Below are 60,948 nucleotides of genomic sequence, written 5' to 3'. Positions count from 1 at the left end.
AAAATTATCAACACTAAGACATAATTATATCAATACAACATGTAAATTTAAAATGTCAACACAAAGACATAAGTTTATCAGCACAATAAAATTGATAAATTTATGTCTTTGTGTTGATGTTTCTAACATACAAAATTGATATTAGTTATTAGTTATTACCATAACTTAGTTAGTATTAGATTACACACCTCATGCGCAATATATCCAAATTTACTTATTTGAAACATTTATGTGTCATATTTATCCATTTTTTCATTAAAAAGAGAGATTTGGAGTTCAATCTGTAACACCCCTTACTCGATTTATTAAATTGAATAATTGGTGTCACGTTTTGGTACGTTCACCTCTTATTACGAATAAATCTTTCTACTGTGTACCCCCCTTTTTTTTAACATGACACATGCACACTATTACACAATTTGCAACCTGCTACAACAAAGAAAAATATCGATTAACATATCTACAAATCCTCAATTGAACATGTCACGTGCACACCACTTTAACTTTCTCGGCAAATAAGACTGTGACTTGACACGCGCAGTTGTCCATCTAGCGAGATCTCTCGTAACTATAATCTGCAGAGGGGAAGAGGAAGGGAGGTGAGCTTAAGCTCAATATGACTATTCCACATTATTTTGACTAGTGGTATTCTTTTATTTTTTGAGTTCCTTGATTTTGTCGCTAAAATTTGAACGGTTTCTTATTGGTCAAATCAGGTTGTATCTATATCAATTCAGTTTGGAGAATATGATAATGATCTAACTGATACTTCCAACACATGGAATACATTATGCAACTTTTCCAACGCAGGTGGTAATGGAAGTTTGTTCGCTACAGGACCAACACGCTTTAGTATCTCATTAAGACTAATAATCTCGGGCTCAACTTACATTTCTTGCTAATTTAAAGTATTTGAAGTTACCTTGAGCTTGTGAGGGATGTTGTCTGAAGTCGAGCCAGTCTCAAACATGTAGATATTTTTCTGTGTTTTTTTTCTTTTAAATGTCTATTTGTGTTTTGTTTTTCCTTTTTAGGAGTCGGTCAGGAACCCCATGCATTTTACCCTTTCTTGTTGTTCTTTCATGCTTGAGGACACTGTTTAAGTGTGAGCAGTTTGATCAGGCTCAATACATGCATGGTTTTATTTGGTGTATTACACTAACATGGCTAATAATGTGCAAAAACAATGGCAAATTTGAGTGCGCAAAAGCCAGAAAATGAAGAACTAGAGAGTGCAGGGTCAACCGGATCAACTCAAGGAAAGGAGCGAAAACAGCATGAAAAGAGCCGAGTTGATCCGTTGAAATTGCTAAACTAATCCAGTAGAATCATGCATCTGCAGTGCTGAGTCATAGGAGAGAGAAAGAGCAAAGTCCATTCTAGAAGGGGTAGAATTGTCAAAGGCAAAATGGGCTTGCCCTAGGGATTTGGGCCCAACATGCGCTCTATAAATATGGCAATATTGCATGGATTCCACATCGCTCATCACTCACCTTCTTCAATCACTCAAGTTTAGTCTAGTTATGGAGTAGTAGTAGTTAGCTGCCGAGGAGTCACCATTCCACCTTCAAGCTCTCAGCCCTTCTTCCTCACCAAGGGAGACGAGATCCGCGTATAAGTCATCTTAGCTCAGCATCTGTGTAGTCTTTCGAGGATTTGAACAATTTACTTTTGTTATCTTTATTGTTTTCATAGTTCTGTGGCTAAACATGTTTTCCTTTTAGTCGTCACTTAGTTTTTTTCATATCGTTGTCTACTTTGCGCGAGAATTCTATTTCCTTTGTTTTTACCGAAGATCTTGAATGAAATGGAGTTTTTTTATGCAAGCTTTGTTAGATCTAGGGTTTTCAGTGTTGATCGCTTTTATTCGCTTTGGATCTGCTCTTTTACTGCTTTCCCGTAGGCAGATTTACATTTCCGTCCATCAACTTGCATGATTTACTTCCCTTAGCTTAGATATGCCTTCGTTTAAGTGCAATTTATATGGATCCACTTATTGCTGCATTGTTTTCATGTTTTTATGATGATGCTCTGTTTTGATTTACGCTTTGCTTTGCGTTCAGTTGCTTAGACTAGACATAGAAGGTAATTAGTTAAAACCGTCATCTCTATTACCTTTTTCGTCGCTTTCAGCTTTTCTGAGTATGCGCGCGGACGTGTCAGTGGTCCTACGTACTTTTGATTCCTTTCCTTCTTTAGCTTAGTTGATCCAGTCAAGTTTTAGCTTAGAAGATGTTTTCATTCAGTTGATTAGTTCACACTAGTTTAGTCTTACCCCAAAAATTAAACCGTGGTCGCAGCCGACCATTTCCAAATGTCTCATTCCCAACTCCAACTGTTTTCAGCTCTGGGGGATTCGACCCTTACTTCCCTTTACTAGATTACTTAGTACTGTGGGTTAAGGTCTTGAACACTTTTTTCGTCTCTCTTCACATCCAATGATCGGTAGCTTGATCAGGTTGAGTGCTCTGCCTGTTTTTATTCTACTTGTGAATCGTGAGTGTGTAAAAAGGGTAGTTTTCAATGAACAACCAACAACCAAATTAGGGCTAGGGAAAAATACCGAAAAAATGATACATCGCTCGTATCGTATTGAAAATTATCGAAAAATTATCGAAATTTCGGTATATCGTAATTTTCGATACGATACGGTATCGTATCCTAAGTTTTCGATACGATAACGATATGAATTTCCTTATGTCGCGATATATCGTTTTATATCGAATATACGATATATATCGTATATATCGAAACATATTGAAATTTAATACATATTGAAGTTTAAAATTATAAATATATATAAATCCATTTAATTCATTCATATATTTAGAAAATATATATATATATATATATATATATATATATATATATATATGTATGAAACCCTAATAAGAACACTATTTATTTTATTGTGTTGACGTTTTATTAATTTTTGTGTTATTTTTCAGTTTTGAAATTATATTTTTCGATATACGGGTATTCGATACGATAACGATATTTCGATATATCGTATCGATCTTACGAAATATCGAAATATCGATACGATAACGATATTCCATATCGAAACTTTCGATATGATAACGATATGAAATTCTTTCATATCGATATTTTCGATACGAAACACGATGCAACGTTTTCGATACGATATATCGTATCGACTCACCCCTAAACCAAATACTGCAGAACTCTAGCTTAACCAATGGTATCAGATTTAAACAAATTCAAGAAGAATGCAAGAGATTTATCACCTGTAGTCTGTGTTGGCTGGCTTTTGAAGGGTCTGCCTCTTTTCGTCATTGATGTTCTGTCAGACACACCAACAAAATCAGTTAAATTTCATCATCCAAAACGACAAAAACACATATATAACTTAATAATCAACCAAAATCGTCAATAATGGACAGAATCGTCAACAAACTGAACACAAAATCCCTAATTTCCAGAAACATATACGAAATCAGTACGGTTTTACCCGCAATAATCGAAAATAAACTAAATATAACTATGAAATCAACTAAAAACTTCAATAATGGATAGAACCCTAATTCAAATGATTACCATTTCATTTTTTCCAGAAAAATCGACCAAAAAAATTGTGTGCATTATTGCAAATAGAAACTCAATTGACGCTAAAAATGTAACACCCGCAATTTTCGGATAATAAAATTTTTGGTATTGAATGCGATATGGTGATAAAAAGGAAGATTTCTGGAAAAAAAAATTAATATTTAATTTCTCGCGAAGCGAGGAGTTAAATATTTTTTGGCTTGCACGAATAATATTCTTTGGCGGTGAATTTTTATAGTACTTGGCATAACACCTAGGGACTTTCTTTTGTTGAATTTCGCGAAGGGAAGTTCATACGGTGTTTGAAATATCATAATCTCGGATAAGTGAATTGTTTTGATGGAAAGGAATTTTATCTTGGATCTTCGTGGAATTAATTGGAAGTACTATGGAGTACGCGGCGTGTTTGAAGTATGGATCGATTTTTGGAAGAATTAATATTTAGAACATCACCAATTGTTAATTGGTTGCGTTGGGTGATGTTAATCTTTGTTTAGAATTAGATGACGAAATTAATTAAAGTTTTCCGTAAACTTTAATTAATAAAAGAAAGAGTAAAGGCCAAAATTGGTCCTGAATATATGACCATTTTACGTTTTTTTTCCTAAACATTATCGTTTGGATTTTGTAGTTCTGAACATATGAAAATTTGATCATTTTGGTCCTCCGTCAACATTTCCGTTAAAAACTAACGGCCAACAGGTTTAATCGTGATTTTGACCAAATTAAACTTTTAATTCTGATTTTTTACTCCTTAATTAATTCCCTAATTAAATAAATAAGGGGGAGATGCTTAATCCTTTTTAGCCCAATCCCTCCATCTTTTGTTCCTTCACGGTAGATCGGTAGAGTCTCCATGATCTGCTCCCAACATGAAATTTTTGTTATTCTTCATTCTGCTCCAGAAATTGCCCTGCCGTTACTCTGCAATTTTACTCCCCTTAAACTCGATTTAATCCTGCAGTTCATTTCAGAAATTAATCGCCATTAATCCAATTCAAGGTGATTAATCACACTTTAATACCCCAATTAATCTCCTACACTAAACGGTCAACCATATCTAACAAATTTCGCGAACAATTTCATAATCTGCAAAATTCACAAGATCACAAATTCTCACTCATTCACAGTTTGTTCTACTCCCAAATTCGAGCAATAAGTCGCGACAATTTCACTTCCTATCCACACTCAATTGAAGGTAATATCCTCCATAATCTACCTCTAAATTTTGAGTCCGCGATCAAACTTATGCACAAGTGACTCCTCTATTCGGTTCTACCAACTCTTTTTGGAACAACAAATTCAAGCAAGGTATATTGCTATCCCCTCAATCTCAAAATTTGCGAACACAATCAATCGAAACTCGAAACTAAATCAACAACCAACTAATCGCATAACTCAAACAAGAACGTGAATCGACCAAACTCATTTGAACAGCCCACGGCAAATTAATCAAAAATGCGAAAGAGAAGATAATTTGGTAATGAGAACTTATCTTCGGGGTTGATTCGGTGATGTGCGGTGGCTGCCAGACCGACGGGACTGGTACAGCAGCAGCGGAGATGGGAGAGAGGCAGCGAGCAGCAGTCGGAGCGACAAGCGGCGATGCCTCCTGGTTGCAGAAGCAGCCGCGACTCCACTGCAGCAGTAGCAACTCCGGGATGGAGTGGCGGAGCCGATTCTGGCGGGTGCGTATGTGCGAAGGGCACGCCGGCGACGATTGGTGGACAGCGTGAGTAAATCGGAGGGGCGCGGGACTGTTTTGGGGCTACAATTTGGGAGTTTTGCTGAAATTGGGGATCTGAAGTGTGGGATTTCATTGGGGAAGTAGAGGGAGGAGTGAAGGAGGTGAATCGAGTCGCCGGAATTTCGTGATGACCGGTGGAGAGTCGCGGTGGTGGTTATCGGCGACGGCTTGGAGATTTGGGGATTTTTGTGTGAGATGAGAAAGGAGGAACGTGTTAGCCGATTGTGGTAAGAGCATCCACCGTATAAATAGGTCAGCCATAGGCCAGCCATTCTCTCCCTGCCACGTCAGCACAACTAAAAATTCATCTGCCATATCAGATTTAGGCCAGCCATAGGCCAGTCGCAATAAAAATAATTAAAAAACAACTACATTTACGGAATTAAATTTACAATTAAATTGCGGAATTAAATTTATGAGACATATACGGAAAAATTCATTAATTGCATTTAAAAAAATTACATTCATTTAAAAAAATAAATTACATAATAAAGAAAAAAAACTATCGCCGTGCAGTCTTCCGTGCCCACAACTCTTCAATTATATCCTTTTGGAGTTGAATATGAGCATCCACTTGGCGCATGTCGGCATATTCCTGGAGGCGGCCGACTTCATCGAGAGGTATCCCATGTCGTACGCTAGGGGTGGCCGTTCCGTGGCTTGGACCGGCTTCATCGTCATTGGCCCAACTACCACCACTACCACCACTACCGCTACCGCTATCACCCGCATTACTCATCCCTCGATGTTGCTCTTGTACAGAAATTTAGAGAGAGAGAAAACTCGTTAAAACAAGTGATGCAAATGAAAATGAAACTAAAATCGCGTATATATAGGTTTTCAAAAAAAATTATAAAAAAAAAACGAAAATTGGTGTTGGCCGATCGGCACGCCACAATGGCGGCCAGCGCCCTCTAATCGGCTAGCCCACGCCGATTTTTACGCCGATTCGCCGCTGGCCGACTACAATGGTTCGGCTAGCCGATCGGCTAGCGACGCGAATCGGCTAGCCGGCACTGTGGATGCTCTAATTGGGCCTTCTTTAAAAAAATTTCTTTTTTTTCTTTTGGGCTCCATCTTTCAATTATTTTGGGCCTCTTCCTAATTAATTTTAATTTGGGCTCCCTTTCTTTTCTATTATGGAGGAATAAGGATGGGCCTTTTAAATATTATGGAGATATAAGGTGGGTGGTTTGGTTGTGGGCCACTTGAATAATCTTTGTGCCTATAATTGGTTTGATTATAGGAAATTATTTAATTAATCCCACAATATTTCAAAGGGCGAATAATATTATCCCAAGTCCGAAATAAATATAAATGCGAAGGGAGATAATTGCGATAATTTATTTATGCGCTTAAATAATTTATGGGAATTTATTCTGATATCGTGGAGGAAAATACGAGGAGCCAACGGAGATATATTAAGCGTGAGCGGCCGACCGGCGTCGCACGCGATGCCTTGGGCGGTAGCCGAATAATCAAAAATATGCGAAAAATTGAGAAAAGAGATAAAAGACTTCAATTAGGGTGCATGCATTCTAATTAGTAGTTTTCTCGTGCTGATTGTTGTGTTACTACCTTGTTGTGTAAAGGGATTTGTTATGTGAGACTCTAAGTTCGGAACGTGGAATTTACAAGTTGCGAGATCTTTTAAGCAAACTCTTAAGTCAACGAGGTGGGCTTTCTGTTTAAATATGGTTTATGATTCAAGTACGTCCTATGAGAAAATATATGTTATGTCGTGCCATATTTTATTTTATGGAATGCCTATCTGAAGTGGCTTGTTTTTTTTGTTTTTTTTTTTTAAATTAACTCTTATATGAAGGAGGAAATTATAAATAAACTCCTAAGAAAGGAGGAAATTACAACTGAGGTCAAGAGGGCTTGAATTCGGTACCTCATACATTGATGTCTAAGCTCCTTGTTACCATGTATAGTTAATCGAATTCGAGTCTGTGTAGAGCTGCAAACTCTACTCGGACTAGTGTACACAACATGTAGATCGGGTGTCATCCTTCGAGTTGGCCGGTCTAGTGACTTTGAATGTGGCCACATTCTCTGTCATGTATAGTTCAAATATGGTGAAAGAGGAAAAGGAAGTTTGACTGCGCAGTCATATTTTACGAGGAAATATTTTAGTGTACTCGGGCTATTTCAAAGTTAGAATTGAATTGATGAAATATAGTTTGGATTGTGGTCTTATGTGTTGGATATTACAGGCGTGGGTATTTTAATAAATTCCCAAAAATTTAAATCGAAAACGAATTTGGCATATCCCACATTTTAGCCGCATTCCTGAAATTGAAGGAAACCTGCTGACGACAAAGCTATAATCAGCAATATTGCGAGAACGATCGTTTGAATAAACTATATCAGGAACAAGTACAATAAAGTGATATGTAAAATACAAATACTACTTGGTAACACTGCAATATTTATAGAGTAACACTACAATCTGAAAACAGACTAAAAATAGAGATCACCAATTTTGCCCTTCAGCGTTTTTTTATGTTTTGGGCTGCCATATTACAGCTTGATAATTCACACACTTTTTAGATCTAACGGCCTAAAATGATAATTCACACACTTTTTAGATCTAACGGCCTAAAATGATAATTCACACACTTTTTAGATCTAACGGCCTAAAATGATAATTCACACACTTTTTAGATCTAACGGCCTAAAATGATGGTACGGTGTTACAATAAAAAAAATGTCATATTAATACATCTCCTGCTGTATATTCAAAAATAAGAGATTACTCTCAATATAGTTAAATAACTAAATAAGTATGATATACCTTACTTCTTGAGTGTGTAATAAAATGAGATTGGTCACTCACTTTTGCTTTACAGAATATCGAATAAGCTTTATATCCAATCGTGTAATGCATGGGGGAATAAAGCATCCATATATGTCTTATGTTTAAATTACTTAATTTGGCTAACTGCTCAAGATAAAAGCTAACCAACTTTGAATAAACTCTCAGTTATGGAGTATAATAATAATGAAATCTTTAAAATACATTCTTTCTTATTTAGTAGTACTGAAAATTATTAAACTTTATCATTAAAAAAGATCTTTTATATGTATATAAAAAATAAAATAAAAAATCGTAATGCACAGCATATTTGAACACATTTATCACACATCTTACATGAACATCCCTCTCAAAAAAGACAAAACAAAACAGCAATGACAATCTACAACACATGAAAATAAATAGTCTCTCCGTCCTTCAACTTCAACTAAGACGTAGCACCAGGTGCTGCTGCTTCATCATCACAAGAGTATCGGAGAAAAACCATTTTGTTACGCTACAACGATTAGCAAACTTGACGCCGAGTCCCCGCAGCCACCAATCCTCGTCAACGAGGAGCGCTTTCACCGGATAATACAAGAGCTTCACAACATAAGCCCCGACAATGGCGTAGAGCGACATGGCATAGATCGTGTCAGAGATGCACGTGTAAAAAGCTATAGCGTCCAGAGCCAGAACATAGCTGATGCACATGAACAATAAGCAGAGGTGGAGGATCAAGAACACTGGTGAGCCCGGGACCACGAATATCACTATCACCATTGACAATGCAAATGCAAACGTGTTGCACGGCATGTAGTACCGGTACTTATCCTTCTTCATCACCATCTTCCCAGCCGTCGGTTTCTTCCATGTGTCCTCTCCTTTCCGCCCCAATATGGGGCGAAGGCTGCTTTCCGGGTTACCCAGCAGCTTCCGCCCCAATATGGGGTGGAGGCTGCTTTCAGGGTTAGTACCAGTTCCCAGCAACCTCCGCCCCATACTAAGGGTTTCGACATCGTCAGCAGGATAGACTCCTCCAGGGGGCTGGAGCACCCCCTGGTAGGTGGCAGCCACGATGAGCGTGGCCACCACCAAGATGGTGTTGCGCATATCGAGGGTAAGCTGTTGGGTTAGGTTGTAGTAGCCACGTGAAACTTTTTCGGCATAGGTTGATCCACTCAGCACGTAATCGGTCGTTGTTGGAGCTTTGTAAATTTCATTGATTGTTTTGGCTTCTTTATCTTCTAAGATTTTCGTCACTGCAGTTTGATTGTATATTCTGGCAAGATCTAGGGCCGTCATATTGTTGGAATTCACTCTGTTTAATTTCACCAGTTTCACTATCTTTTCTGCTCCCTACAAGGAAGAGCCATATAATGATACTGTAATACTCATCAAATACAGCCAAGTAGAATAAGACTACATTCTTAAAACACCCTTAATAAAAGTTTTACTACTACTACTACTACTATTACACTTTTTAATAACTACTTCTCATATTCTATTAACTCATAATTTATTTACATTTAGTCTCATTCTATTTTTGGCATGTTTTTTTCCCTTATATCACTACAAAAAATCTCGCGATTTAGTGACGGATGTGACGGAATTATCCGTCACTAATCAAGCGAAATTTCTTCTCTAAACACGGGTATTGACAGATAAAGTATTGATGGATCCGTCAATAAACTTTATATACCTATATTTATACTAGGAGTAGCCAGTATATCATAATACTACTACAGTATTATACTTCGTTTGGAAAAGTGCTAGCTTAGAATAAACTATCAAGTATGGAGTTAATGACTACTTACTATTAATCAATAAATAATGAAATTTTGAAAATAAATTTCTTGCAACAACCTAGTTTATTTGGTAAATAAATATTGTTATATTACTCACACGCTTAAATAGAATAATACTAATTCATGATTCATCTGTGTGACTGTGACAAAGAGTTGTGACTTCCAAATTCCAAATATTGTTGATTCTCCTTTTCATTCTTTTTTTAAGAATTACTGATGAGATTCAACTCATACGTGAAATTCTTTCCAATTGTATCCCGGCCGCAGCCGCTTTGTGGAGCGGAGTCTCCGCAAACTTCGCCTCTTCTATCTCCTTGCTTGACATGGTATGAGCGAGTTTGGTTTTATCGCAGCCCCTCTCACTCACATATTTCTAGATCCTCCATTGCTGCTGCAGAGTACTCCCACCGTCCCTCACTAAGTGAGGCATTACTTTTCGATGCGGGTTTTGAAAGTGAAATTTTGTTAGTTAGGTGAAGAGAATAAAGTAAGAGTGGAGAGGAAAGAGTGCAAAAATGGAATGTGAATCACTTAATAAGGGACAGAGGCAGTATATAGTGTTTGAATGTTGTTACAGTTTTAATTAAGGATGCTGTAATTTACGAGTACTTCATTAATCTGGGATTTATGTAGGTTGTAGTGTAAGTTGTACTTACTACATTAATCAAGTAAGTATGTTGTCATATGTGCAATATGCTAGCTAGGGCATATATGAAGGTATCGTTGGGCTGTTTTATATGTCAATGATGCAATATGTGCAATATTTTTGGATGTTGAATTTGTCAATGATGCAATCAATTGAACATGTGGACTTTGATTGCCAATGATGCAAAAATTTTAAATAAGCTGAGACTTTAACTTACATAAGTTGCTAAAAGTGTTGTGTTGTTGAGTGGTATGAATAAGCTGAGACTCTTGATGATGCAATTAGGTGGCAATTTAGTTGATGATGCAAACATAGACAAAAAGTTGAGACCTTACATCCATGCCATAATATCCAAAAACCTGACACTTGACATCCTGTTCAAAATGAAAAAAAACTTACATTTTAAAAAAATTGACACTTCACATCTTGTTTATGACTGGAAATATTCATTCAATATTGATGCAAATTTTGTGGTGAAACCAACCTCATTTTCAGCAGTTGTAGATAGTTTCAGCTGTCTCTAACCAAATCCTTGTCACTCTAATAGTTGCTTGTTCATATGTGAAATGCTGTAATTATGTTAAACAACATTGTAAGGTAACAAATACTCCAATATCAAAAGTGTCTATTGACATTTCATCAAATGAACAAGTCACATTCTTGGTTGGTTTGCCATCCTGTAATGATTGATGACCTCAAAGAAACATAAATCATTGACATTTGTGCCTTCAGAGTTAGGAGGTTGACAAACAAGATTTGTATTGAAACCATGTGTGTCTGTTGCTTCCATGAATTCTTGATCATCTAATCTTATATGTGGCTTTGCATTATCTTGTTGGATGATAATATCCTTGCATGAGTTGGCTGATATTTAGCTTTTATGGCTGGTATAATATGAAAATATTAGCAAATGATGAATGCACAATTTCAGATAGATATAAATATATAAAGAAATTTACACTTCTATCAAAGGTAGACAACACGAATGAAGCACCAAGTTGATAGGCCATCGAGCCTATCGTCGAGTTGGAGAGGGAGCACTAGAGTTTGGACGTGACAGAAAACTTTGAACAAGCTAGAATGTGATAATAGGGGAGTGTTATATTGCTAACTCATAACTTAATTGTTAACTATAACTACATAATAGCCATTAGATATTCAAATTAAGGGCTTAGATCATTAATCCCTAAATGTCAATACGATCAACGAAAAACGTCAATAAAGCCATATGATTAATTCCAAAAAATATCAATAGGGGTATTAATGTCAATTAACTACATGTTTAGTTATAACTAACTTTTAAAAGAAATCTCAAAACTTTAAATTCATATAACATATATCAAATTAAAGATAATTTCATAAGGATTCCAACGATGTCATACATGCATATGTTCCGACATTAAAATTTGAAAAAAATTTCGAAATTTTTTTATTTTTTCGTACAAGCAGAAATATCAATATACTATATAAAATATGTCAATATAATACATGTAGAATGTCAATATAAGCAATGGGTTAACATTCTTAAAGCATTGTGTTGACATTCTTAAAGCATTGTGTTGATATTTTCGAAACACTATATTGACATTTTCATCCAAAACCCTAATTTGGAGTTTTTTTTTTCTTTTTCGATTTAATTAATAAAAACGAAAATTACACGTGGCAAATTATAGACCACACGTTTTCTAAAATCCTATGGCCTTAAATTAGTTGTAGTTAGCAATCAAATGATGAGTTAACAATTGATCACTCCCCTGTGATAATAATTATGTTATATCTCAATAGGGGAGTGATCAATTGCTAACTTTATCTTTAATTGCTAACTACAACTAATTTAAAACCATAAGATTGGTAAAAATCTAGTGGTCTATAAATTGTCAGGTGTAATTTTATTTTATTTATTATTTAAATTTAAAAAGATAAGAAAAACTATCAAATTTATGGTTTTGGAACAAAACCAATATAGTGTATTAAACATATCAATACAACTCCTTGAATATATCCAACACAATTTAGTATTAACATTTTATATGTGTTGTATTCATATATTATCATATGTTGTTGACATTAACATGCTACAACAAAAATACGAAAATTTAATTATTTTTTTTCAAATTTTGACATCGGAACATATGCAAGTGAGATCTCGTTAGAATCCTTATAAAATTATCTTTAATTTAATATGTGTTGTGTGAAAAAATAATTTAAATTGAGATAGTTATAATCATTAAATTTAAAGATATTTTTTAAAAGTTAGTTATAACTAACTTTTTGTTAATAGACATTAATATCCTTAATTAATATTTTTTTTAGACGGCATTGATATTCGTGGATGAATGATCTTGTACCTTAATTTAATGATCAACCTATCAATGAGTTGTAGTTAGCAATTTAAAAGGGAGTTAGCAAGATAACACACCCTTATCTCAATGAATGTAAAAGACTACATAATTCGAACATATATAAGATTTCTAAAACCTTATGCGATCTGATTCTCCTACTACGAGTCTACGACCCAAGAAAGAACAGACAAAGAAAATGTGAGATGATAAAGATAAATCCTAATTTATGACTCAAAATGAGATATCTTTCAAATAAGGCAAGATATCATAAATACATGCTCTATCTTGGACGATTTATCGCACGAGACGCAATCTTTGGCATTTTGGACATGATGGACGAGTTTCTTATGGGAGGCTGATTGGAGGGTCATCAAGGGTCTCGGCTCATGTGGGGAAATTGTGTTGGTGCATGTATTACATAACCTAATCTATTACTCCCTCCATCCTTGAATAAGAGTCCTGTTTTGTCGTTTTTATATGTCCCTGAATAAAAGTTCTATTTCATTTTACCATAAATGATAAGTAGCCCTACATTCTACCAACTTATTCCATTCACATTTAGTATTATATAATGAACTACAAAAAACAGTCCCTGGACTTTAGGTTTATCTCGCCAATAGTCTCTAAACTTTAAAAATATCTCCAGTAGTTCCTGGACTAAGGGTTTATTTCAAAATTGGTTCTTTTGCACTGTTTTCTTTCGAAAATGCGCTTTTGGGCTCCTGGGCAATTTCTTCTTTTTAGATTTTAACTGTTTCAATATGATATTATTAACGAGGTACTAAATCTGATATTATTTCAAAATTATCTTCTTCTAATTAAAATAATTTATTGATATTTAAAAATCTAAATTGTAAATTTAATTTTATAAAATTAAATCTGATATTGAAATAAAAAACAAAGTGAAGGATGACAAATGGAAGAAGAAGATAATTTTGAAATAATTTAGTACATCATTGAAATAATATCATACTGAAACAGTTAAAATGTGAAAAGAAAAAATTGTCCAGCAGCTCAAAAGGGCATTTTCGGAAGAAAATAGTGCAAAAGGACCAATTTTGAAATAAACCCTTAGTCCAGGGACTACTGGAGATATTTTTAAAGTTCAGGGACTATTGGCGAGATAAATCCATAGTCCATGGATTGTTTTTGTAGTTCACTCAAATTGATCCACATTTTCTCATTCTCTCTCTTACATTAAAATTACACCACGTGAGCAAGCCAAGAGCGATGACACTGCGTCAGTATGACGTAGTGAAACCAACGTGGCTGACACGTGATGAAGTCCACGTCGTGAACGAACCTAGACGCGCAACGTGTCCTGATACGTCCGTCAAGGATCAGCCTCTCCAGCTCTCGTAATGGCTTGTAATGATTTGTAACGTCCGACGGTTACAGCCCTGCAATGATGATAGCCACCAAGGCTGGTTGATCCCTGAAGTGGACTGAGCCTATAAATAGGCCAGTCATTCCATGCATTTCTACACAAATATTATACATCACAAGCTCTCTCTCTCTTGCATTTTTCTTCTGTCAAAGCTCAGCCCTCTCCTCCATCTAGTTCGTCGGAGCTCTGCTGTTAGCGGTGTGTTGTTCATAAAAGACATAGGCGTTTTATCTTTGGGGATGACACGCTAATCCGAGAGCACTACCGAGGCATATCTCTTCTTGAGGAAAGAGGACTCCTCGATTCGGCTAACTACTGTTTGCAGTTTATTGTTTCGATTTTCTATCGTAATTTTGTTTCAGTTCTTCATTCTGTATTCCTTCTTTTGGATTGTATTACGCTCGGTTTATCTCTTGTAATCCAGAAACCAACATTCAATGCTGCAAATTTTGTGCTGAAACCAGCCTCATTTCCATGCAATTCCTTGTCCACTTCAAGGAACTCTGATAGTTGCTTGTTCATACGTGGATCTTGTTAGAGGTGGCCACGGTTCGAAAACCGCCGGTTCCGGTTTGAAACCGGCGGTTCCGGTTCGTCGAGATCATGAACCGTAACCGGCCCGGATACCGGTTATCCGGTTCCGGTTTAACCGCCGGTTACCGCCGGTTCCGGTTCCGGTTACTAACCGCCGGTTTTTCACCGGTTCCGGTTCAATTTTTTTTTTTTTTTTTAAATTTTAGAGTTATTAAATCTTAGAGTTATAGCTTTTATTGCAATTCTATAGTAAAATCCAAAGAGAATCGATAACGATAAAGAATTGCAATTTTATTGATTTGAAACTTTGAATGTAAATTTCTACAATACAATATTACAATTACAAGTTACAAAATACAACAATACTACAACTATACACTTGAATTTAAGATTTAAATACAAAATTACAATTTATAAAAAACATATTAAAAGTAAAGTTGAAACAATTAGAAAAAAAAAAAAGAAAGAAAATGACTTGAGCTCAACTTAAATTTAAAAAGTTGAGGTGCCTACGTATCCTTAATGCTCAATTGCATTGAGGAATCAAAGTCCATGTAGTTCTCTTACCTTGTTTACCTTGTTGGTTGGCGGTTGACGACGGTTGGCCTTCATTCACCACCTTCATCCTCGCCCTCGGTGTCGGTGAAGGTTTCCTCACTCTCTTCACGAGCATCCCAATCTGGTTCTTGCGCTCTCCTTGCAGCTTTTCCCCAATCATCAAGTAACATCACGGCTTCCATATTTCTCGCGGAGAGTTTGCTTCTTCTCACGTCCAAGACACATGCTCCAACACTGAAAGCGGACTCGACGGCTACAGTGGAAGCCGGGACTGCAAAGATCTCCTTAGCCATTGACGCAAGTATGGAATAATCTTTCTCGTGTGTTCCCCACCACTTTAGGACGTCGATTTGGGCGGGTGTAGGACCTGCATCACTAAAAGTATGGCGGCGTGCTTCCAAATAAAAATCTAACTCGCTTACCGATCCCATTGAGGTGGACCTTGAACTTGAGCTTGTGCCGTAGCCGTATAAGTCGGCTAATTGTGATTGAGCATCGGGGTCATCATAAGCAAAACCAAAACCGCCGTATTGCTGCGGTTGAGGAGCATGTTGTGTACGTGGATGAATTTGGTGGGTACGGTTATACTTTTCTTCATATTCGGCAAAGAGAGTACGCAAACTACTTTCAAATTGAGCTTGAACAAGTGATCTATCAGGAATGGTTAGTTCAAAAACTCTCGAGGTTTCATTATCATCAAAAGGCAAATTTTGAAGTGGACTAAGATCAATAGAACGCAAATTTTGATAATAGAAATCTAAGATCTTAGTTGTGCCAGCTAATTTCCATTTCGGATCCAAGCACTTAGCAATTAAAAACACAGTTGGAATTTCACTAAAATACTTCAACCATTTTTCAATCATATAAAATAAAACACACATTAACTCACGAGATCTAGCATTTTTCATGCATGTTTTAAAACCAAGTGCTATATACATGCAATGCTCTAACACACGAACAGATGTGCAATAGTAAACACCCGATAATTCAACGGTAGCACTTTTGAAAGCTTTGAACAATTGACATAAACTCATGCTTTGGTCCCAACAATTAGGCGTAAGAACTATATCACCATAGGGATTAGTTCTAAAAAAATCGCACAAAGCATCTCTATGCTCCAAAGTAGAATTGAGGCAATCATATGTAGAGTTCCATCTAGTAGACACATCCATTATAAAAGTTGTATACCTGATGTTCCTGTTACGGCAATATTTTTTCCAAGCCTTGCCAAGCTTGAAATGGATCGCTCTAACTGCATTTCTAATAGGATCAACATGCTTTTGCCATAAAGAAAGCGCATCTTGTACACATAAGTTCAAAATATGACATACACATCTTTGATGAAAATACTTACCATCGATAATCGGAGAGCACGCATCAATCAAGTCGCTAATACTTGCAGTATTAGCAGTTGCATTATCAAAAGCAATAGAAAACACCTTATTGCATAATTGATATTCATTCAAAACTTGAATAATTAAAAAAGCAATTGCATTTGCAGTGTGTGGTGTAGGAAAATCTCTAAAAGCAATTAAACGTTTGTTCAAAGACCAACTATTGTCCATAAAGTGAACCGTAATTCCCATGTATGCATGCTTTTGGAAAGCGTCAGTCCATACATCAGAGCAAATATTCACTTTGTGTCCCAAGTTACTCAAATATCGTGATAAATCTTTTTTCATTTCAGTATATTGATTTTTGGTAGATCGTTGAATACTAGTTCTAGGTAGTCTTTTTGAGTTCAAATTATAACACTCTTTCATCGAATCTTCATAATCTTGATTATCATAAATACCAAAAGGAAGATGATGCATGGCAGCAAATTTAGCCATAACGTCAGTAGTATGCTTATGATCATATCTTAAAAGAGCGGAGGACGGCGTACCTGTTTGAGACGAACCGGAGGCGGAGCCATGGGCACTCGCACTTTGGAAGTTGAGTTGGGTTTGGCTAGCGGTATGCCCATATAGTTCGGGATGAATCGTCTGCATGTGACGGATGAGAGAGCCATATCCCCCGGACTTCTTGAATTTGTATTTTTTGGTGCAGTAGTTACAATATGCCATAAAAAATACCGGCACTTCATTAGCGGAAGAAACTATTGGGACCTTTTTGAAATGTTTCACAAATATATCAGATTTATATTTAGTTTTTTCTCCGCGGCCGTCTTGTGAAGGGGGGGGCATTTCCTCATTTTCGTGGTCACCACCGTCACTGTCCTCATTATCATCGTTCAGATTAACATTAACATCATCAATATCGTAATCATCGACCGAGATGTAATTATCAGCATCGGATTCGGCGCCAACCGCGCCATGACCACCCAATTGGGATAGTGCAATGGCTGCAGCTGCACGACGATCTTCTTCCATCTACAAATAGTATACGTAGTATGTACGAATTAGAATTTAGAAGATGATGAACATAGAAAAATCATGAACTCAAACTTATTAAGTTATGACTTTATGTATAAAAAAAATAATATGCAAAATATTTTATAACTTACTTGTAAGCGAACAGCCTCAGCATGGGAAACCTCCTCCAAAATTTCTCGACGAGTAGGTCGTCGTGATTTTCTCGGACGGGTAGATTGATCTTCTGCAATTCCTTTGCCCCGTCGATCACGGTCACCACCACCACGAGAAGAAGACATATTTTTTTTATAGTAATGTAGTTGAACAAGTTGTAAGTTGTAACTAATATGAAGTGCAAATTATGAAAATTGATGAACAACTTAAGTAAACAAGTAGAGAGCAAATTGAGAGAATGAGGTAGAGAATAGAGAATTGGAGATTGAGAGAGAAATCCTTGTTAATACAAGAATGGGGTGAGTAGAAGTGATGAAGAAGGGGGTATTTATAGATAAAAATGGGGGGAAAATCTGATATTAAAAAAAAAAAAAAAAAAAAAAAAAAAAAAATTGAAATTCAAAATTTGAAACCGTCGGAAACCGCCGGTTTCTGACCGAAAACCGGCGGTTTCCGACACCTTTTCAGACCCTACGCCTGAACCCTAGACCCTACGCCTGAACCCTACGCCTGAACCGTCGGGAACCGGCGGTTTTGTGTCAGGAACCGCCGGTTTTCTGACACAAACCGCCGGTTTTCCGACACAAACCGGCGGTTAACCGTTCTTTTTCAGACCTACCCCCTGCAACCCTACGAACCTATCGGCGAACGGCTACTTTTTCCGGTTAACCGGCGGTTAACCGGCGGTTGCATATTTCTTGAACCGTAACCGAACCGTAAAAACCGTGTAACCGGATTTCGAACCGGAACCGTCGTAACCGGTTCCGGTTCCGGTTCCGAACCGCCGGTTGGAAACCGGCGGTCCGGTTTGGTTTGGCCACCTCTAACAGATTTTAAGAAATGTAATAGAAAGTGGGTTGAAAAAATTAGTGGCATGTAGGTCCTACTTTTATATACTCCCTCCATTTCTTGTTAACAGATATATTTCTTTTCAACACGGAGTTTAAGAATAGTGTGTTAAATGGACGGTGAATAAAGTAAGAGACAATAAAGTAAGAAAAAGGAAGAGAAATCTTACTAATTTAAAGTGACAGTTTATTGAAAAGACATTTTTGCCCTTTTGGAGGGAAGATGTAAAGCTATTTTATTTACCCATTTGGTCATCTTGAAAAATGGCAAATAAAAAAAGGCAGCTCCTATTGAGCAATAGTGGCTTCTCAAATAAGATTACACAATTATATATATCCACACCATTAAATGAATTTGCATTTTAAAACTAAATATCTGAGTTTTTTTTTATTGCAGTCGGTGGAGACTCCGCGGCAATCATGCACTGGCGGCGACGAAGCTGAACCACGGCAACGAAGGGGTGGCGGCGTGGCTGTGAGGAAGGCGCGGCGATAAGACGGCCCGAGAGAAATTGAGGGATGGAGAGAGATGTCGGAGATGAGGAGGAAAAAGAGCATCAGCAGAATGAGCGGCGGGGAACACGTTGGGAGAGAAATAGAGAGAGAGATGGTGACAAGCGAGATGTGTGGTGGTTGGTTGCTAAGGCTGAGATTCAAAAGGAAGGAAGAAGACGACTGAGGGGGGTTTTCACTTCAAAAAATGAGTTGCGCAAATGGAGACTGTAAAACTTAAATTAGCATAATGTTGTCTATTCACGTTGAGAGGGCTTAATTCAATTTAGAGTGGTTTATAGTTGATGGGCCAAAATTCAAATAAGGCTATTAGTTGGTTAGTGGATTTACATTTAAATAAAATTCTTCGTATTAGTAGCCTTTTTATGTTAATTTGTTATGTTACGTTTATACTTCTAGGTCTATGTGAAATAATATTTTTTGTATAAACGTATATCGGGGTGCATTGCTAACTATTTAAATTGATAATTCTGCTAACTCATCAATATAGTATATTAAAAATGTCAATATGGTAACATCAAAATGTCAACACATAATATCAACACATTATATTGAAGTTCAACAAAATTATGTGTTGACATTTTAATGTCATCGTGTTGATATTTTTAATACACTACGTTGATGAGTTATCAAGTTAGCAACTTAATAGCAATTGATCACATCCTAATGTATATATGCGTAATTGTATGCAATAACTATATGGTGTATGGCTGTAAGCTATCAAGGGGATTATCGAACAATTTATATAGTACTATTACTCTAGATATTTCATTAAATAAATACTTAATTTTTATTTTTGTCGTTAACTACGTACTACTTAATTTTATATTTTTTGTATTGACGTAATAAATTTAAGAATCATAAATCGATTCTTTTGATTTCAAGAATTTTGTTGAGTGAAACCCATAAGCAAATATAAACATAAAATACTTAGAAGAAAGACATTAAAATTTGAAATGGACTGAAATCAACAAATTTCATTTTTTTTCAAATTATTAACAAAAGAGGGAAATACTGTTTTGATGTTTTATATTTAATATTCTAGCAATGCAATTTATAAATTTAATTATACTTGATATTTAATAACGATGATGAAAAAGATGGAATTTAGGAGTCATTTCTATAAAGGATGAAATATTGCTAAATACATCAATTATGAATCGATTAATTTAAATATTACTCATAAAAATATTTACTAAGTGTATCGTAATTGGATAGAAATATTTTATTTAATCACTGATTATAGTGATAAGATTTTAATATCCTTTACGAGTCATGTAAAATTAGATTTTATTTACTTTCAGGCAAAATGAGATGTATGTAAATTTCTATAGTTTAAAAATGTATATCTCCAGTATGACGTGTCTCAATTCTCATAAATTATAGTAAATGAAATAAAGCATGCTTAATTTAGACACGACTTATTGTTAGTTCATATTGTTCGATAATTTATGTCAAAGATGTGTATCTCCAATAATAGAGTTTTAATTTGGGGCTTGGGCTCTATTATTATTGTCTTAAGCTAGGTTTTAATTTGAACTTCATATTTATTAGATTTTGTATAATATATATTTTCAAATTTAAAATTCATTCTTATTAACTAATTAAATTTATATATTTAGTTTGAATTGAATTGACTTGGATTTATTTTATTAAATAATATATTGTTGTTTAAGACTTTAACTCATATTTTTTTTAGACTCTCAAAATATCGAAATGTGTATATATATATTACTATCATGTATTGAAATAATAATGATGATGAAAAAATTGAACCAAATAATTGTCTCCAATTAACTAAACGCTACTATTAAGTTTAAAGAATAAAAAAATAGATGAAATTATAAATACTTAAAATAAAATCAGAAACGGAATTAGATTAAATTTTAAATATTTAAAATTTAATCTAACTTATAAAATTTGTATGACTTCTTATAATATAAAGAATAGTATAAATTTTAAGTGATAAAATGTTGTTACTTATTTTAAGTGACAATTTGCTTTTTATACGCATATATGACGGGAAATAATAAAATTTATCTTTTTCCTATACTAAAAATATATTTTTTTCTTTGCCCATACATATCAAATTATGCTATAGTCCGAAACTGAACATAAGAAATGAGTAGTCAACTAAGATGTGATTATTGGATGATCAAAATTTTCTATCTTGATTCTTTATATGCCTTTAATACTGTCTGATTCAAAGTTCTCATTCAGATTCCAACGACGATAGTATGTTGCTATATTTAGAGTCACAATCGTGAATGTCTTAAGATTTTAATTTGTAGAGATGATGATGATGATGATGATGATAGTAGAAGTGAATCTGATGTTATTGTTAAGTTTTTCAAAATTTATGAACTACCGATTGTTGTTTTTCTAAATATTTTTTTTGCACAAATAAATCGTGAACTAATTATTCGTTCACATATTTTTTTCATTTGTATTTAGGAATACATTTTCCTTAATTTGTATATCTTATTTTATTTGATTAATGCATGTCCTTTTTTGTTATTTTTTTTATTTATGTTACTACACCTATAATTGATAAGTCAATATTATGTTGAATATGAAAGGTTTCATTGCAGTGGGTCGAGAGAATTACAAATGTTTGTTTATTGTTGTTTATAATGTTTTTAATTGTTTATAATCTTATTAATATTATTTTTAAATAATTCATATTCTTAAAAGAAATATATTTTTATATTATTTTCTTTATTTTAATCTATTTAGTTGTAAATATATTTTTATTATTTGAAAATCTTTTGTCGGCACGGGTGATAACACTAGTAAAGTAAATGAGAGAGTTACTTTTTTACCAAAAATAGAAATGACTCAATTTATCTTGGAACTTCACAAAATAGAAAAATGACTTATTAATATGGAACTTCCCAAAATAGAAATGACTCAATTTATTTTGGAACTTTTCAAAATAGAAAAATGACTCTATTAACATGGAAATGAGGGGTATTAGTTAAATACTCCCTCCGTCCCGCTTAAGATGACACGTTTTCCTTTTCAGTTTGTCCCAACTAAGATGACACATTTCCTTTTTTGGAAACTTTCTCTCTCCAATTAATACACCCAACCACTTTTTTTCACTCCTATTAAAATATCTATCTTTCTTTCTCTCTCTATTTTAATACTTACACCCACTTTTTCTCACTCTAATTAAACACTTTAACCACCAACTCCTAAAACCCCGTGCCGGCCAAGAAATGTGTCATTTTAGCCGGAACGAAAAGAGTAATAAAATGTTAGTGGAAATGAATTAGTGGAATGTGGAGTCCACTATCAAAATTTATAGTAAAAATGAAAGGCGACAAAAATTATTAGGAATAGACAAAAATAGAAATAACTAATAAATTTTAGGAGTACATGTTAAACAGCCTTGTAAGGTAACAAATATTCCAATATCAAATATATTTGTTGACAGTTCATCAAATGAACAAGTCACATTCTTCAACATGTCATCCACGTTCTTGGTTGGTTTTCCATCTTGTAATGATTGGATGACCTCAAAGAAACATAAGTCATTAACATTTGTGTCCGAAGAGCTAGGAGGTCAACAAACAATATTCATATTGAAACCATCTGTGTTTGTTGTTTCCATGACTTCTTGATCATTTGATTTTATACGTGGCTTTGTATTATCTTGTTGTATGATAATATCCTTGGATGAGTTGGTTGGCATTTAGCTTTTATGGTTGGTATAATATAAAAATACATTTTAGCAGCAAATGATGAATGCACAAATTCTGATAGAACATGAATGAAAGTACCAAGTTGATAAGCCCTCGAGCCTATCGTCGAGTTGGAGAGGGAGCAAGGTTCAAAACCCTTGTTTTGGAACCAAATTTCGGACGTGCGAGAAAACTTTGAACAAGAATGCGATAATAATTATGTTATTTCTCAATGAATGTAAAAGACCAAATAATTCGAACATATATAAGATTTCTAAAACCCTATGCGATCTGATTCCCCTAATACGACTCAGGAAAGAACAGACGAAGAAAACATGAGATGATAAGACAAATCTTTCAAAAAAGACAAGATATCATACTGTCTTGGACGATTAATCGCACAAGACACGATCTTTGGCGCTTTGTACGGGATGGACGAATTTCTCCTGGGAGGTTGATTGGAGGGTTTGTCGAGGGTCTCGGTTCATGCGGGGAAATTATATTGGAGCATGTATTGCATAACCTAATCTATTACTCTCTCCGTCCCTGAATAAGAGTCTTATTTTGCCATTTTCGTCTGTCTCTGAATAGGGGTCTTATTTCACTTTTACCATAAATGGTAAGTAGCCCTATATTCCACCAACTTATTCCACTCACATTTTGTTACTCCATCCGACCCACAAGAATATGCACTTTTTCCTTTTTAGTCCGTCCCATAAGAATATGCACTTTCTAATTTTGGAAACTATTTTCTCTCTAATGAGGTGAGACTCATTCTCCACTAACAATACTTTAATTACTTTTTCTCTCAACCTCTCTTACTTTATCAATTTTGCACTAAAACCCGCGTTGAACCCAAAGTGCATATTCTTTGGGGACGGAGGGAGTATAAATTTAATACATATAAGTGACACTCATTTTATTCCACTAACTTATTTAACTCACTTTTCTTTATACCTTTTTAAACCCATGTCATAATTAAATGAGACTCTTATTTAGGGATGGAGGAAGGGAGGAGGAAAGCACATCCAGCACATATGCACAACTAGGGAAAAAAAAGAAGCAATTAGTACCACAAATGATACCAAGTATGGTTATCTCAAATCAATTTTGCTATCGATACACATTTGTGTCACCTAGTCGAAAAATAGCTTGAACTATAAAATAAACAAAGAATTGCAACTAACAAATTCGAATTGTTGTCACTCGAAGTGACAAGAATCAATACACGAGATCCTATGGTACATGAATATTCAATAATAAAATTAATCCAATATATACCTAAAATTTCAAACATGAGAAACTTCAAAATAAACCGTAAATTATTCCAACGTCCTACACTCAGTCTCTACTCATGCATCGGTTTCTAAAAATCTGCACCTTCGAACGCAAACCATTAACGGTGTAAAATTCTTTCGTGTATTACCTTTTTTACATATATATTATTCAAACATGAGCATATTAAATATAACATCAAGACATACCCGGCAAAAACATTCACATTCACCTGTGGAAAGCATTATTCGGTGCTTTTAGTTGGACCACCTCATTTTAGAACCCACTCAGAAGAGAGATTAAAAAAAAAGAATTAACCCCACCTCCCTTTCTTCATACCAAGGGAAAAAATCTACATAGTTTTGTTTCCTAACTTAGACACATTAATATTGATTGAAGACACATTAACCCCAACTTCAAAGTGAGGTTTTTTAATGGGGAAGATGGTGGAATTTGGAGTTGTGCTGTGTGTTTTGTTTGTTTTGAGTAAATGGGGAGCTGAAAGTTCTGAACTTGATGAGTTTTTCAGTGGGAATAGCAGCTTAGATATGTCGTTCTTGGAGTCTGTTTATGGTATGGCAGCTGCTGCTGTTCCTCCCGATGCTCTCATGGTGGGCCTCACTCTTGTTGACGGAGCTGCTGCTAAAGGAGCTGGTACTCTCGCTCTCTTTTTCATAGTGTTTATTTCACTTTTTTAATTTGTTAATTTGTGTGATATTTGCTTGATTAATCCTAAATGAGCTCACGTTTCTTCTTTGTTGCGGTCGGTGCTTCAGTCTTATGTTCTTATCTCATTTATTAATTTGCTAAAGTTGGCGTTTGTGTGGTTGCTTTTCTGAGAATAATGATTTAGGTTGCTTTGATTTGTCAATTTCTTTAGTTTTAATGCACCATTTAGATTCAATTGGGGTGCTTTTGTTGTACGCCCTTGATGTTATTCACTTGTGTGATGAATTCTGCCCAACTAGGATAAATTAAACCTCCTGTTATAAGAAAAATGATTTGTGTTTCTTTCTTGTGTAAGCTGTTAGGTGTGCATTCTTGAAAATGACTGAAATGCTAGTTGATAAGTATATTGTTATTGAGGTTTAAACTAGCTTTCTGGTCTAAGTTTCTTAGTGTATAATTTTTGCAGTATGTTTGGATGGCACGCCACCGGGCTATCACTTGCATCGTGGGTTTGGGACGGGAGCAAATAGTTGGCTCATCCAGCTAGAGGTTCGTGTGATGACAAACAATTACTGATTGAGTTCTACACAGCTGTTGCTATAACATATTATTAGGGTGTTTATTTCTCAATCGTCGCATACAATTAAAATTTCCTATACACAGTAATATTGAGTTCGAGCCTTGTTCTTGACATTTGGATTATTAAGCTTATTGCATAAAATGTAGAATTGATTTCATGGGAGATGTAGCAATATTCAAGCTTGCTTATGCTGTCTCTGAATTTGTTCTCTGTTAGCCTTATGCTTGTTGGTTTCTCAATCATAAATTTCATCTTGTGGCAGGGTGGAGGCTGGTGCAACAATTTAAGATCATGTATTTACCGTAAAACAACACTTCGTGGATCATCTACATTATTCGAGAAGCAAATTCCATTTACCGGGATACTCAGTAACAAGGCTGAAGAAAATCCCGGTAATAAAGGAAGAAACCAGTTCTTATCATGTCAAAACTACATTTGGTTTGTCATGACTCCTGATTATATCTTTTGCATGTTCAGACTTTTTTAACTGGAATAGAGTAAAGATTCGCTACTGCGATGGGGCTTCTTTCGCTGGGGACAGTGAAAATAAGGTTTGCAGCATTCTCTACGACGGGATTCCTCTTTTGGCATTTGTATCATTGAGCACAAATATGCACAATTTTAATTACTTTATCTAGTAGTGGTTGTTTAAAAGTAAGAGTTTGCTGTGCAGGAAAGGGGTTTGCAGTTTCGAGGGAAACGCATATGGCTGGCTGCAATTGAAGATCTGATGTCAAAGGGAATGCACTATGCGAATCAAGTATTGTATTAGTACTTAATTTGTAACTATATCTGTTTGTTCATGTTTTTTTACTTGTTCGTGTTTCGTAGTATTTACTAGTTTATGCTGCATTTTACTCCAGGCTCTTCTTTCTGGTTGCTCCGCTGGTGGTTTAGCTTCTATATTGCATTGTGATGAATTTCAAGGTTTATTTCCTGTAAGCACCAAAGTGAAGTGCCTGAGTGATGCCGGATTATTCATGGACGCGTAATTTCCATAAACTTTTTAGCCATTCCCTGTTCGCCTTATTAACGTGTAATGCTCCACAAATTGTCAGAATCTCAATTGTTTGTTTCCTGCAGTACTGATGTATCTGGTGGACACACACTCAGAAGTTTCTTTGCTGGCGTCGTTAGCTTGCAGGTACTATTCATGTTTCTCTTAAACTTTGTTCTCAGGTGATTTACCAATATCCACACACAATCACTGTGACATAAAAACAAGACCGAGCATCAGTGCTTAAGCCCTTGGAACACTTGTAAATGGATTCGTAACTCCTTAAATATCGATCCCGGTAAATTTGAAATTATACAGTTCCTGAAAGATAACGAGCTTATTACAAGATCTACTGCGGAGTATGGCTTTAACATTGCCTACCTGCCTGTTTTCGTGATGCCATAAATGTTGGAGACATCATCTTATTGCGTGCTATTCATATTCCGTAAATATTTTGACATATTTTGGCAGGGCGTTGAAGAAAACCTGCCAAGCACTTGCACGGACCACTTGGATCCTACTTCAGTAAGCCTTCCTTCTCCTTGGTTTTTCAGCAGATATACGAGGCAACTTCTGGCTCTATTATCATTTCATTTACATACCTTTTTTTTCGTGTGGCAGTGCTTCTTCCCTCAGAATCTGATTGCCGGCATTAAGACCCCTTTGTTTATTCTTAATGCTGCCTATGATTCATGGCAGGTAAAAGTAGAACCATATCTACATTTTGCTTCAATAATTAGAGAAAGATAGAAAAATACTGATTTCTGCTTTCAAATATATTAAGGTCCGAGAAAGCTTGGCTCCTTCAAGTGCTGATCCTCAAGGCAGCTGGCATGATTGTAAAATGAATAACGAACTATGCTCCGCATCACAGATCGAATTTCTACAGGGTAAGATGTGCTGCAGCTTAATCTTGATGTACTACTGGTGCTCATCGATTAAATCGTGATGAAACAGATTTTAGGAATCGTATGCTGAGTGCAGTCCAAAGCTTTTCAGAATCGAGTCAGAACGGGTTATTTTTAAATTCTTGTTTCGCGCACTGCCAGTCAGAAAGGCAGGACACTTGGTTTGCTGATGATTCTCCCGCAGTTAACAATAGGGTAAGTTGATGCTTCATCAGTCTGGTAATAATCAATCCGATAAAACTACGAGCTAGTTGCAACGAATTATCCTACTCTGTGTTTTATGTTGCACGCTGACAATAGTTTTGATGATGAAATTTGGGTAAATGTGGTGCAGCGCGTTGCGCTAGCTGTTGGAGATTGGTACTTCGATCGAGCTACTGTCCAGGCTGTCGACTGTGCGTACCCGTGTGATACAACCTGTCACAATCTGGTACATAAATGAAGCAGGATAGTTAGTTATGGTGCTTCTATTTTAAAGCTCAAACTGAATCATTAGTTATAAAAGTATGATTTTTGATTCAGCTCCCATTGTTACAGAGGCAATCATACCTCAATTGATTTTCATTGTATTCTTAGAAAATTTCTAAACTAGTACTCTTCTTCAATAAGAATGAAGTGCAAATTTCCCTCATTTCATTGTGCCTTTTTATTGGTTTGTTAGTGTTCTTTTTTACACGTGTCCCTTTGTGTATTGAAAAGCATATTCCACAATTGTATATAAAAGTAAAGAATTTAAGACAGGGATCATCTCTTGTTCAGACTAAATTAGTACTAATGCAACTTCAAAATTTTTGAATAATTTATTAATTTTATTCGAACAAAATGAGTGAAACATCTTACCAAAACGCAAATAAAAATCAAATTGAAAATAAACCCATTGGGAACATAGACCATTCTAAACCTTAACTCCTTTTTTTTTTGTGTCCTTTTGTTTTACTGAGGTTTGACGATTATTTGTGACAGGAAGAGATTCATCCAGCTATTTCTGCCTCTAATGGAATCGATTTGGGAAGATGCAAGGTGATTCCACATCAGATGAGTAATTCTGTATTAATCTTATTGTACCTACTCGAGATTGCATGACAAAACTGTTATATTGCGATATGGGCTAAGGTGAAGTAATTTATACTAATGTGTATAATTATTATAATATATAGTATAATATTTTGATACGTGATCTCCTAGCCACGTTCCATAGATATTCATGTGTTTCTCCTTTTCGGTGTTTTGCTGATCTTGAGGCGGTAAGTGCTGGGGCTGAACCGGGGGCCGAGATAGGCGGAGGTGTAGATTTTGGAGTAGAAGACTATTTTGATTTTTTTATTTAATTTTATTTAATTATTATGCATCATTATACTTCCTCTATGTCCCATTGAAGATGACACACTTTCCTTTTTAATTTGTCCCAACCAAGATGACTCATTGCTTAAAATGGAAACACTTTCATCTCTACTTTATTCTCTCCACTTAAAATACAAAATAAAGTTGCATAAAATCGGAACGAATGAAGTATTAATTAAGTCAAAAAAATCGTTAATTGAGTGTTGACAGTAAAAAATTAAAGGTTCCATCAATTTAGGACCCACTTTGTTAACGATTTTGTTAACGAATTCAAATGTCTTGAATCCGATTTTTAAAAAGTGAATGTTTTTAAACCAAGTTCTTCTAAAAATGTGTAAAAATCACCGATTTGCTTTACACCAAATCACAGTTCCATCAATTTGATACCAAAGGAAATCGAAGATGGCAGCAAGGTTGAGCCACGTAGCATCACGGATCATGGGCGGCAACGGCGTCGTTTCGCGTTCCACGGCTTCATCTCTCCGGCAACGCTCCGGCATGGGCCTCCCCGTCGGAAAGCACATCGTCCCCAATAAACCTGTAAATCATTTCATCTTTTGCATTTCAGTCCATTTATACTGAACATATCTTGAAACCCTAGAAATTCGCAGCTTCCAGTGAACGATGAACTTGTGTGGGATAACGGGACTCCCTTTCCTGAACCTTGTATTGACCGGATTGCTGATACTGTTGGGAAGGTCAGACATTTTTACCATTTTTATTCAATTACGCATTTCACCACTATAAATATTTGATATTTTTACTACAATTGTTTATATATGCATGATTTCTGTTTACATTTGGGGGGTTTTGTGGTTTTTTGTAATCAATCATTTCTGTTGTAGTACGAAGCATTGGCTTGGTTGTGCGGTGGATTGGGATTTTTCGCGTCTCTAGGGCTTTTAGTGGTGTGGAATGACAAAGCTTCTACAATACCATTTGTAAGTCCAAATTTGTTGATTATGTGTTTGTTTTTCATCAATTTATACTGCTTGGATCCATATATTTGTAAGTAAAAGTTTATTATCACACGTTTGCATCCTTGGTATTTGCTTGAGTTGTCTTATCTGAAGAAGTATGGATATTAGCGTTGAATGAAAAATTCTCCACAATATCTCCTTGTGTTTAACAATGGGACATATATTTCCTTGTGATTTAATGTACTCTGGCAATACCATTCGTTTGTCCCTCTCTCATTTTGCAACTATGGTTTTGATGTTGTATTATAGCTCTATGATTCTCTTTGTTCACTTCACTATGCTATAAAGATTCTCATCGAGAACAAATATTAAATGGTCTTTTCTCCCTAGAAAATATTTTCTTCCATACTACTTTTGAGTTTTTTACAATTGACATTGAGCATTTGAGCTTATAGCTTATATAAGTACATAACATTGAGGCTGCTTGTTTACTTGTCTAGTCATGGATTGTTTACTATGTGAAGTTAAATTTTTTGGTTATGTGGCATTAGGCAATACATGGTATGTATAGACTGGAAATGTTGGGCATCATAGTTAACTTGTGATTTCAATCAACAATAGCTGCAACTGATATTTCCTTTGCCAAAAATAATTTGGGGACAAAATGGTTTACTAAATCTAATATTATGTTTCAACGCTCTTTCAAATACATAGAGACTAGTGCTGGGCTTGTAGGAGATTGTATGAATTGTATGTTGATTAAGCATCAAACTCCTGACTAAGAGCTGATTGCTTAATCTTTAGATTGGTTATAATGATTTTCAATCACTCAAAAGTACTCGGGAATTGTGAGAGAAAATGACTCAAACTTAGTGTTTTGATGCTTCAGTTAACATTACCAATTTGGTCAAATGAAATGCAAATCATGGGATGGCATTGGAGTACTAGGACCTTTTAACCGTGAGCTGTTTTCTTTTTCGCTGTTGTTTGGATGGAATCTCATTTAATTCATGTGTCCTAGTCCCTAAGAAGCACCAGGAGCCTAGCGTCCCCGGTCTGGGAAGTTTTTCATACTGATATATTTAAATACACCTAAAATACATGTGAATACATATTTTAGATTTTTTTTTAAAAAAATGTATATTAGGAATTTGCTCTAACCCTAGTCCAATACGTTCTAGTCCTATCCCAAAACGTTTTATCCCAGCCCAATACTTTTAAGAAGTAAGAACACATGCAACCTACACTAGAAACACCTGATAAGTCCTTCCCTGTCGCAACAGAAAGCCGCTGCTGCTCAAATGTCCACTGCCTTCTTCTTCCCTTTGCGGCCTGGTTTTTCCCACCTTCTTCTCTGCTTCTCTCTGTGCTCCTTCTCTCACGCTAGTTCTGTGTTCGCGACTTCTTGCTGCGCAGCTGTGCCGCCACCTCCACTCTTTGGATTAACTTATGCCCACCCAAAGGCCCAAGTTCATCTGGCTCGGATCGGATGAACTTATACTAAGTAGTTATTTTCTCTATTTTGGACGTATACCAAATACTCCCTCTGTTCGTGAAATAATGTCCCATTTTTGCCATTTTGGGGTGTCCGCCATTTAAAGTCCCATTTACCTTTTTCCATTTTAAGTAAATGGACCCCACCATCCCCCTAACTCATTACACTTGCATTCTATTATAAAATCAATATATAAAAATGGGATCCACATTCTGCTAACTCATTTCCCCATTTTTCATCACAAAGTCAAACAATTTCTTAAAACCCGTGTCGAGTCAAAATGAATTATAAATGGCGGGCGGAGGGAGTATAATAACAGCCATAAAAACATAGATACTTATACAGTCCTTCAAATCTTAAACTCAAATAAATATTAGTTGCCATAATCAAATATCCAAGTAGCAGTGGGGGGAAGGAGATGGGGCACATAAGACAGTGGGACATTTCTTCCCATATCCCATGTTTTCTGTTGGCTTAGGTTCACTAACTTCCTTTTTTGTAGTACTTTTAATTTGTTAATTCGGGCTGTTTCTAAACGACCCGCTCAAATTGTGGCAAAGGGATCAAAACCCTATTCAACTGTTGGCCATTAAAAGCGTGAAAACTAGGCAAATAAAATAAATTACAGCGGAAGTTTGAGGCACCCACTCTGTTTGCACCAGTTGAAGTGCCGCCTCAAGAGCGATTTCCAGGCACCTTGCTCTGAGGCGTGCCTCACGAACGATTTTTTAAACCGTGGAATATAATAGATTTTTTATATCGGTTCCTTCCTTGGTTCCACCTCTTGCTTATACTAATAGTTGTTCCTCTGATCAATAGCTTGTATAATGTTTTTGTTTGTGGCTGAAACAACTATTTCTTCAGTAATACTCTTGACTTGTTGGAGTACTTGGGTGCTTTTTTTTTCCCACTAGTTATTAACTATTCTCTCCATCTACTAAGAGCGTGCAGCATCGGGGACGATGTGAGTTTTAATAAATGTTAGATACATATCTGGTTATTGGAAAATTGTCCCATCAAGGGCAAATAGTGGGTTAAGATGGTGGGCTGAGTAAGTTTCTTTTTAATGTAAATAAACAGTATTTTGAGAGTGAATTATAAGCAAGTGTGTTCAAAAGGAGAACGTTGCATACTCTTTGTGGACGCCTAATAAGACAATTGACGATGAAAAAACTATCGATAGTTTAAAATTGATTAGAGAGGGCGCTTGATTTGGTCCCCCCTACAGATGCATTATTTTACTTAAATGAGTAGTAATTTATTTTCCTCCATGAAAGGTGGAAAGTTTTATTCTCTTCCTAATGTTTTGTATCTTTGGGTTTTTTACAGACACCCAAGGTGTACCCCTATGACAACTTAAGAGTGGAGCTAGGTGGAGAACCCTAGCTTGGTTGCTGCTCTTAGACTTTCGTCTCTTTTTTTCTAACCTCTTACACCGTTTGAGGTTCTAAACGGTGACCAAACGATGTAACTGAGTCTTGCAAACGAAGTTAACTAAAATAAGCTAGAGCGGCAATAATATGATTCTGCAATACTTTAGTTCTTCATTGTTCTGCGTGTGGTTTTTTTTTCTTGATTCAAGAGATTATGTATGACAATGATGATGATGATGATGATCTCTTTATCTTTTTGTGTTGATTTGCCCTGTTTTGTTATGTTTAGCCGTTTTATTAAGGCGTGGAGCGTGTATGAAGCGAGTATAAATCGAATTTGGATTTATGATTTATTTAATGGAATGCATAGATATATAACTTAACGTATTCGAGGTTGAATCTTTGAGTAAATATTTGTTTCAAGTTAGCCCTTAAATGTGATATTATTTGTATTTAGGACAATACTGTACATGTTATAAATTCTACTTTAGTATTTCTGAAAACAATTGCTTGATTCATAGAAATGTCGTGTAACAAAAATACATGCTCATGGAAGCTGAACATATAACTAAAAGCAGATATGAATGGTATTTTATAAAATTAATCCAGACTTGTTTATTTTATTGTAAAAACTTCTCTAATTAGTGTGTCAAAATTTCAAATTGAAGTTGGTGCAAAATCAACCACCCTCAAAATATAAAATAAATATAATTTTTTTTTATTTTAAAAAATTATATCTCATAATTAAATATGTATTTGTGATTAAATATTTAATTGTATAGTTCATGAGATTGGATATCATAATTCAATCTTAAATGAATAATCATGAATAATTAGTTATATTCACACTCCTCCCACTAAAATAATTTCATGACTCACTCATTGACTAATGATTATTTTATCGAACAAACCGTTATAAACCAAAAAGTATACATAATTCACAAATTAATAATTTAGACAATATGAGAACCCGTCCAGTCACTGAAACAGACATTACAACAATGAAAATGTGATCATTCTGATTTAGACGTCATAACAACAGGAATAACAAAAAGGACAAACGAAAAAATAAAAACTGAATTAAACATGTTTTGAAACATCAACACCAATTTAACCATTATCTTACACCTGCATAGAAGAAAAAAGTCAAATTTCAGATAACTATAACGATTGAAAATTTAGCACATCCAGAAATTCACGTAAACTAGACGACAGTTAAAGGTGAAATAATACTATAAATTAATCTGCTAAATTATTTAATTTTAAACATTCATCTAATTCTACAAACGCCATCTGGCTGCACATGCGCAATGATTTTATTATACATGTTGAACGTGACATGGGGGTCTAGCAATAAAGTGACATCTGGCCTACTATTACATTCATTGGTGCCATCCATCAATGTCATTCATTTTCATTATTTTACACATTTATATACTACTCCTATTTAATAATTTGGCAAATTATAAGAGTAAATCATGCAATAATCCAAAGCCAGTAACGTAGTTACTAGACTTATTATGCATGATTACATTAAATTACACCTCCAATCAACGGAAGGTTTAGGTTCAAGTAGTGTGTTCAAAGTAAAGACACTTCAAGAGTTAAAAAAAGAGAGTAGTGATATAATATTATACAGCTGTAGAGATTGTGATTCATTAATCATTTCAAATCCATCCACAATTCTCTCAAATTAATGATAGTAAGAAATTCCCCTACAATTACTGCCCAATTAAGATGTAGTGAATTATAATATCTTGTCAATTTTATTCCATTTTGTGGAGGCTTTCCTAGCCATTCAAATCAAGAAGATAAAGACTACAAATTAACAATCAAAGCGACAAATACAGAATAAAATAGTATTTATTTACCTGGGAGAGAGAGGTGAATGTCTACTGGGTGAGAATATATATAGCATAAATGATTCCAGGAATGTAACCAAAGAGCGTCAATAACAAGCAAATCCAAAACTCAGCCTGTTAATTTAATTCACCAAAATCAAATACTCCATAAATATAGTACTATTGCTTTGTATTTTCAAAAATTAAAAGCAGAAGTAATTGTACATCAAATTAAAGAAAATTGAGAAATAGAAAGAGAATACCCCACAACCAAACTTGAGGAAAACACCGAGTGGAGGAAGAAGAATTGCGACGATAATGTCGATGAAAGTTGCTGTTCCCATTTTTTTTCCAAGAAGAAGAAGATAGAAATGCAGAAAGGTTTAGAAGAGAAGTGAGAAAGGAGAGGAAGTTAGAAATGGATTTAAAGAGAGAGAGATAGTGCCGCGTGTTACTGCTGATTGCATCATAGTGTTCTGTTTTGTGCAAATCCTTTCTTTTATCTAAATACATGCATTATTAAAGGTAAAATAAAAATGAAGAAAGAAGCTGCCTCACGTTAAATTAAATTATTTTTTGATTTAAAAACAAGCACTTTGTGTTTTAACTTAATAAACGTTTCTTTCTCTGATCCATAGCTGGAAGCTGGGACTTTTTCATGTATATCAATAAGTGAAGCGAACTAAATAACTTCGTAATGTTTTTCCACATAAAAATTAGGTAGTCGGTCGCGTATTACAAGAATAAAGTGGTAGTTGTGATTTGTGTGTATGGCGACGTGTTATGCTAGTCGATCTTCCTCTTTTTTAGAAATAATAGATAAACTTGATGTGTATTTAGAGTTATCTAATTCAATATACACAGATATATTTAATTTAATTAATTAATATTAATAATATGTTATCTAATTCAATATACACAGATATATTTAATTTAATTAATTAATATTAATAATACTATGGTACTGCAAGATTACAGTATCGTAAGTAGTTTTTCAAGTGTCCACCTATGGGGAGGTGAAAAATTATTTAAATTTACAAGTATAGCATAATAAAGATTTGATTTTTTAGTTTTGAAAGATGTTAACAAATTAAAATAAAAGATTAACCGTTGAAACATTTTTTAAATGGGAAAATACGTCACTCCAAGTTTCTCAATAGACTTGTATTGTTCTACACCTCTAATAATGAAACATATGAATGGATTAAAGACATAATCTATGAACCAATTTTCAACGACTACAAACTACTGTGGAAGCGCAGGAGAAATATTCATCTACTATGATCTCTTACTTAATCCACTATCAAATTATTCTATGGACAATTCAAATTCAATAGCACACCAACAATAAAGCACTCCCAATCTATATTAAAGAGACAATAGAAAAGGAAATAACAACACCATATTATTATTAGCCAAAAACATAGTGAATAAAACATCAAGCACATTGTTGGTGACAAATCAAATGGATTCAATGTTGTAGATACATCCATACAAGCCTAAATTACAACTTGGAGCAACATAGAGAGTTTAGCCTGAACACATGGTAAATTTTGCAAGAAAAATCATAGGAAGCATACTCTCATTGAGTGGAATGTAGATTTTGAGTTGATTTGCGGAATGTTGGCTGGAATTTTTTTCCTTCTCTTCTTCTCCTCTCTTTATCCCTTTTTCCTCTCTATTTTTGTGTCTAAGAATCTATGAATAATCTCCAAAAACTGCCCCCCAACCTATTTAAAAACTGAATCATGGCAGTTGGCGCGTCAGGATGCCCGACCGTGTGATTTGCTTCCGCAACTCCTACGCTTTGTGAGATAGCGCCCGACCAGGTGGAAATTGGCTAAAGTCGCCTCCCAATGCTTTACGAGATAGCGCCCAAGCAGGCGCCCGTTTGCAACACTCGATCGGGCGTCTAGGCAGCACTGTAGCGGACATCTCCAAGCATTTTTCTGGCTCCATTTTTACACTCCATTCTACCTGCTACACTAGAAAATAATCTTTTGCAAGCATCAAATCATGTTAATTAAGTAAAGATAAGGGAATAAAGATGAACCATTTGTCTCACGTCAAATACCCTCAAACATATTTACTTGCTCACCGTCGAGCAAAACCACTTTAAGCACAATATTTCAAAGCTTAACTCACAATTTTTTTTCGAAAAGTTTTCATCACAAAATCCAAACCCCCAACATTTCCAATCAAGATTTCCAATTCTCAAGAATAATCACCCATCCACCTACAACTTCAAGTCAAGGTGCACTTCAGAGTAAGTCCAAGCATAAGATCTTACAACTCAAACCGTCGTCATTGACTCGTCAAACAATACTTTTCACATAGACTCGCGGATTTCAAATCAAATTTCTTTAACTCCACCAAGCCATTCACAAAACACTCATAATGTATTAACAATAAAGTCCAAAGTCTTTAATTGTAGCTTTTAATGGGGCTAGGGATGAGGTAGGATAAAACGGATAGTAGCTCATGTTGGAATCGTAGTCCGATCAACGCAATTTGACAAATCGTACAAGTGATGGATTATTTAATTTTAAAATAATTAAATAATTTATAATCGATCTACGCTCCGAGTAGATGATTGTGGTATATTCACTTTCTCTAAGCCAATTCCCGGTGAGTGTGAAATAATATAATAAAGTATGTCACGATATATGGAGATATGCAATTAATTAATTAATTAATCTTATTTTGGACATGTAGACAAAAACAAATGTGGCAAATGAGCATACGGAGAAAGCTTAGTAGAATGTGTGCACATTGATCGGGTCGTCCAGATACATTTATGAAATGAACAACTATATGAGAAGTGTCTAGATACATCCGTCCAGGTTCATGCTCAATGATAGATGTTTGTAACGTCTGTAACATTTATAACCACTGGCGGAACCAGCATAGGCCAAGCCCCCTGATAGAGCAGGTTTTCGGTGTTGTGTTAATGCAAGGTGTATCCAACTGATCAGGATGAAAATCCCAACCTAACTGAGTCGTTGGCACGACGACCGGAACCCGGTATCAATAAAATTCCTCAACTCACTTCTACTGGCTAGTATAGTGGAGGTAAGGGTCGAATCTCATAGAGATGGACACGTTGGGATAATCGTGGTGATAATCTGGAAGGTTTTGGTTAGCTACCACGCTTTTGGGTTGAGATTCTACCTAGCAAGAATTAAATGTGGTACTCTACTGACTGGTGGGCCTGAAAGTGATAGACATGTGGTTGTGTACGTGAGAAAAGTTAAGCGGTTACTATAAAAGGTAATATAGAATAACAGAGAATATGTGGTAGTTGGGTGGCTACTCTGACAGGTTTGGAGGGTACAAACTTAAAAGTAAAGGACAAAAGCAAAAGGTAACTAAAAAGTAAAAGTGGTCCTAGAAAAAGTGGATTGTGATGTTTTCTTCTTCAACAAGTATGCATAAAATTTAGATGAACAAAAACTTCATGGATGAATTGCTTCAAACATAAGATCCATGATTTAAAAGCTTAAACTCAAAGATTAACAGCTAATAATTCCAGATTACTCCTACTGACTAACATGCAAGGTGGCGACAGTAACGTAAAATGAAAAACTCATGCACAAACCTTAAACCGAAATAAAAAAACTCAAAATTCTAGTTGACAAACTCAGATCTAGCCTACTCAAACGAAAACATGTTTAAACACTTAGAAAATAAACGCGATAACTAGATCTAAGCTACCTTGGAAGAATGAAACAGATTCGAACTCAAAGAGATGCATAAAACAAACTTCATTACTAAAAGCGTTTGGATCTCAACATAATACTTCAAAAGATAACAAAGAGCTAAGTCATGCAACAGATCCAACGAAAGAAAGCAAGTGAAGATTTAAACTAAGAAAGCGATTTGATTGGGACCCTTTTCCTGCACACTTATTCTTTGCTGATAATACATGTAAATCACGACATACTGACCAGTAACCAAGGCTTAGAATTCGACTTATCACCCCCGCTTGAGCGGGGGCTTTGCCGGAGCCGTCCGCCTATTTATACAGAAGAGCAGTGTCCCGGCCCCATTTTTACAGAGAAGCTTAAAAATGAGAGAGAAAGGGCGTTGATAGAGAGAAAGGGGAGGGTGAATGGTAAGGAGGAGAGAGAGTCAAATACTCTACCTAGTTGCAGACTTTTCATTTTTTTTACTCATTATGTAGGTATTAGTGTAGTGTGTAGGGAATATTTTTATTATAAAATTTTATCTTTATTAAAAAAGTGTACAATTGGGAAAATCCTATAATTTTACTAGTAGTATAGTTTTATCCTTTATTGATTAAGAGCATTGGATAATTTTATTTTAATTTTTTTTTCTTACCAAAGTTTCCTATATTTACATATTTTTAGTTACCATTTGGAAATTTTTTGTAATAATATCTTATATGGATTTATTATATTTATATTTTATATTCCCTTTGTTTAACAAGAATATACATTTAGGTCAGACATAAATTTTAATGCATATTTGAGAAAGTTAGAGAAATGTAAAAAAAAAACTAAATAAAGTATTTTTAGGGGAGAATGGATCTCACCTCATTAAAGAGAAAAAAGTTTCTAAAATTAAAAAGTGTATATTCTTGTGGGACGGACTAAAAAACAAAGAGTGCATATTCTTGTGAGACTGAGGGGGTACTACTTTATATATTACTCCATCCGTCCCACAAAGATTGTCCCATTTTTCCATTTCCGTCTGTCCCACAAAATTGTCCAATTTAATTTTTTATTATTTTTGGTAGAGGACCACATATTCCACTAACTCATTCCTACTCATATTTTATTATAAAACTAAAATACAAAAGTAGGATTCACATTTCATTATCCTTTTCAACTCCTCTTCATTACATCTCTTAAAACCTGTGGCCGGTCAAAGTGAGACAATCTTTGTGGGACAGAAGGAGTAACTCATTTTGCTACTTTCACAATATCACAATCTCTATGTATATGTACTAAGATATGAAGTATTAATATTTTCTTCGCGCCTATAAATTGATAAATATGATATGCCACTGCGGACAACTGGTACTGCTAGAATTGGCTATCCACTCTCGAAGATAATAAGGGCGTCGGTGTGACACTATTTTATTGTAAAATTTCAGCACCGACTTCTTTAAATTTCTGGTTCCGCCACCGTTTATAACCGACGACCATTACAAATTAGCCTTAAAGGCAAAGTTGACTCCATATCCTCCACATTGACTAGAAATAGTGATGCATACTCTTGCATTCTCAAAACACCAAGATATTTCAAGATAAACTTGAAATCTCTACACTCAAAGCATTCTCTGCATTCATAATCTCCTTCTCCATTTTGTGCATTGTTCTTCTATCGAAGCTCTGCGCTCAGTGGCGGACGCAAAAATTCTATATTGGGGGGTCCAAACTATAGTTAATATTTGTTACATAAGTTTAGTGTCAACGATGTCAAAAATACTTACTCCGTAAACAATATAGAATTAAGAAATGGATAACAAGATATCAATAATTATAGAATGAACAATATAAACGTCATCAAAAAAATTTAAGAAAAAACCTAGTATCATCGAAATAATTTAAGAATATTTTTTTTAAATAAAAGCCTAACTTTAAAATAAATTTACTTTGTATAATACTCCTAATACATATGCATGTTGATTAGCACTCTTTTGTCACTTCTGAATTCACAAGTAAATTGAAAACACGTAGAACATGCACAACTTGATCAGGTCAGAAGACAAACGGTTCAAGCTGGATGATACCTACTGGTCGCTGGGTGTGTGAACAGAAAGACTCAGGGTGTATCAAGACCTTAACCCACAATACTATTAAACTAGTAAAGGGAAGTAAGGGTCGAATCCTACAGAGATGGATGCGGTTGAAGTTGGGATCTGGTAGGTTGGCTGTGGCCACGCTTCAAGTGGGTTAAGTTTAACTAAGGGGGAGAACTGATCAACTAAAAAACTAAAACGGATCAAACTAAACTAGAGACATAATGAACTGAGAAAAATAACTGGATCAACTAAGCTAAAAATGGAAAGACATAAAGTACTCGGGACCACTGACACAAATGCGCGCACTACTCAAAGTGTAAACATCTAAAAGGTGACAGAGACTGCAGTTCTAACAAACTCCTATCTTCTTCTTCACTAAGAAACTAAATAAAAAAAACGAAAGCAGAGAGTGCAAATGTAAAACATGAAATCAGACAAAATGAACATAGATCCATATGAAATTTACGTAAACAGAAACAAATCTAAGCTATCTAACCTATTCTCATGCAAGTTGGCAAACAGAAATGTAAATCTACATACGCAAAAGCATAAACAAAGCTGAACTAAAGCAAATAAAAGCAACCAAAGCAGAAAATACTAGATCTAAAACAACTTAAACTACAAACTCCATTTCATAAAAGGATCTTGGGTAAATGATGATGAAAACAAAAATCCAGCACAAACGTAAAGATCAAACGACAACAGAAAGGAAACTAGAGTAGTAGCTGAAAATAAACATGATAAAACAACTAGTCTACAAAAGCGATGAACTAAAAACGGAATTAAAATTGTTTAAACCCCTCGGGGTGCTACAAATGCTTCGAACTAAGAGGACTTCTACGCAAATCCGATCTCTCCTCCCTTGACGAGGAAGAAGAAATGAAGACTTGAAGTGGAAACGATGACCCTGCAGCAGCTAGCTAACTTCTACTCCATACTAAGAAACTAATGGAATTCTAAGATGACTGAAGATGATGAGTCTGTGCACTCTCTCCATATTTATAGGATGATGTTGGGCCCAAATCCCTTGGGAAAGCCCATCATATCTTTGATAATTATGCCCCTCTGAGGTAGCATCTGCTCTTTCTCTCTCCTGTGACTCACCACTCAGGTGATCGACTCCACTGGATCAGTTTGTCGGCGCAGCGGATCAACTTGGCTCTGGTTATTTTTACTTCTTTTCTGAGTTGATCCCATCATTCCTGCACTTGCAATTTTCTTCGTTTTATAGCTACTGCACACTCAAATTCACCATTCTTTTTGCACACTATTAGCCATGTTAGTGCAATAAACCCTACAGAACCATGCTTGTAACGAGCTCTATCACATGCTAAAGAATTATTTTTATTCTTATTGATTTTACAAATAGTTATGAATCAAGTACAAATGTGCAAAAATAAAAATGCATAACTAGTTGTAACAAGAATCGAACTTGACACCTCAAGATTGAGAGCCATAACACTCTACCACCTATGCCATACCATACTTCATCAATTAATTTTGTATACTAAATATATACCTTAATGTGAAATCGGTGGGGGTTCCAAGGGACCCCCATGGCACTACATAAGTCTGCCACTGTCTGCGCTCACCTCCGTCCAGTTCGTCGGAGCTCTATTGATAGTTGTGTTGCTTTATCAAAGACGAAGTCGTTTTATATTTGGGGACGACACGCCAATCCGAGAGCACTACCGTGACATATCTCGTCTTGCAGAAAGAGGCCTCCTCAACTCGGCTTACTACTATATTTACGGATTATTGTTTTGAATACTTCATTGTAATTGTGTTTCAGTTTACTTTTTTTTATTCCTTCTTTTGAGTTGTATTACGTCCGGCTAGTGTTTATCTCTTTTAATCCAGAAAAACCAACAACTCATACATATTTGTGTGCTAAATTCTTCATTACTACAACTTCCTTCAAAAGAACCAAACAATACACCTTTTACAACCCAAACTTTCACTTCCCCAAACTTGAGATCTTATCTAGATAAGATTACATCTTTACAAAGCAATAAAAGTTCTATCTTTATTTCACCATTTATTTATATTTTTCAAGGGCCTCGACTCTTACAATTTGGAGACCATTTTTTTCCTTTCTAAGAACTTCCTTCTCAATACTTATACATAACATCAAATCTGAAAATCTCTACACTTTTATAGAACACCACCCAAAACTCACAACTCAGTCAACAAAGCTTAAACTTGTATTTATCACCCGAATAGTAGCAAGGTTTATTGTTGAGGCTATGAAGCTTATTTTAGTAGCTAAGTGATTGGCTAAGTGTTTACACAAATCAATGGGTATTAAAGCTCAAAGTGGCTTCTAGGGAGATCATTTGTTAGACTAGGCATGTGAATATTTGGCCATGGAGTTCATCCTAATGTCTTATCGTTCCATATCATTAACACATATGAATGCAAGCACGCAACTAATAAAGCAAATCGATCCAAGATAATATCTACAAAACATATGACTTTCATACTCTACTCAACTCAAGAAATTGGATGTAGACACAAAATGCTCTCTCAAATAAATCAATGCAAAAATTTCATTCATGCTAAACTTCAAAGATCAAGTAAAATCAAGCAAGATTTCCCAACCAAAAAGCCGAAGATAAAGTATGCACCCGACAATTACATTGATTCAAAACACCTTTAGCATATAATAAACCCCAAAAAACATGCATCATGCATAAAAATCATTCAAACTCAAACAACCTCCCAAACTTAGATGCTTCATTGTCCTCAATGCAAGCAAAAAGAACATAAAAAGTAAAGGAAAAAGAAGACTCCCCTAAACTTAGAATGAAATCCATTGCATATGGGCAGGAGAGTGGGTGTGTATTCAATTGTAGTTGTGCTCCCTCAGAAGCGCAATTTGATCCTAAAAAAACAACACAACACAAACAAAACATAAAAGTCATGTTTGTTTGACATGTATTGTGTGTTGGGAAAGTAATCTAATTCTCAATTGTAAAATTCTTGCGTTTGTTGAAAATGGGAAAGTAATATGATTTCTAATTTTAAAATTTCTATGTTTGGTAAAATAATAAGAAAATAAGGAAAGGAAACTAATTCCTAAAATCAAGGAAAGTTATGTAGAAATTTAAGGATTCTTTTTCCTCTTCTAAACCTAGGTATTCTTTTTCCTTGTAAAAAAGCAGTTTCTTCCACTACTCATCAAATATCTCATTTCTTCCACTACTCCATAACTATTCTATTTCCGTAAAATTTTATTAATTCTAATCATCTATCTAGACACTAAGACACGGGTTTGGTTATGTTGAAATGAATTTTATTTCTGCTAAACTTTATTAATTCTAATGATCTACATAACCAAGAGTTTGATTATGATGAATATTTCATATAAAAAAAAATCAATTATGCCCCCGTTAAACAATTGAAGATTATTTTTTTTAAATGTGCTATTTTAGTTGTGTTTAGCTGATTATATAGATTATTTATTGTTTATTTTTGTAATTTCTATTTTAATTTTAATGTAAAATAATAGTTCAGTTAATAAGAGTATTTCATTATATATTTTACATTTTTTATTCATCAAATTATTTCAATACTGGAAATTATAATTTCAAAATCTTGGCATGTTTCCAAACACAGTATTCATATTTTTCATCAATAATATTCCACGTAATCATTTTCTGAAAAATCATAAATTTCAGAAATCATAATCCTAGAAATCACAATCCTATAAATCAAAAGCCTAGTAATCATTTCCTTTACAACTTTACTTTCCTGCCAAACAAACATGGCCAAAGAAACACTCAATTCAAAACAAATGCTAGAGGAAAGAATTGAGCAAACAAAACTTCCAACATATGGAAATAAAAACTAAAGAAAACAAAATAAAAACTTGGGTGACCTCCCAATCAGCGCCTTTGTTTATGGTCATTGGATCGACCTTTTTCATCCTCGGATCTCCACTTGTGAATCTTGTAGTGAGACCGTCTCCCTTTGCTCCTTCCAAGTATTACTGCCTAGATAAACCTTCAACCTCTGACCATGCCTTTCCACATATCATTGGACTTAGGATCAGAAATATCAACTGCACCAAAAGGATGCACCTTGTGCACAACAAACTGTGAAATGACCAAGGGTGTTGAGTATCAAGAGTCACTCCTTCAACGTGAACAATGGATCGCTTGGGGCCCGAGAATGAGAGAGAAGACACGCCGAGGATCCAATAAAGCTCGATTGCATCCCGAGAATAAAATGAAACGAGAAAGCTCGGATTTGAGGACAAATTATTCCCAAGAATAGGAGGATGATACGACCATGGAACTGTGCATCAAAGATGTCAACTGCAGCTGAATTTTATCAATAATCGCTACATCACGATGATGTCCAAACACTCTTCAAAGACTACCAATGTCTTTGCCTTCGAAATAGCTTCACGTGAGTATCTTGCACGCTTCAAACGGAGTCCGGTGGAGAGAGTTATGGCTGATTTACTAAAGAAGTGTAGAAGAGATGGCGAGTACAAAGAATTTGCTCGGTCGGGCGAATTGAGCGAGGAAACACGCCCGACCGGGAGTTTTTGTGTTGTTTTGGAAATTTGGTTAGAGAGTTCGCTCGGCCGGGTGAAGTGAGGAGAGGGACGCCCGACCAAGCGATTGGGAGTATGCCTTGCGGATTCCAGAGAGTTCGCCAAGGTCGAGCGATTTTACGTTGTCCGAACGCCCAATCGGGCGTTTTATCCGCTGCATTTTTATTTCATTTTGTGGACCCTTTTTCTTGGGAATGAAGCCCTAGCTATAAATACTCTTTTGTATCATTTTTATAAGAGACTTTTGATGAATTAAGATTGTATCTCCTTTGTGAGTTTATCCAATTCCTACTTTGTAGGTTGCTTGTTTTTTTTCTTTGATTGAATCAAGTAGAGGTATGCATCAATGGTAGTGTATCTATTGAGTAGTGGAGCCAAAGAGTGATTAGGATTAATGAAAGTTGCCTAGGGTTGGTTCATCTTTGTGGTTGTACAAAAATCCCAAGCAAAAGAAGCGTCAAATAGCAACACTCTGAATTACTCGACAGACCACCAACAAAACATGTCAACACACCCGCCCAAACAACCGAAATACTAAAAAAAAAAAAACCTACAACCAAAAGCGCCCCACAAACAACAACAAGGACAAAAAGCACAACAACTGGAGAGAAGAGACAACAAAAAAAACACCCGCAAAGCTAGATACCTGGTCCCAACTTATATGCTTGGTCTCTCAAGTTCGGACTTTCGGACTCTTTGTGTCTTCATATCTCTAGGCCACTCTCTATTGTAGCTCAACTCATTATGCATTTGCCACGGACAGTACGGAAAGTTGGTACACCAACCTGTTATCCAAACACCTAAGCGCCAGAAAATAAGTTTTTTCTCAATCTCGAAATTGTGTGCACAGCCTTGGAAAACGGTTCTGTTTCTAAGGTCCCAAATCGACCATGCAGTCACATAGAAGAGGGCGATCCATATCCTCTTTTCAAGATTTCAGAGAGGGCCACCCATCCAAGAGAGGAGACAAGAAGTCAGATCTTTGGGAAGGCACATGGAGAGGTTCCAAGCGATGACAATAGTACCAAAGGCTGCTAGAGAACCTGCAATAGAAGATAATGTGCTCAACAGATTCAGGTTCCTCCTTGCATAAGGCACATCGATCCTCGTCGACTCCAAGAACGCCAATTTTGACCAACCTGTCTTAGTGTTGAGTCTTTTTTGGTGAATAAACCACACTTGGAGTTGAGCTTTAGGTGGTGGAATATTTCTCCAAGCTAATTGTCCCTGAGTGTCGATAGGAGTTTTTTCATTTTGAGCATGTATGGCCTGCAATTAAAAATTAAAAACAGACTAAGAGTTTGAGTTGTCGAGAGACCACACTCTCACATCCCTCATATTCTCTCTCAAAGAGGTACAGTTAACAACTTCATAAAGATGCTCAACCAAATCCACTTACCATGCAAACAAATTCCTTCGCCATTTGAACCTTCAACTCCAAGACCTATTCTCCCAGACTCCCATATCATCAATGTATAGGTTCTTCTGATTAGTCACTACATAAAGTTTTGGAAGTGTTTCACATATAGTTTCACTGTTTTAATACTAGTATTTGTTACTATAAATTATAGAAAATTTATTATTATATAAAACATCATGATTAATATTTACAACATAATACTGAAATTTTCAAAAATATCATACTCCCATTGTCTTAAGATAGTATAGACATTTCTTTGATACGCAAATTGAAAATTGATGTGTTGAAGGTTAAAGTAGTGAGAATAAAGTATGAGAAATATTATATAGAGAAAGCTTTTAACAAATAAGAACATGACTCAATTAACTTGAGACGACCTATAAATGAATACGACTCAATTACTTTGGGCCAAAGGGAGTATATAATATTTTTAAAAATAATTAATTAAAATAATTAATTTTAATCGAAATATTTGAAAACTATATACTTCCTTCGTACCCTAAAAATTGAAACTCTTTCTTTATTGGTCCATTCTCCGTGAATATAAACTTTCTATAAAGGATATTTCTTTATCTCTAATGAGGCGAGACTTATTTTTCACTAACACATTTTTCTTCCCATCTCTTTGTTACTTTACCAGTTTTTAAAACTCATGTCGTTTCAAAAGTACCTATTTTTAGGAGATGGAGGGAATAGTTTTTATCATAAATATTACTCCCTCCGTCCCAGAGAAGTTGACACATTTTTCTTTTTAGTTTGTCCCACAAAAGATGTCACATTTCCCTTTTTGGAAAAAATTCTCTCTCACATGAATATAAAAATTATATTTTCTCTCTCCATTTAACACACAAAACAAAAACTCCTAAAATCCCGTGCCATTTTCAAAGTATGCCAACTTCTCTGGGACGGAGGGAGTACTCCATTTGTCCCAAAAAGTTTGTCCCACTTCTTTTTTTGCACTCGATTGAAAAAAATAATAATAAATAGTTAAAGTTGAGAGAGAGTAAGTAAATGTAGGTAAAACTATTCTCTACTTTTTCATCTCTCTTATTTTACACTCTCTTCATTAACTCACAAAACAATAGTACTACTTAAAATTCCATGCCGAAAAACAAACGTTTCATATTTATTGGGACAAAGGGAGGATTATATACTAGTCCCTCCGTTCCATAGTAGTGGAGTTATTTTGCCGTTTTGGTATGTTCCATAGTAGTAGAGTCATTTCCCCTTTTAATAAAAGTCAAACATTTCTTCTCACTTACTTTTTCATCTGTCTTACTTTTATTCTCTCTATTTTTTCATCTCTCTTACTTTTTTATCTTTTTATTTAATACATTACACATCATTTTCTTACTCATGCCGGAAAGAAATGCCTCTACTACTATGAAACATAGCAGTTGAGTCATTTCATTTTCCGCACGCGTTTTAGGAAAGTTAGAGCGGAGAAAAAATAAAGTAAATGAGAGAATAATGTAGATAAGACTCTTATGTATCTTATGATTTCACCTACTTTACTCTCTCTGCATTTTAGCTATTTATTATTATTTTTTCAGAATAAGTGCAGAAAATGGAATGACTCAACTATCACGAAATGGAGGGAGCACTGAATATATAGGTTGGGGAGGCTTTAAAGATACTTGGTACTTTATTATGAACAGCTGTATTTGAAGTGAAGGATAACCATCTAAATTTCTTTTCAGGAAACACACCTTTTTCTTTAAGCATTTTTTTCCTCTGCACCAAATTCCACTTTCTTCTATTCTACTATGCATTATTTTTGGAGTCATCTTTGTGCTTTCATTTTTCAGGATTCACTATCACAGGTTTTGTTCCCGCAAAGCATTTAAATGTTCCCTTCTTCTTTAACCCAACCCAAAAATAAAAAAGAAATAAAACTTCAAATCATTGCCAAATTAAGTTGGAATAATAAGACAAGGAAGAAAAATATAGGTATTTTAAGTTAAGATTTTTATTGGGTGTTGGTGTGTTGTTTTTCATGGAAAGCATGAAAAACATAAGTACTATATTTTTCCTTAAGAGTGATGCTTGTTTGTTCTTGACAACTTATGAAATTGGTTGATATACTATTCATCCTCAATCTTTCATATTTCTATCAATAATTGACAATATTATAACGAATTGCATAACTAAAACAGTATAGGTTACAAAGTAAAATGTATGATTTGGTCTCAATTCGTTAGATAACAAACTGTTGATGTTTAAAATCATGATGTCCGGATGTATATCATTAAACCTGTTCCCAGACTCTCATCAAGAAATAAATAAATACGTAACATCGTTAATTAACAACTTTAATATTTATATAACAAATTAATTATAAATGACTACCGACCATCCAAGTGTTTGGCGTAAAATTTTGCTCTTCAAGATACTGACTCTATGTCAACGGGATTGATATATAATCAATCCCATCGACATAGAGTCAATTGATATACGAGCATGTCAATCTCTTCAACATAGAGTCAATATCAACTAATCCAAATAACGTATACCGATATTTATTAATTATAGATTTCAAATCGTATCAATTCAATCAACGAAAAGTAACATATAATTATTAAAGAACTTGATGTTGCTTTACAAAACAAGGCATGTCAGTAATATTGCTAAAGAAACAACAAATCAAGATCCGATTAAAAGAATAAATAAGAAACACGATATATATGGCATTACAAACTCCATCCATCCTTCCCAAAAATACAGGGACTGAAAAAAATTCTGTGTTCCCAAGTATCCATTATCATTGCCACTAAATAAAGTACAACATTAAACAAAATATCGTACAATCATTGCAGCAGCCTTGTCTGCTCATTTCAACTTTCAACGTGAATCTATATACATGCGCATGATCAAATGTTTTCTTGTGTTTTTCAAACATGCATACAGTTTTAATGTTTAATCTTTAAAGGGAGCTTAATTAGAAAAATCATAAACTTTCCTAAAAATTAGTATTTTTTACAATCAGTAAACGTGGTCTTAAAAATTACTAGCTTTTTGAATAGTGTGAATATTTCACATTAAAGTTTTATGCATAACTTTTGCCTACATGAAATGTCAAAAAACCTATATGAAATAGTCATTGATACATTCCATGTCGTGGGGAAATTGAAACTGACGATGATATGGATATTCTGGAATTAGTGCCGGCATTCTACACAGGTAAAACTTATGCCGAAAATTTTAGTATGGGAAATTCACCCAATTCAAAAAGTTGGTAGTCTTTAAGACTACTTTTAAATGTTGTGGGAAAACTGAAACTGATGATGATATGTATATTCTGGAATTAGTGCCGACATTCTACATGGGTAAAACTTATGCCGAAAATTTTAGTATGGGAAATTCACATAATTCAAAAAGTTGGTAGTCTTTAAGACTACTTTTAAATGTTGTGGAAAATATCAAAATTTTGTGAAATTTCATGATTTTTTTACCAATTTTCCATGATTAAATTGGTGCCCCTAATAGTTGAGCAGATGAGAAGCCTCTTGTAATAAAGATAAGATTTGCAACGTCGTTTTCTAGTTTTCGATTTAATTTTTGTTAATTTATTTGAGTCAAATTCTGACTCTCTTGAGGGATTAAATTATTTGCAATTGTTTTCGTTTACGATGAGAACTTGAGAGTTTTTGTATAACTATATTTTCAAGGGATTGAGTTTATCGTTCCGTTTCTAATTAATAATATTTCTTCCGTCCCACGTTACTTGAGATGTTTCTTTTCGTCACGAGATTTAAGAAAATTGTGAGAGAATAAAGTAAGGGAAAAAATAGAGTAAAGTAAAAGAAAGAATAAAGTAGATGTGATTACATTTTTTGGTTTTAGCCAAAATGAGAAATGACTCAAGTAACTTGGAACACCAAAAAGGAATATGACTCAAGTAACTTGGAACGGAGGGAGTATAATATTTGTGTTGCCTATATATAAGTTATATTCACTCCATTCCACATAGTAGTGGAGTATTTTGCTATTTTGGTACGTTTTATAGTCGTAGAATCATTTCTCTTTTTAATAAAAGTCTACACATTTCTGCTCACTTACTTTACTCGCTATTACTTTATTCTTTCTTCATTTCTCTACTTTTTTCTTTTCCTATTTTATTTTTCCTTTATTTAACCCACTTAACACAACTTTTTCTAAATCTCCGTGTCGGAAATAAATACCTCTACTACTGTGGAACGGAGGGAGTTGTAAATTTGAATGGTAGTTTTTAGACAATTTAATAAAACCATATATAATCGATTTCGTTTTTCTCTTATGTTTGGTCATTCTTGAGAGTGATTCACCGTAATCTGAGTAGTAAAATCGTTTTAAAGTTCTATCATTGAAGTCTCTAATTATTAGCGTAAAGATTCATGAATATGTTTCAAGTCTCTAATTATTAGCGTAAAGATTCATGAATATGTTACAAAATTATGTAAACTAGAAAAAGTCTTTGATTAGATTTAGCAGTTATTCTGAAAATAGACGAAAATAACAATCAAATAATTACAAATCATGTCAATACTCAACACACTTTAAACTTCCAATCGACATATGAAATTGAACCATTGAAGTACTATCTAAATAACCAGCAAACAAACAAATTAATTCAACGAAGTGAACAAACAGAACTCGATCATGAACAAATCTTCAACTTTATTCAACTATTTTCAAATTGATAGTACAAAGCTTTACATGCCACTAAACAAACATAAATAAAACAGAAAGAAATTAGATACAGATAAACAATGTAGACGATTATGAAAGCTAGCTAGCTAGTCGGAGGCGTCCAGCTTTCCCCATTTATCGGTAGTTAGCGAGATGTAAGCCGACGCCTTCTCGTCGATTCTTGGCTCCGCCACCCAACGGCCTCTATCCTCATCGCTAGGATAAACTTTGTATGCTTTCACATACTCGTCCCTCACCTCGTAGCTTCTACCCCGCGACGACGACGACGAGCTTCTGCCTTTGAAGAAGCCGAAGAGGGAGAAGGAAGATTTCTTCTTGTTTCCTGCCATTTCAAATTGACTCTCCTTGATTTTTTCTAGTTGTGAGTATGAGAGGATGTTGTGTGTTGTATATTTTTTTTTTTGGTTGTAGTTTGTATGAATTGAGTGTTGGAATTTATAGTGGGATTAAGGAGAGAGAGAATCTAGAGATGTGAAGGGGCATTGGAATGATTGATGGTTGTGATTTGGTGAGAGGAAGTAACATAATTGTGATTGCTTGTAAATACTATAGCAAAAAGAACATGTACTGCCTACCGCTGCTTCAAAATTTGACTAGAATAGAACTTGCTTATTGGGGACGTTTCGAAATCCTCTTTTCAAGCACTAAAAAAAAATATAGTAATCCCTTAGTCCATGGACTCTTAATAGTTGATGGACTAAAATGATGAACCGAGAATCCTAATGATGGATATAGGAAGTATCACTTTTTGCCAAAAAAAAGAAAGAAAAAAAAAGAAATGACTCAGCTATAGTGGGACAACTAAAAAGGAATACGACTCAACTATAAAGAAATAGATGGAGTATAATTTATTTTTTTCATTTTCAAGAAAGAAAATTCAGGTAGAAAAATCACCAATTTTAAAATAAATAAAACCTATAAAGAGTCACTTAAACAACCTTATATTCATAAGCAATGAAGTTTGATTGAGAAATATTTATTACAATAGTTAATTGAAAAGGAAATTCTTATAGATGATGAGATATTGTAGACATATCATGTTTCATTTGTGTGCAAATTAAGCATGGCTATTAGCATCACTTCAAATGCGTACAAAAAAATGTGAAAAACTTAAAACTAAAATTTATGTGAGTCATCACTCCATCCGTTGTATCATAGTAAAATTTAATTGCTTAATATCCATTACTAAATTTAAGTGTAGTACTCTATTTATCTCATTGTAATCCTCTCATATGAAGAATGTATATCATGAATTGCGTAGATGATAGATGTATTCGTACATATATGTACATAATATTTGTTGTTTGGTAAATAACGTGAAACATCAACCAAAGCACGCATATTTTGCTTTGAGCCTTTTAGTAGATAGAAAGGGAAATGCCACAAATTAAATATAGATCGTTTAGGTTCTTTTTAAGAGTTTATGAATCAATTGGATTGGCTTCTCAAGATAAAAAGAACTATTTAAAAACTGAAGAATAATTATACAAATTAAAAAGCATATAAATCTTGGATTTTGCTTGATTTCCTACACTAATTAATTAATTGCTTGCAAGCTGTCTAACTTTTGGGATTCCTAATAAAACACATTATAAACTCAAAGTAGGTACCAAATATTATGGTCTTCCAGACTCGTCCAAGTTAATTGTACTTGCAACTACGGAAACTCATATTCTCATTTTTTAATATTTGTTTTATTAATGATCATATTCTAGTTTATCTTCACATAAATTAACTATTGAATTATTCCTTTAATTATATGCGTACATTATTCAAACTATTATTATATTATTGGGGTTTTTCTGTGTTCCATGCGAATAAGTGGATTTTGATGTTGATCATTGCTAAGTTCGTTCAATTTCGTAACTATAACATATGATTAATTTGCACTCGATTATTAAATGGTATGCCACCAGTTATAGAGATTGTAGGGGAAATTAGAAATAAAATTTGAAGTTCCTTGTAGTAATATAATAAGGGGTCTGCATTTTCTATATTAGTGCAATTTTATTTCTAGGGAAAAGAGATATATCCCTATAATTGTGAAATTTTCTTCCTTTGCTGGAATTAGTGGGCTAGTCTTTCACCATTAATCTTAGTCAGACTCTCTAGAATCAAGAGTAGATTAATTTCATAGCTATCTATACATTCTCAAATTACAATTACATATATGATTAGGTCAAAGTAATAATATAAAGTGAAGTGGGGTCCTAAGTAATGCTACTCTTCCCTTTAGAAGATAAATGGAGCATCAATCCAAAGATTAAAGTTCCAGTCTTAATTATAAAATATGATTAGTTAGGTGTCTCATGTGAATGAAGCTTTTGATACATCTATGATCGTTAAAAGACCACGACGCAAATGTTGATTTTAATAATCAAACTATGTTGTAGCATAGCATATCAATTAAATATTAATTCTTGGCTGGGATATTATTAGTATATAGTACTTTATATAAATATTCATTTGACAAAGTTTTGTGGAAAAATGACATGAGATTGAAGATTTTAGAAAAAATAGATATTTTTGTATAAGTTAAAAGGCTCAAACCACTTAAAAATGATGAGCGTGAAAAATAAGTGCGAAGCCAATCAAAAACCAAATTATAAACAACTATTAGAATTTGGTGTTCGGTTTTCAGGATAAATAATACCAAGATACAATTTAGGATTGAGTTGTGAGATTATTTTAGTCACAGGGGGTTAGCTAGCTAGGACTAATTATCCCATAATTATTCATCTAGGGTTGAATTGTGGGGTTGAATCTCATGAACCAAACACATTACAAATTTAATCCTGGATACAATCTTGCAAACCGAACACCCCTAAAGTTTTAACATATGCAAGACAACAAAATTGAAAAGCATTTATTGTAGGGCCTTGGCCGAGTGAATTCTCAGACTCCTTGCACTCTACAACCTCGGACAACCTTGGCTAAACCACCAAACTTGTCTCGAACTGAGCAACCACGCAGCGAGCGAGCCCCCACACAAGCTGGCCGCAAGCTACATCAAGGACTGCACCCAAACCCAGCAAGATGTCCACCTATCTTCCTCCCATTTCCAAAACAAATATCACTAGCTCAATTTGGTACATAGAATTGGAGGAGAGGAAATGGAATTGGGATCTTCAATTCCAAATCTAATGTTTGGTATCACAAAATTTTGGATTTGGAACTAAATTACAAATTCAAACTTCTCAATTTCGCGATTCGAAATTCATATCTAAAGTAAATAATTGGAATTCCAAATATTTATAAATTAAATACCTTCATGATGCATATATCCATATAGCATAAACACATACATACGCACATACTGTACACATAAAATACACAAACTTCACACAATAAACACAAAATACAAGCACTACACACAGTGGCGGATGCAGGATTTGCGACTGGGGGGTCCAAATTACTTTAATAGTTGCAGTGTATTTTTCGATATGTACCTTATCGCAAATAGTTGTGGTATTACCGCATTAGTGATAAGGAAATTGTGACATAATATAGGTTATAGTGAATGATAAATAATAAAAAGGTGACAATAACTAGATATACATATAATCGTTAAAAGTAGTTGAAAAAATGGGAAGGGTTACCAAAATAAAAAAAAAAATTATTGCAAAGCGATTAGTATATTTTAAAATTAATAACTTGACTATTTGAAAAAAAATGAGAAGTGTTAACAAAATGAAAAAAAAATTTATTGCAAATTGTGTATAACTTAAAATTAATAGCTTATCTTTATTGGGAAGTGTGTATAATTTGAGATTAATAGCTTGTTCTTGTCTATTTTATTAAAAAAGTGAAGTGTTGACGAAACATATTTTATGAAAAAAAGAGTGGTGTTTACAAAACAAAAGATATGAAAACAAATTGACGAAGAATTAAGGCCTTCACGGGATTTGAACTCGGATCTCCCAAGTGAAAGGCTAATATTCAGCCACCTGCTGCTACGCCAGCAGGTGTATAGTTTCGATTCGTGAACCTAATATATATATATATATATATATATACATACATATAGGTAAATATAAAAAAGTTGGGGGTTCCCAAGGCTTCATGTAGGTCCGCCTCTGACTACGCACATCATACAAACAGTATACATAAAATACAAATACTATACACATTGTATGTACTGCACACACACTACACACACTACACACTACCAAACGCAAACTGCACACATTGCAAGCACTACACACACTATACACAAAATACACACATTGCATACACATACAAACATACACTTTATGTGTGTGTAATGTGTATTTTGTGTATGTGCACAAATTCTACTAATCAATTTCATATCAGTTACTCTCTCCGTCCCGACTAAGATGACACAGTTCTTAGTCGGGACGAGATTTTAGGAGTTGTTGGTTAATGTATGTTTAATTAGAGAGAGAAAATATAGATGTAAGTATTATATAGAGAGTAAAAGAGAGTTGAAGTACTTGTTTTAATTGGAGAAAAGTGGTTAGGTGTGTTAATTGTAGAGAAAATCCATTTTATTGTTTCTAAATATTCCCTCCGTACCTGAAAAGTATGAATTATTTCCTTTTTAGTCCGTCCTTGAAAAGTATGAATTTTCTAATTTTAGAAACTTCTTTCTCTCTAACGAGGAGGGACCCATTCTCCACTAACAATATTTTAAAAACTTTTTCTTTCTATCTCTCTCTTACTTTTCTCATTATGCATCAAAACCCGTGCCGAACTAAATATTCATACTGTTAACGGAGGGAGTATAAATGTGTCATCTTATTTGAAACAAACTGAAAAGAAAAGTGTATATATGGAACTAAACCCTAAAATTGTCACCTTAGTTGGAAATGAGGGAATAAATATTCATACTGTTAACGGGGGGAGTATAAATGTGTCATCTTATTTGAAACAAACTGAAAAGAAAAGTGTATATATGGAACTAAACCCTAAAAGTGTCACCTTAGTTGGAAATGAGGGAATAATTATATCTTATCAAACATAAGATATAATTCCACTTCTGTGTTCCAAATGACTAATTTCTTCAAGTCAAAGAACAAAGACACAAGAGAAAATAAGACAATGATTTGTGCAGAAAGTCCATTCTTGGTCTTGAACATATGACCATTTTAGGAATTTGCTCCAGAACATTTAATTTTTTGTTTTCAAGTCCCAAACAAACGAAATCGGGCTGAAGTTGGTCTTTTTTTAATGCACTGTTAAAAAGTGATGGTCAACACTAATTCAGATCCATTTGACTGAATTGGAATGCTAAACCAAGATTAAGTTATTGACTCTGCTAACACGTAAACGCAATGTATTAAAAATGACAGCACAATCACATTGAAATGTCAACATAAACTTAGTTGATATTTTAATACAATGTGTTGACTTGATATTTAAAATGTCAATACTATATATTAAAATGTCAACACAAATTTGTGTGGACATTTTAATGTGATCGTATTGATATTTTTAATACATTGCGTTGATAAGTTAACAAGTTAGCACTTTAAGAAAAGTTAACATTATAACGCGCCCCCGTAATAATAACCCACGAAAACTTGAATTAAAATATTATATTCATCTCATCCTCTATCATGGGTCGGCTCCATCTGAGTTTGTGTCGGTTGTATATTGTCCACCTTTTGATTTTTCATCATTAGCTATTTGGACAAGAGGTTTATCGGGTTTGAGATAGTGGGCAACCATAGCTGAGGTACCTCTCTTCTTGAGCTCCATCCCTTGTTGTTGTAGGCGAACGTCTCTAACTTCCTCTTGCACGCACCTATTCCCAAATCTAGGAATGCTCCTACAGACCCAAAGTCCAGTTGATATTCGATAAATTAGTGCATCCGTTAAGGAAGATACTCACTTCATGGCCCGGTGAAATCCAATGTTTAAGACACATCTTCTACAAGGCATTAAATATCTCCCATGCCTCAAACATAGACTCTTTATTTCTCATTCCAAAATGAGAAATTTATGATTGCAGCTTGAGGTGGAGTTGAGTGAGAAGAAGTACTCTAGAAAGTTGTGTCGGATCATTCGAGCTTGCATTTGACTCAGGCGCAAGATTGTCATACCAATCCTTTGCATAATCTGCAAGTGAGAATCTGAAAATTCTCAGCTTGGCGATTTCATCAGGCACCATAATGATCTGGTAACATTGTTTACATCCAAGAATCTGGACAAAGGTTTATTGGGGGTCCTCCGTGGGTCTTTCGAAAAAATGCCTTCTGGTCAACCATCTGGATCAGCATGGTCTTTAACCCAAAGGGATTGACATCAACTCTGGTGCCAATAGGTGTGGCCAGAATAGTCAAATTCACAAATGTATTGCAGACGAGAGCTTATTCTCTCCAATTATCCTCCATTTCCTTTCTCATTTGCTTTTACAGTTTTGTATACTAGAAATAACCTTTCGAGTGATTGAATACTATAAAAATTCTTATTTTATTTTTCAATGAATAAAATATATTATTTTTATCATAATGATATTATGTTTTACATTTAATTTTTGTTTTTACATATTTAAATGTTATAAGAAACGCAACAAGTCAAAATTTTTGTTTTAGTAGACCGTCAGTGGCGACGTCCACTTTAAGGTAACACGATCAGTTCTGAACAAATAAAACATATAATTTCACAACCTAGATAGGCCTTGACTACCTATCGTGAAAGGTTGCAATGCCAGTCCACATATTTTTAAGTCTTACTGATATAAGATGACATTGGTGTGGTAGTACTAAACGGATCTAACAGCAAGACATGTCTTTATGCTATCTACTGAAAGACGAGGTTTTGACAAATAATTATTTCTTAATCAATATATTTTAGCATTGAGCATACGATATTGATTTTGCATTAGTTTGATTTATCAAATGATGCAGGTTTTTCGTAACCCAATAATCATAATATCTTGGGTAGTGTCAATTGATATCTAGCGTTGCTAGGATTGCTTTTATATTGTGATGTGTGTCTGGTGAGTCTCGTTTGATAATGTCCTCAAGAGGAGCTTGAAACAAGGTTTTATTATTTGGAATCTAGCTAGTTGGAATTTAATTATTCTATGAATAATAAATAAGTGTTTCTTGCTAAGTCCATTCTTGGAATTAATAAGATGTTAATTAATTACGCTTATGGCAGACAATAATTAATTAATGGATATTCATATCTTAAGCGCGAGAAATAAAGCTTTAAACAAAAGAGGAAACCCAGATTACTTGTAATTTCGGATTTGGATGGACAGTGCAATATTATTACTATAGTGGCTGATAATAATATTCCAATATAAGCTTGTATTAAATTGTAGGTTCAATTTAATTAGTAAAGCTAATTGGGTGAGGTCACATCCAAACCTCCATAGATCTCTGACTAGGCTCAATATGTAACTTAATATAAATAGGAGAATAAAGGAGAGACAAGACCACGATTTATTTTATTGAAATTTTCGTCCACTTCTATACATAGTGGGGACGAAATTTTCTTCCCTTTCCTACTTCGTGAGGAACCAATTAGAAAATTTGTGGTCTAGTATTGAATATCATCACGTAGAGAAGTCGCGAGCCATCTATGATTCTTTAGAGAATCAAGAAAGTATTATCCTGTCTCCGTAAAAAAGTATGTTTTAAGTTTCAATTAATCAAAAGCATGTTTTAATTCAAGTTATGAGCATGATACATGTGATAATTGCACGAATAGAATTTTTCTAAATAATCCGCTAAATAGATCTAATTCTCTGATTTATTTGTGCTTTTGTTGCCAACCCCATCATTTGCTTCATCAGTTGCTGGAGTTGGAGGAACTTTGTTGTTCTCATTACAATTCTAATTCCTAGGGTGACCATTTCCATTATTATTATCCATTGACCAGAATAGACTTCAGACTGGTACTACTCTGTCAATAGTGGTTCTCCTCTATGCCCATTTTCGCCTGTTAGTTGCTTAGATCTGTAAGTTGAGTACCTAAAGAGGTAGTCCCTAAAGCATGTACGCATACAAACTAGGGGTGACAAATTGTGCGTGTTGTGTCGTTATCGTGTCGATACGATAACACCACGACACGATAACAACAAACACAAACACGACCCGTTAAAAAAACTCCAAACACGAACAAGAACATGACCCGCTACCCTCAGACACGAACACGACACGAACCCATTAGCGAGACGAACTACTTTGTATCAACACGACACGATAACAACACATATATGACACGACACTATAATAATAATATTATAATATATTAATATTAAAAATTTTAAAATTTTAAAATAAAATAATAATAATATGGTGGTAGAGTTCTAGGATCCGACTACAACGACTTAATGTTGATTAGTTTGAATTTTTTTTTTTTTTTTTTACCTTTATGTGTCTTTGGGAATATGAGGAAAGTCGCTACTATAGGATAGACCTTCTCTCAAGTGCACCCATCTTGTTAGTTAGATTTTAATATCAAGTCTCTTTTCAAATACCTTGAATCTAACTCCTTCAGCTTCTATGACTCAAAACTCACTAAGATATCAATTCTCTCGAATATAGCTTATCTTAGCGATGATTGTTTGCTTAACCAAAAAAAACTATCCATCTCTTAATTAATATAGTTAAACGATCAAAATTCAATTGGTAGCTAATCAAAAGAATGAGTAAATCACGAGGACAATTCAAAATAATCACAAGAACTAGGTAAATCGAATCAATTAAACAACCACATATTCAATGTAGTCTTCACCCAAAACTTTGCAAAAGTATTTAGCCACTCATGTTCAGTACGGATTCAACAAAACAATCCGTTGTGACATTAAGGACATCCGCAATGGGGCGGACGATGCATCGTCCGCCACTGCAGTATCGCGGACGATGGGTAACCCATGGTCCGCGCCCGATACATCGTCCGCGGATGATGCGCGGAGGATACCCATCGTCCGCCACTGTGGACGAGGCAGACGATGGGTCACGGACGATGCGACGCGGTTTAGTTTTTTTTTTAATTTTATTAAATTTTCAAAACCCATATATTCCTCTTTCACTTCATTTTTCACACTTCATTTTTCTCACTTCACTCTCATCAAATTCACTACATTTTCAAGCAAAATGGATTCCGGAGATTATCCGAATAGTCCGATGTTCGGTGGTGCACGATGGCCGGGTACAGAACCCGACGAATACCGGCCATTCGACACCAACGCTGAGTACGATCCGATCCCGACTTTTCCACCGACTCATACGGGCTGTCCGATATGGATCCGTCTCCACACCGCCCCTCCGTGGCCGCCGCACCTCGCGGCCGGCCGGCCTCCGCCGCTGCTCCTTCCGGGTCCGCCACCAAGAAGAAGCGGACAAAGGCACGAGCCCAGAAGTTGCCTACAACGGAGGTGTGTGAAGAGTTCGCCCCGGGAAGGACGAACTACTTCGACCCCGAATCCATCGTCTTGACGAGATGTTGGATTGATGTTTCGGAGGATCCGGTGTACGCCAACAACCAGAGGGTGACTGCGTATTGGGAGCGCATCGCCGAGAAATACAACGCGCCAAGCCGGCGAACGCGTACAAGCGCCATAGGGAGCAGCTCCGCAAGCACTGGGATCAAATAAAGAAGCATGTAAATTTGTTCGCGGCGGAGTACGAGAAGTGCGAGAGGGAGCAGGCCAGTGGCGAGAGTCTCGCGGATGTGCGGGACAAAGCGATGCAGTCGTACATTTCATTGTACGGCGATTTCAAGCACTACCAGTCCTGGGCGCTCTTGAGGGACAAGCAAAAGTTCGTTGGTGGTGTGATTCCCCAATCGACGGCGGCGAGGAGGAGGGCGTCGAAGCGCACTTTCAATGATTATACAAGTAGCGAGAGCGGCGCGTCTCCGGTGGACCTCAACAGTCCGGTGTTCGAAGATGAGAGTTCCCGGCACACCGATGTCCTCCCGGCGTCCCCCTGGCGTCAAGGCTGTCAAGGCAAGCAAGGGCAAGGGCAAGGCCACATCCTCCTCCGTCGCGCCGCCTGAGCAAGCCCCGTCGCCGACCCCGAGTTCGACGCCGTCCGCGACTTCGACCGCGGCCCATGTGTACGCGGATTTGGCAGCCTCCTCCGACAACCGGACGTTGTTGGACGGGCACACCGCCCTCATGCAGGCGACCAACCCGGCTCAAATCGAGGGCATCCGGCGGA

At 35.1% G+C, this 60,948-nt stretch overlaps 4 protein-coding genes and 1 long non-coding RNA gene across 5 annotated transcripts; 2 read left to right on the top strand and 3 right to left on the bottom strand.

Annotated features, from left to right (window-relative positions):
• Positions 1–232: 232 nt before the first annotated feature.
• Positions 233–5,520, bottom strand: LOC125211305. Its single transcript, XR_007174494.1, has 2 exons — positions 3,249–5,520; positions 233–575 (listed from the first exon to the last, which is right to left on the bottom strand). It is a non-coding gene; the product is annotated as an uncharacterized LOC125211305 (long non-coding RNA).
• Positions 5,521–8,558: 3,038 nt separating this feature from the next.
• LOC125210285 lies at positions 8,559–9,419 on the bottom strand. The gene has a single exon (XM_048109841.1). It carries the CDS (start codon positions 9,417–9,419, stop codon positions 8,559–8,561), a length of 861 nt encoding a protein of 286 aa, XP_047965798.1.
• Positions 9,420–24,513: 15,094 nt separating this feature from the next.
• LOC125214892 (pectin acetylesterase 12-like) lies at positions 24,514–28,876 on the top strand. The gene is made up of 13 exons (XM_048116104.1): positions 24,514–24,893; positions 25,375–25,457; positions 25,751–25,880; positions 25,966–26,039; positions 26,162–26,248; positions 26,352–26,476; positions 26,572–26,632; positions 26,957–27,010; positions 27,107–27,184; positions 27,270–27,375; positions 27,443–27,588; positions 27,728–27,823; positions 28,357–28,876. Exons 1-13 carry the CDS (start codon positions 24,674–24,676, stop codon positions 28,474–28,476), a joined length of 1,380 nt encoding a protein of 459 aa, XP_047972061.1. The 5' UTR covers positions 24,514–24,673; the 3' UTR covers positions 28,477–28,876.
• Positions 28,877–29,021: 145 nt separating this feature from the next.
• Positions 29,022–32,787, top strand: LOC125214893 (NADH dehydrogenase [ubiquinone] 1 beta subcomplex subunit 8, mitochondrial). Its single transcript, XM_048116105.1, has 4 exons — positions 29,022–29,274; positions 29,346–29,432; positions 29,580–29,675; positions 32,479–32,787. The coding sequence occupies exons 1-4, from the start codon at positions 29,137–29,139 to the stop codon at positions 32,533–32,535; spliced, it is 378 nt and encodes a 125-aa protein (XP_047972062.1). The 5' UTR covers positions 29,022–29,136; the 3' UTR covers positions 32,536–32,787.
• Positions 32,788–33,438: 651 nt separating this feature from the next.
• On the bottom strand, positions 33,439–34,844 carry LOC125211508 (hydrophobic protein RCI2A-like). The gene is made up of 3 exons (XM_048111333.1): positions 34,627–34,844; positions 34,394–34,498; positions 33,439–33,650 (listed from the first exon to the last, which is right to left on the bottom strand). Exons 1-2 carry the CDS (start codon positions 34,705–34,707, stop codon positions 34,415–34,417), a joined length of 165 nt encoding a protein of 54 aa, XP_047967290.1. The 5' UTR covers positions 34,708–34,844; the 3' UTR covers positions 33,439–33,650; positions 34,394–34,414.
• Between the last annotated feature and the right edge of the window lie 26,104 nt (positions 34,845–60,948).

Source organism: Salvia hispanica, chromosome 3, assembly GCF_023119035.1.
Source record: "Salvia hispanica cultivar TCC Black 2014 chromosome 3, UniMelb_Shisp_WGS_1.0, whole genome shotgun sequence".
Classification (NCBI taxonomy): domain Eukaryota; kingdom Viridiplantae; phylum Streptophyta; class Magnoliopsida; order Lamiales; family Lamiaceae; genus Salvia; species Salvia hispanica.
The sequence above is the reverse complement of the archived record's forward strand: the minus strand, read 5'-3'. Positions and strand labels throughout refer to the sequence as shown.

Coding starts and splice junctions, on each gene's coding strand:
- LOC125210285 (XM_048109841.1), bottom strand. CDS start 9,419: ATGACGGCCCTAGATCTTGCCAGAATATACAATCAAACTGCAGTGACG.
- LOC125214892 (XM_048116104.1), top strand. CDS start 24,674: ATGGGGAAGATGGTGGAATTTGGAGTTGTGCTGTGTGTTTTGTTTGTT. Junction 25,458..25,750: donor GTTGGCTCATCCAGCTAGAG/GTTCGTGTGATG, acceptor ATCTTGTGGCAG/GGTGGAGGCTGGTGCAACAA. Junction 27,589..27,727: donor CTCCCGCAGTTAACAATAGG/GTAAGTTGATGC, acceptor AATGTGGTGCAG/CGCGTTGCGCTAGCTGTTGG.
- LOC125214893 (XM_048116105.1), top strand. CDS start 29,137: ATGGCAGCAAGGTTGAGCCACGTAGCATCACGGATCATGGGCGGCAAC. Junction 29,433..29,579: donor TTGCTGATACTGTTGGGAAG/GTCAGACATTTT, acceptor TTTCTGTTGTAG/TACGAAGCATTGGCTTGGTT. Junction 29,676..32,478: donor AAGCTTCTACAATACCATTT/GTAAGTCCAAAT, acceptor GGTTTTTTACAG/ACACCCAAGGTGTACCCCTA.
- LOC125211508 (XM_048111333.1), bottom strand. CDS start 34,707: ATGGGAACAGCAACTTTCATCGACATTATCGTCGCAATTCTTCTTCCT. Junction 34,499..34,626: donor TCCTCAAGTTTGGTTGTGGG/GTATTCTCTTTC, acceptor TTAAATTAACAG/GCTGAGTTTTGGATTTGCTT.